Source organism: Nicotiana tabacum, chromosome 7, assembly GCF_000715075.1.
Source record: "Nicotiana tabacum cultivar K326 chromosome 7, ASM71507v2, whole genome shotgun sequence".
NCBI lineage: Eukaryota > Viridiplantae > Streptophyta > Magnoliopsida > Solanales > Solanaceae > Nicotiana > Nicotiana tabacum.
The window spans coordinates 25,410,961-25,476,970 of record NC_134086.1 but is presented as its reverse complement, the minus strand read 5'-3'; the positions used below and the strand labels follow the sequence as shown (position 1 = coordinate 25,476,970).

The 66,010-nt window shown below is 36.6% G+C and overlaps 3 protein-coding genes across 7 annotated transcripts; 2 read left to right on the top strand and 1 right to left on the bottom strand.

The window, feature by feature from the left end:
• Positions 1 to 7,847: 7,847 nt before the first annotated feature.
• On the bottom strand, positions 7,848 to 9,822 carry LOC107772549 (uncharacterized). The gene is made up of 7 exons (XM_075218322.1): positions 9,802 to 9,822; positions 9,664 to 9,737; positions 9,483 to 9,576; positions 9,249 to 9,385; positions 8,496 to 8,576; positions 8,305 to 8,410; positions 7,848 to 8,125 (listed from the first exon to the last, which is right to left on the bottom strand). Exons 1-7 carry the CDS (start codon positions 9,820 to 9,822, stop codon positions 8,054 to 8,056), a joined length of 585 nt encoding a protein of 194 aa, XP_075074423.1. The 3' UTR covers positions 7,848 to 8,053.
• A 4,793-nt stretch (positions 9,823 to 14,615) lies between these two features.
• Positions 14,616 to 26,888, top strand: LOC107814588 (uncharacterized). Of its 5 annotated transcripts, none has more exons than XR_012711528.1 (9): positions 14,616 to 15,067; positions 20,239 to 20,383; positions 20,789 to 20,871; positions 21,556 to 22,368; positions 22,448 to 22,649; positions 23,941 to 24,027; positions 24,118 to 24,243; positions 24,349 to 24,779; positions 26,662 to 26,888. XR_012711528.1 is itself a non-coding variant. In XM_075257009.1 (9 exons), the coding sequence occupies exons 6-8, from the start codon at positions 22,572 to 22,574 to the stop codon at positions 24,517 to 24,519; spliced, it is 375 nt and encodes a 124-aa protein (XP_075113110.1). In that variant the 5' UTR covers positions 14,617 to 15,067; positions 15,430 to 15,477; positions 20,239 to 20,383; positions 20,793 to 20,871; positions 21,556 to 22,368; positions 22,448 to 22,571; the 3' UTR covers positions 24,520 to 24,779; positions 26,662 to 26,888. The 5 variants fall into 5 exon arrangements, 4 of the variants coding, with proteins under 4 accessions (XP_075113110.1, XP_075113108.1, XP_075113109.1 ...); XM_075257009.1 differs by lacking the exon at positions 23,941 to 24,027 and adding an exon at positions 15,430 to 15,477 and having other exon boundaries at positions 14,617 to 15,067; positions 20,793 to 20,871; XM_075257007.1 differs by lacking the exon at positions 23,941 to 24,027 and adding an exon at positions 15,430 to 15,477 and having other exon boundaries at positions 14,617 to 15,067.
• Positions 26,889 to 29,928: 3,040 nt separating this feature from the next.
• On the top strand, positions 29,929 to 35,100 carry LOC107814587 (protein unc-13 homolog). The gene is made up of 5 exons (XM_016640027.2): positions 29,929 to 30,758; positions 31,127 to 32,014; positions 32,780 to 33,232; positions 33,602 to 33,788; positions 33,876 to 35,100. The coding sequence occupies exons 1-5, from the start codon at positions 30,204 to 30,206 to the stop codon at positions 34,847 to 34,849; spliced, it is 3,057 nt and encodes a 1,018-aa protein (XP_016495513.1). The 5' UTR covers positions 29,929 to 30,203; the 3' UTR covers positions 34,850 to 35,100.
• The last annotated feature ends 30,910 nt before the right edge of the window (positions 35,101 to 66,010 follow it).

The window sequence follows — 66,010 nt, the reverse complement described above, 5'->3', positions numbered from 1 at the left end:
ATTTCCAAATAAATTTCAGAAAAATAATTTCTTTTAAAAATTCATTTCTCGGGCTCGGGACCTCAGATTTCGATTTCGGGCATATGCCCGAGTCCCATATTTTTCTACGGACCCTCCGAGACCGTCAAATCACGGGTCCGGGTCCGTTTACCCAAAATGTTGACCAAAGTCAACTTTAACCATTTTAAAGCCACAATTTATCAAATTTCACATAATTTAACACATAAGCTTTTCCGGCTACGCGTCCGGACGGTGCACGCAAATTGAGGCAACTAAAGGTGAGGTTTTCAAGGCCTCGGAAGCACGGAAAAAAGGAGAAAACCGGTGATGACCCCTTTGGGTCGTCACAGACACATAGTGTCCCGTAAGGGAATTAAGGTGAATCCGAAGAAGATTGAGGCAGTTCAGAGTTGACCAAAGCCATCTTCAGCTATTGAGATTCAGAGTTTTCTCGGCTTGGACGGATACTATCATCGCTTTGTAGACGGTTTCTCGTCTATTGTGGCGCCTATGACTAAATTAACCTAGAAGGGTGCTCCATTCAGGTGGTCGGAGGAGTGTGAAGAGAGCTTTCAGAAGCTCAAGACTAATTGGACCATAACTCCAGTTTTAGTTTTGCCTTCAACATCGGGTTCTTATACTTTATATTGTGATGCTTCTCGGATTGGTATTGGGTGTGTCTTAATGCAGGAGGGTAGAGTAATTTCTTATGCCTCGCGCCAATTGAAGCCACATGAAAAGAACTACTCTGTTCATGATTTAGAGTTGGCAGCTATTGTTCATGCATTAAAGATTTGGAGGCACTATCTCTACGGTGTGTCTTGTGAAGTATTTATAGATCATTGGAGTCTTCAGCATTTATCCAAACAAAAGGATCTAAATTTGAGAAAGTGTAGATGGTTGGAGTTACTAAAGGATTATGATATTACTATTTTGTATCATCACGGGAAGGCCAATGTGGTGGCCGATGCCTTGAGTAGAAAGGCGATAAGCATGGGCAACCTTATATTTATCCTGTTGGTGAGAGATCGCTTGCTTCAGATGTTCACGCTTTAACCAACCAGTTCGTGAGATTAGATGTTTCGGAGCCCAGTTGGGTCCTAGCTTGTGTACTTTCTCGGTCTTTCTTATATGACTGCATCAGAGAGCGTCAGTATGATGATCCCTATTTGCTTGTCCTAAAGAACACAGTGCAGCACGGCGATGCCAAAGATGTTACTATTGGAGATGATAGGGTGTTGAGGATGTAGGGTCATATTTGTATACCAAACATATATGGGCTGCGTGAGTTGGTTCTTGAAGAGACCCACGGTTTGCGGTATTCCTTTCATCCGAGTGCCGCAAAGATGTATCAGAACTTGAGGCAGCATTATTGGTGGAGGAACATGAAGAAAGATATAGTGGGGTTTGCAGCTCGGTGTTTAAACTGTCAGCAGGTGAAGTATGAGAATCAAAGACCGGGCGAATTACTTTAGAGACTTGAGATTCCGGAGTGTAAATTGGAGCTTATCACTATGGACTTCGTAGTTACACTCCCACAGACTTTGAGGAAGTTTGATGCTATTTAAGGGATTGTGGATCGGTTGACCAAGTCCGCGCATTTTATTCTAGTTGGTACTACTTATTCTTCAGAGCAGTTGGCTGAGATTTATATCCACGAGATTGTTCACCTTCACGGTGTGCCGGTGTCTATCATTTTGGATCGAGGCACGTAGTTTATACTGTAGTTTTGGAGAGCAGTGCAGCAAGAGTTAGGCACATAGGTACAACTGAGTATAACATTTCATCCTCAGATGGACGGACAGTCCGAGTGCACTATTCAGATATTGGAAGATATGTTACACACTTGCGTCATAGATTTTGGAGGTTCTTGGGATCAGTTTCTGCCGCTAGCAGAGTTTGCCTATAACAACAGCTACCAATCGAGCATTCAGATGGCTCTCTATGAGGCTTTGTATGAGAGACAATATCGGTCTCCGGTAGGTTGGTTTGAGCCGGGTGAGGCTAGGCTATTGGGTACTGACTTAGTTCAAGATGTTTTGAAAAAAATTAAATTGATTCAGGATCAAATTTACACAGCACAATCTAGACATAAGAGTTATGCTGACAGGAAGGTTCGTGTTGTTGTTTACATGGTAGGAGAGAAGGTACTACTCATAATTTTTCCTATGAAAGGTGTTATGAGATTCAATAAAAAGGGTAAATTGTGCCCTCGGTATGTTGGACCTTTTGAAATACTTAAGAGGATTGGAGATGTGGCTTATGAACTTGCATTGCCGCCTAGTTTATCGGGTGTCCATCTAATATTTCATGTATCCATGCTCCGGAAGTATATCGGAGATCTTTCTCATATTTTGGATTTCAGTACGGTTTAGTTGGATGGTAATTTGACTTATGACGTTGATCTAGTGGCCATTTTAGACCGGTAGGTTCGAAAGTTAAGGCCAAAGAACATAACTTCAGTGAACTTACAGTGGAGAGGCCAGTCAGTCGGAGAAGCTACCTAGGAGACTGAGTGGGAGATGCGGAGCAGATATCCACACCTATTTGAGACTCCAGGTATAATTCTAAACACGTTTGAGAACGGATATTTGTTTAAGAGGAGAGAATGTAACAACCCGGCCGGTCATTTTGAGTAATACATCCTTGTTTCCCATTTACTGCTTATTATGTGTTCAATTATAATTATGTGACTTGTTGGGGAGGTTTCAGAATGAATTGGAATACCTAGTTCTAAGATTTAAAGCTTAAGTTGAAATAATTGGTCGGATTGTGAATTATATGTAAACGACTCTAGAATGGAATTTTGATGGTTCCAATAGCTCCGTATGGTGATTTCGGACTTAGGAGTGTGTCCGAATATTTATTTCGAGGTCCATAATTAAATTTGTCTTGAAATGGAGGAAATAGAAAATTGAAAGTTTGGTAGGGAGTTGACTTTTTTATATCAGGGCCGGAATCCGATTCTGGAAATTTGGAATAGGTCTGTTATGTCATTTATAACTTGTGTGAAAATTGTGATGTCAAATCGGACTTGATTTGTTAGGTTTCGGCATCAAATGTAGAAGTTGGAATTTCTTAGTTTCATCAGGCTTGAATTGAGGTGCGATTCGTGTTTTTAGCGTTGTATAATGAGGCCTCGACTAAGTTTGTATGATGTTTTAGGACTTGTTGGAATATTTGGTTGAGGTCCCGAGGGCCTCGAGTAAAGTTCGGATGGTTAATGGATCGATTTTTGGACTTAAGGAAAAGTTGGAAAAATCTGGTTGCTAGTGCAACCGCGTCTTCAAAGTCTTGATCGCAGAAGCGTGCTCGCAGAAGCGAGTTTTCCATCGCAGAAGCGGCCAGGCATGGGTTGAGGTAGAGGTCGCAGAAGCGATCAGCTGGTCTGCAGAAGCGGAGTCGCATCTGCGACTGTACAACCACAGAAGCGCAAAGGCCGCAGATGCGGCTTGCTCCTCGCAAAAGCGGAAGGCTCGTCTGCAGAAGCGCTGGAGTCCGCAGAAGCGCAGACCATTCTCGTATCCGTGAGACCGCAGACGCGGTTAAGTATTTCGTAGATGCGAAATTGCTGGACATAATATATTCGAAGGGTCCGAGATTTTCTTCTCATTTTTGGACTTCAAGCACGATTTGGGGCGATTTTTGAGCGAGAATTCATGGGAAATCCTGAGGTAAGTCACTTTGTGATCATTGTTTGTCAATAATATTTAATTATAATTGAGTATTTCGACTAGATTACGTGTTTTTAGATGAAATTCGATGATTTGGGCCTAGGGATTTGAAAATAAGATTTGAGGATTTGGAGGATGAGTTGATGTCGGAATTTGGTAAAATTTGTATGGTTGGACTCGTGGTTGAATGGGCGTTCATATTTTGTAACTTTTGTCGGGTTCCGAGACTTGGGACCCACTGTTTATTTTGAGTTGAATTTCGGATTTTAATTGGAAAATTTAGTATTTTGATATGGAATTGAATTCTATAATTCATGTTGACTGTATCGAAATAATTGTGACTAGATACGAGGCATTCAGAGGCCAATTTGCAAGGCAAAGACGTATTGGAATAACGAATTTACACGGTTTGAGGTAAGTAACACTTATAAACTTGGTTCTGAGGGTAGGAATCCCCAAATTACATGTTATATGATTTGTTGGGAGGTGAGGCACATGCTAGGTGACGGGCGTGTGGGCGTGCACCATTGAAATTGTGACTTAATTTATTTCGTAGAGTTGCATAATCAAATAATCATTTCATTTTCCACATATCCTCCACGTGTTAGAGAGAATTGAGCTGAGACTCATGTTAAGGATTTTGTTAGGTTACGTGGCGATATTTTTGGGACCTACAGAGGTGTATTTATGTTGAATTAATTGTTTAAATTATAATTTTATACTCAGTCAAATCTATTATTTGCATATTATATCATCATGTCGGGTTAATTTTCATGTCATTGAGAGCCCGAGGGACTGGAGATTTTGAGTGATATTTATGGGATCGGGTTGCACGTCGCAACATATTTTACTTATTTATGCTTGTATCTGGATTATTATAGTGCTTGGGTTGAAGGAGCCACTCTGGAGTCTGCACCCGACATAGTGAGTGTAGTTGATTTATATTGAGGGATGGATCTTCCCTGGGCATGGATCTTGCACGAATTATTTATATTTTTGGGATGGATTTTCCCTAGCATGGATCTTGCCTAATTATTTATATTGAGGGATAGATCTTCCCTAACATGGATCTTTCCCGAATCATTTACATTTGGGGATGGATTTTGCCTGGGTTGTATTGGACTTATACAGTACTTAGTGACTGATTGTCATTTGATATATATATATATATATACACACACACACACACCATAGGCTGGTTGGCTATATACAATACTGAGTGATTGAGTTTTTTGAGAGTATGGGTGCACGAGGTTTCTATTGAGGTGAATTATATATAATGCGTACATTGGCATGTAGATATAGAGATGTCATATTCCTCATATCATTCAGAATTGATCTATTTTTACTTGTACTGAGTTTAAATGTTGAACTTGAAAGCATGCCTACATTTCTGTATTGTTATTGTTATACTTGACTGTACTTGTTGAGCTCGTCATTACTTTCATCCCAAAGGTTAGTCTTGTTAATTATTGAGTACATTAAGTCGGTTGTACTCACACTATACTCTGCACTTCGTGTGCATACCTAGGTACCTCCGAATATGGCAACTGCTAGATTTCAGGGATTTATCTGTTGGAGACTATCGAGGTAGCTACTTTGGCGTTTGCAGACCTTGGCTCTCTTTCCTTTCAGTTATATGTACTGTTATACTTTTCTAGACAGTGTTTGTACTAGACACACTATGTTATTATTTAAATGTTCATGTACTCAGTGACACCGAGTTTTGGGAGTATATTTGTATCAATGTTTGTGGGATTTTCTATTAAATCTAATTATTATGTTTTCAAACTTAAAAGATTATTGTGATTTACTGAGGTTATCGGCTTGCCTAGTATTGAGATAGGCGCCATCACGATATGCAAATTTCGGGTCGTGACACATACCCTCAGAACCAAGTTTAGAAGTATTACTCATCTCAAACGGTACAAATCTCTACTCCAATAAGTCCTTGCGTCACGAATCCAAATATCTCGAATCTAGCCATAAGCAATTTGATATGATCAGTTCAAGCTATAGGAATCAATTCCATATAAAAATGTTAAGTTCTTAATCAAAAATCAAAAAGTCAACTCAAAAGTCAATCCCCCGAGACCACATCTCGAAATTCGATAAAATCAATAAATTCGAATACCAATTTAACAACGAGTCCATCCATACCAAAATTACTCAAATCCAATATTAAAATCTCGATCAAATCCCCAAAATTCGGCCTAAGGAGTTTCCTCCATTTTCCCCCAAATTTTCAATCTAAATCACTAATTAAAGGATGAACAAAGATATAATCATGGAATTTAACCAAAACTAAGTAAGAATAACTAATCCCAATCACTTCCTTGAAAATCCCTCTAAGAATCGCCTCCAACCGAGCTCCAAAAATCAAATTTGTGAAATAACTCAAACCCTCGTTTTTGAAATATTTAAGTATGCCCAGATGTCCTTAATCGCGATCGAGAAAATTCCTTCGCAATTGCGAAACACAAATTATACTGCCCATAATTTAACCCTACGCGAACGCGATGCACTGACCTTCAGACCTACGCGATCGTGAACTACATCACGCGGTCGCGATGAACAAAGTACGTGTGAACCCCCAGCAGCAGGCTTTAGCAGTCATTCCAAGTCTCATTTCATTCCGTTAACCATCTGAAATCCACTAGAGGTCCCGCGGACCCTAACCAAGCATACAAACAAGTCTTAAAACACGATATGAACTTAGTCGACCCTTCAAATCACATCAAACAATGCTAAAATCATAAATCGCGCATCAATTCAAGCCTAATGAACTTTTAAACTTTTAACTTCTACATTTGATGCTGAAACCTATCAAATTACGTCCGATTGACCTCAATTTTGTACACAAGTCACAAATAACACAAAGGACCTGCTCCAACTCCCGGAATCCCAATCCGAGCCCGGTAACCACAAAGTCAACTCTCGATCAAACTTCTAAATTTCCAACTTTCGCCATTTCAAGCCTAGTTCAACTACGGACCTCCAAATCACTATCCAGATACACTCCTAAGTCCAAAATTACTCAACGGAACTAATGGAACCATCAAAACTCCATTATGGAGTCGTTTACATATAAGTCAACAGCCGGTCAACCTTTTCAACTAAAGCTCACAACCTTGAGACTAAGTGTCTCAACTCATGCCGAAACATCCCCAGAACCGAACCAACTATCCCAGCAAGTCACATAGCAACTAATAAGAATAAAATGAGCAGTAAATGGGAGAACATGGATATAACTGTCAAAACGATTAACCGGGTCGTTACACCGAGCTACAACCAAACCACCTTGGTTCTGAACTTGAGAGTGGAGAAAATGAATACATATAATTTTATTTGCATGTTTATTTCTATATATGCTTGGGATCAAAGAATACATGCATGGAAAATAAAACTTTTTATTTCTCTCATGTGACTTGTAGGGGGGATTATATGATAGCTACTTTTACCGTTCATCACCTTTATGTGGGAGAGATTTTTAGGTTTCTATCATTTCTTGATTGGATTTTGTTGTATATAACGACATTAAATTATGTGTTACCCAATTGGCAAGCATTAAGATAAATATCTTGTTGTGTCTTATCATTTTAAGTATCATTTTAATCATATAATATTGTTCCTTCCTCGAATTAATTAGCATGTTCTCAAATTATTATTTTTGTATTCTAATTATTTAATTGCTGGTTACGGAAAGATTTGATTCATATTGCATATGCCATTTATTAGCAATATTCATATGTTTCCTAATTACTTTCTTGATTATATTTTTACCTTGAATTTCAAGGAATACTGTTCCTTTGTTTCCTTTTTCCCAATTGATAATATTCAGATGAATAGCATTATTTTTCTGGTTTCCAAATCTGTATTTGAGGGGGGGGGGGGTTAAACTATTTATTCAATGTTTATGTACAAAATGTAAATTATAATTTTGTGTTGAAATTTTAAAATCGTTCTCAGAATTTTCAAAACATTTCTATGGAATATCTATCTGAATTCTTCACATTCTTTTATGGAATACCTATCTAAATTCTTCAAATTCTTTAAATATTAGCCTTTTGAAATTGTTATACATGTATATAACAATAAATATAAGCATTCATACAATTCTAATTAAATGGCTAATTTTGTCCACATTTCACACATTTATTAATAATACTGATGTGACTATTAAAAATTAATACTCATTGACATGAGGTACACGCGCAACGTATGCCCAGAAACTAGTTAGCTGAAGCACACCATGTCAAGAGTATCTTTATGCTAGTCTAGCCCAACACCATTGACACACATCTGGCTTGATTCTTGTGTTGATGAATTAATTAATTTATTTTCCAAAAGGAAGTTCCAATATTACAAACAAAGAAACTTTAATAAGCTGAAGGCACACCATTGTAAGGATCACCAAAAACTGCAACATTGCCTGGCCTTGAGAATACAATCTACAAGATAGAAGCAACCTTTATAAGTTGTTTTACTTCTCAGATTTAGTTAGATAATTTCAAGATTTTTTTAAAAAAAATGGATAAATGCATGTATTTACTATTAAAGACATAATTTAATAAATAAAAATGTCTCTACTTGGACTGCTTAAGTTCTCCAAAGATTTATCAGCATATACCTGATAATCTCCTAGCGTGCATGTTTTGAATCCAGCAGCACAGTAGTCAAAGTAGTACTCCCATGTCCTGATGAACTTGTCGTCAAATCCCAAAGCTCGAATTTGGCTAGTGATAAAGTTATCAATAGTCAAGTATAAGCATTTACAACTGACTACAAAGAATCGTTTTGGACTTATGTTGATCTTGTTACCTTTGATTTTTCAAGAATTTTTCTCGCCAACATCTCAGCGTCTGATAATAGTGAATTCCTATCTCTTCCAGGTGCACTACACTGCATTTATATCATTTATCAAATGCTTTAAGAAAGAAATGCTTCTAAAAATATGACAACAACAACATCAACAACAATCCCATTGAGTTCCCACAAGTGGGGTCTGGGGAAGACAATATATACGCAGAGGCGAGTTTAGGATTTAAAATTTATACGTTCAACTTTTAAGATTTTTTGCATTGAACCCATTATATTCTTAAAGAAGACTTTTGAAACGTGTGGTCTTAAAAGCTTAAGGGGTAAAAGCTTTGTGGGACCATGACATTTGTGTGGTTATAAAAGTTTGTCATTAAGGGGTAAAATGAAGAGTTTAAAGTTGAATTAGTTCCATTTGTAGAAATATATCATTCTTTTTGGAACGGACTAATAAGGAAAGTGTGTCATCTGAATTGAAACAGAGTGATTACTATTTTTTTGCAAATTTAGTAGATTTTTACACATAATTTATGCTCCGCATCGAAAATTATGAATTCACTTGAAACCGTAATGTACGTGTTACATTCGCCCTTGTGTGCACGCAGACTTTACCTCTATCCTGGAAGGGTAGAGGGTTGTTTCCTATAGACCCTCGGCTAGAGAGTAGATGAAAAAAGCACTGGCCGCAAGTAGTAACAACATCAACAAAATGTGACAGCATGCTAGTGCAAAATCACAAAATGAAATCTTTGTTACCATAGTCTGGATGCTGCAGCCATAGCTGATGTTACTCGATTTAGTGCAGGCAAGCATCCACCTGGGAATATATACTCTTTTATGAAGTCTGAGCTCTGCCTGTATTCGTCATACCTCTCGTCTGGTATTGAAATGAACTAAGGAAAGCCAACACTTTGAAAATCAGCATAAACATTTGAAGGGAAAAGTGAACAAAGTGGAATGTGTTGAGGGGTCATGACTTTAATTCATTACCTGTACAACTAGAAGCCCGTCTTCTGCCAGTGCAGATTCACAGCAAGAAAAGAATTCCCCCATGAAATCATGACCAACATGTTCTAACATCCCGCTGAAAATTATCAGTAGTACAATTTTAACACTGGCTCGACATGTAATGTAATACAATATGTCCAGACGAAGACTGATAAAACCCCACCATGATATAATCCTGTCATATTTGTCCTTATTTGGCATTTGGCGATAGTCACATAGGAGAAATGTTATTTGATCCTGTGAAAAAGTTTCATTGAATTGAATATTATGGAAAAACGAGAATGAAATTCTGAACTCAAACATTTTGAGCTTCCATACACATTTTAAGTACTATACCTGAAGGTCATAATGGGTACCCGCGCTCACTGTGGGTGTGCATACTCCGGAGGGGCCCCTTACGGCCCAAGCGCTATATCAAGCCACCTCGTGGCATCATCACTCGGCACTCGGCCTCACATCACTCGGCACTCGACCTCACATCACTCAAGCCACCTCGGCCTCACATCACTCAAGCCACCTTGTGGCATATAAAGTATCTCAGGCCATCGGCCTCATATCACTCAGCATATCCTCACATATGGCCCTCGGCCTCACTCAGTCCAAAACTCATCACAAGCCCCTTGGGCATTAGTAAAACAGTAGTTCTCAGCCCAAAATATGATGTAGAAATATCATTTAAGTTTCAAATCTGGGTAAAAGTAGCTGAGTTTGTAAAACAGTAGATATCAACAGGACTGAGTTCAAATAATAAGTCAAACAGTGAGGAAACAATGATAAAAATCCCCGAAGGGTTCAAATAGTTGGCACGAAGCCCAAATATGACAATCATCCCAAATCATGATGATAACAAATGAATTTCAGTCAAATACGCAGTAAAATCATCAATCGGGACGGACCAAGTCACAATCCCCAGTAGTAAAAGACCTCACGCTCATCATCCAGTGCGTATCTTGCCTCAATATAGCACTACGATGTGCAATCCGGGGTTTTCAAACCCTCAGGACATCATTTACAATCATTACTCACCTCGAACCGGCTAAATCTCTAGCTCGCGACGCATTTGCCCCTCAGAATTGGCCTCCACGCGCGTCGAATCTATCCAAAATCAGAACGAATATGTCACAATATGCTAAGGAAACAAAGCCCAAGCGAAAACAATCAACAAAGGGCACGATTCCCGAAATTACCAAAACCCGAGCCTGGGGCCCACGTCTCGGAATTGGATAAATTTTACATTTTCAGAATCCTCATACCCTCATGAGTCTAACCATACCAAAATTATCCAATTCCGATACCATTTGGTCCTTCAAATCATCCTTATACATTTTTAAAAGGTTTCACAATTTTCTTCCCAAATTCCATCCCAAATCACGAATTAAATGATTAATTTAGAGATAGATTCATGTATTTTAGCCAAATCTGAGTTAAAATCACTTACCCCGATGAATTTCTCAAAAAACCTTCAAAAAATTGCCAAAATCCGAGATCTCTAGGTCAAAATATTAAATAAAACCCAAAATCTCATATTTATAGAGTACCCCTCAGATTTCAGCCTCCGCGGGCCACACCAAATCGACCACGGTCCGCACAAGCCAGTGTGGTCCGCGCAAAAATAACTGCAGCACAAAGGCTTTAGTATTTTGGCCATAACCTTTTTCACAGATGTCCAAATTGCGATATCTTTACCTTTCTCGAAACTAGACACAAAGGGCTACAACTTTTGTTTTTGAATAATCTCAAAATTCCTTGTATATTAAAAGATATGAGCTACCGAAGTAGGACCAACGAATCGTTCCCCACCGCGGCCGCACACCATTTTGTGCGGTCTGCACAGCACATACCGCGGCCGCACTTCTTTTTGTGTGGACCGCATGGGTGGTTTCCGAGGCCTGCAACCCTCCTCGACCTACTACAACTATGATTTTCGGCCTAAAACATTCCAAAACCTACCCGGGACCCCCGAAACTTCAAACTAATTGTACCATTACATCCCATAATATCGCTCAAACTTGTTCAACACTTCGGAACACTTACAACAACATCAAATCACCAATTTAACATAGGATTCAAGCCTAAGAACTCCAAGAACTCTTAAATTATGCTTTCGCTCAAAAAGTCTATCAAATCTCGTCCGAATGACCTAAAATTTTGCACACACATCCCAAATGACACAATGAAGCTACTGCAACTCTCGGAATTCCATTCCGACCCTTATATCAAAATCTCGCCTATCAACCAGAAATTGCCAAAATATCAATTTCGCCAATTCAAGCCTAAATCTCCTCTACAACTCCAAAACCCATTCTGATCGCGCTCTGAAGTCACAAATCACCTCCCGAAGCTAACCGAACCATCATAACTCACATCCGAGCCCTCTAACTCATAAGTCAACATCCGGTTGACTATTTCAACTTAAGCCTTCTTAAAAGAGACTAATAGCCTGTTTGGCCAAGCTTCTCAACACAAAAAAGTGCTTTTTTCCCAAAAGCACTTTTTTTTCCTAATTTGAGGTGTTTGGCCAAGCTTATTTGGGGAAAAAAAGTGCTTTTGGGAAGAAGCAGAAGCAGTTTCAGAGAAGCAGAAAAAAGTAGCTTCTTTCCAAAAGCAGAAGCAGAAGCAGTTTTGGCTTTTCTTCTTACCTAAAATACCCTTAACAAAATATAGTATATACCAAAATAACCCTTAAACCTAATACTTAGGATATTAATTTATAAATATTTCTTCTTATTTTTAGAAAACTTTCTAATATATAGTGTCTTTAGGGGTGAATGCTTTTATATTTGTTGAAGGAATTTTAATATATTTAACTTATATTAAAAGAATTAAGTACTTTTTAATTTTATTTTCATATTTTACTTAAATAAAATGATTTTTTTTAATTATTGCATGTAATAACAAAATTTTGATATTATTTATTTACTTATAATATTAATTATTAAGTAAATCTATTCATGTCCTTTTTCGTAATTTGACACTTAAAAGCACTTTCTAAAAATCTTGGCCAAACACAAATTATTTCTCAAAAGTGCTTTTCAGACTGATTAGCCAAACACAAACTGATTCTCTCCAAAAGTACTTTTTTCAAAAGCACTTCTCAAAATAAGCTGATTTCTCCAGCTTGGCCAAACAGGCTATAAGTGTCTCATTTCTTACCAAAACCACATCAAACACAAACCAATCAACTCGAACACATAAAACACGGATAACGAAGCATAAAGAAGCAGAAATGAGGAAAACGGAGCTGGGGTATTGGTTAGCCCGAAAGACAAAATCATGAGACGACTGACCGGGTCATCAAACATACATATCTTATGCGTGAGTTTATATATATATATATATATATATATATATATATATATATATATATATATATGTCAGCAGAAACTATAAATTAAAGAACTTCTAATACATTTTATTTCGTATAATAAGTGGCTTGAGATGGGTTTACATAAAGAATCATGATCAATGAGAATTCATATAGCCGATCCTGACTTGTTTGAAACCATTAATTTCTGACAAATTTTTATATCCTCATGACTTTTTTCATCGCTAGTAATACAAACTCAAGATTTGCCAATCCTTTGATATTCTAAATTACTAGTATTAGTACCCGCATGATGTGCGGATAATATTACGATCCTTCTATATTCTATAAATTAAAAAGAATAAATTATATGAATAACTATTAGCATAAACTTAAATATTATAATTACATATATAGTCGGTGATACAAACAAATAAAAATACAATATGATTCAAAAATAAATACTCCTTTCCTTTCAATTTACATAAAGTATTTTTCTTATTAGTCTATTCCAAAAGAATGACACATTTAACTTTAAATTTTTCATTTTACTCATTTTACCTGTAATGAGAAGCTCTTACACTCATACAACTATCACGACCCCACAAAGCTTCTAGGACCACAAGTTTCAAAAGTTTTCTTTTCGTTTTTAAACTTTGTGCCAAGTCAAACAACAACAACAACCCAATGAGATCCCACAAGTGGGGTATATGGAGGGCAGTGTGTATGGAGATCTGAGGCTATTTCTGATAGACCCTCGGCACAAGAAGAAGGAAAGAGACAGTGTATCAGTAACAGCTAAATTCAAACTATCTCATCAAAATTGAAACTGAATGAAATAATACTAAATAGAGTAATAACTAATAAAAATACATTCAGTAATATCTTAATTTATATTATAAAAATACATTATATTATTATCTCAAAATAATAATTTCTCACATCAACATCAACTTCTACCAACCTAAAATATCACAATAATAAATTAATATATACACACATGATGATTTATTGACAACCAATATATTCTAACTTTTGGGAGTTACCAACATATAAAACAGTCGGATCGTAATTTGCTCAACAATTTTAATGTCACCTCAATTTTAACCACACAATTAAAGTCACTTTTTTTAACAATTTAAATGATACTTTTGGGATATAGTTAACATTAGTATATTATAATTAAATAAATGTTAAACTACTTTAAATATATTGTACTTCTTAAAATGAATTGTACCTTATGATTTTTGTAATTCACTTTATTTTGTGTAAATAGTAATCCCAAATAGTGCAATTATATTTCTGTATATGTTTACCCTATCTAAATCTATTTTATTCTAATTGACACATATATACCGATCCCATCAGTTGCTCAATCAATTGGCTCATACACTTTGAGAGACATAAATATCAACATCGGACTAAAAAGTCATAGTCCATACCTAAACTACTGGAAAATAGGCCTACAAGAACAACTGTTTTGGCAACGGTTATTAAACCGTTGCAATAGATTAGGTACGGTAATGGTTACAACCGTTACAATAGAGTTTGGATGAAACCAGCACACTTTAGATACTAAACCGTTCCCGTTAACAGTTCACCGTTACCATAGGTTTTCTTTATAGGATCCGTGTTCTCAACCGTCCCAATAGGACTATTTGTAGTAACGGTTATAGAAATTTTGTAATATAGGAACGGGTATTTTGTTCCCTCCTTATTTTCCCCCCTGAATTTTGCTAAACCCGCCAATACAACCCCTTTTTCCTTTTATTTCTTATTTATTTTATTTTGGTAAATATAATAACTAAATTAAAATTTATTCGACACTTCCAATGCTCTCGTCTTCCTCATCAAGCTCGTATTCTTGGCAGCAAACGTTCCAAACCTAAATTCTAACCTTCCTCAAATCACCAGCACAAATCCCTCATTTGCAAATCACCATCCTAAATCCCCAGCGTTTGGTTTATTCGCAAATCACCAGAAAACTTTCTCAAATCTCATTGTTGGTGATTTACTTTCATCTCCTCTGCATTTGGTCCAAAATTTTCAAATCCTCAAATTTATTTGTTAATTAAAAATCCCCAAATCTCGATTGCTAACCCAAAACTCCCAAACCCCCAAAGTCCCAAACTCCATTTGTTTCACTCGAAGGATCTGAAGAACAGAGGAATAATTTAAAGTCAGCGACTACGGGGTGTAGAAAATATTTTAAATCACGAGAAAGTTTCGACCCAAAAGGCAATCAGTGAGAAATCAACTTCAGGTAATTTTTCCTTTGTAATTTGGGCATTATATTCTATAATCGTTCTTTTTTCCTTTAAGCTTTATGGTGTGAACAATGTATATGATTTCACTTCAGTGTATATTCTAGCCTAGTTTCTCGAATTAATTTTTTAACTTAGTTAAGGCACACAAAATACTAAAGCATTTTGGGAGATGACCGCAGCAGCTTTGGAGATTTTGTATAAGTCGGGTCTAGCAGTCAGTTTTCAGCAAGTATTCAAATCTCTGTGTTTATATCCCACCAAAACCATGTTCTTCAGAATAAACAATTATTCTTACTGCAACAGAATAAACCATGTTCTCTGTGCTAGTTTGTTTAAATGTTTATGCGAAATCCTGCAGTACGAAGTCCCCCAACATATGTCAAACTAGGGACGCCGATGATTTTTGGTGAGTTAATACAGCTCCACCTGTTTACATAATACTTATTACTTCTAGCTTAGAAAGCTCTTACATGTGAAAGTCCAAGATTGTTGCTTTATTAAAGAAAGGTTCCAGATTATTGCTTTAACAAGGCCAAACTCCTATTATCCCTCTCTTTTTCATTGTATACTTTGCTCTAAACTGGATATCTACTATATATTCCTGCTTGTTAGGTTCTATGAACTCTCATTTTCAAATAATATTGTGAATTGAAGCATGGTTTCATGAATCAACGCATGCATCTAAGCTTAAGACAATAAAGAGAAAATAGTTATTCCATGCCCATTTTCTTACCTTATCAATTATGTAAGTATATGTTTTAAAAGCCATTATGGTATATGTTTCTTGGCGAGCTACATGCAAGTAGCCTGTTGGTAAGCAACTAACTGACGAAAAATTTCACGCCCGTGCAAAAGGTCATAAAATTTTATATATGAGTGCTTTATATTACATCTTATATGAAGCTTGAATCAAGCACATGATTTATCTATCATAACTGCACTAATATATGGTGGTGAAATTTCTCTCTTAACTGCTTTAATTGCCCATACCCCAGAAAAACTCTAATAGAGGAAAATCTTTAACATGTTTGAAGTTTATCTGGTCTTAAATCTAAAATTCTTTTATTCTCTTTAGCCCTTTAATATAAGTATGGAAAAGGTAAATAATATCCTAGAATAGTTGTCCATGAAACAAAATGTCATGGTTAACAACATTGCAAGAGCTATTGCAGTAAGTTGTGATGAACCAATATAGCTTTTACACATATAAAGTTCTTCAGAATTGCCAAAATTCAAGGGTTTGAATCTTAGAGAATACTTGTTACTCGTGATTTTAGCAGAACTTATGCTAAGAATCTGAACTTTGGTGACATATTCTTTTTTTTTAGTAAATTATTATTCTCCTACCGTATATATTAAACTGTTCTGATGGGTTGTGATGAGACTATGTTGTCTTTTGCTTGACTTGGTCTTTCGTTGGATTTATGCTTCTATTAATACAAAAGTGCAACAATTTCACGGGCATAGGTGCTCAACTCTTTGGAAATGGAAAGCATGAATGCAATTATGTAGTCATGTCCTTAGTTCCATCAAACATTAACACTTTATTGTCTTCAGATGCTCACGTGCTTGTTATAGTGTAGTGGGTCTTGCCTTAAAAGCAGTGGTCAATGTCAAATTAGTATGCTTTTGGTTTATTTGATTAGTTTTGTTGATTTACTTTTATCGTATAGGATATCTATGGATAATGGTGATAAAAGTTGGATAAATCTCCTGAGATGGACGGATGAGTATATCCCTGGAGTGAATGATTTTCTTGATAAGGGATTTGAACGAGCTGCCCAAGGAAATGAAATATTATGCCCTTGCAAAAAGTGCAGGAATCGCTATTGGTATTATAGAAATGTGGTGGAGGATCATTTGGTTGTTCATGGGTTTGTTGATGGTTATACCAAATGGGTTTTCCATGGGGAAGGATTTTCCTCGAGAAATACACCTTATCCAGGCAATGATGATGAAGGTTCTACCATGCGTGACGATATTGATGGACTACTTCATGATACATTTAAAAACATAGAGGGTCAGGCAGGGATGAAGAAGAAGCTGGGGAAAGACTATTTGAAGATGCAAAGAAGTTTTTCAAATTGCTGGAGGAAGGAAAACAAGAATTATATCCGGGGTGTGAAAATTTTAGTAAACTGAGTTTCACTATTCGATTGTACTTGCTTAAATCATTGCATGGGTTGAGTAATGTGGCTTTCTCTGATTTGTTAGAGTTGATAAAGGAGGCATTTCCATTTGCTCAAGTACCGGAATCTTTCAACAAGGCTAGAAACATGATAAAAGATTTGGGTTTTCATTATGAAAAAATACATGCATGCCCTAATGATTACATGTTATTTTGGAAAGAAAATGCGAATATGGGTAATTACTCTATTTGTGGGTCTTCAAGATGGAAGAGTGTCGGTCCTTTGACTAAAGCAAGCTCTAAAATCCCTACAAAGGTTTTAAGGTACTTTCCTTTAAAGCCTAGGCTTCAGAGGATATTCATGTGTCCTGAAACGGCTGCTGCAATGAGATGACATGATAATGAGCGTCCCAATGATGGGAGTATAAGACATCCTGCTGATGGGGAAGCTTGGAAGGCTTTTAATTCTTTGCATCCAGACTTATCTAGAGATCCTCGGAATGTTAGATAGGGTCTCTCAAGTAATGGTATCAACCCGTTTCGGACCATGAGCATTTCTCATAGCACGTGGCTTGGTCCATCATCTCCAGGAAATGATATAGATGTGTACCTACTTCCATTAATTGAAGAATTGAATGAGCTATGGGAAACTGGGATAGACACATTTGATGCTGAAACCAACCAATCTTTCCGAATGCGTGCTGCCTTATTGTGGACAGTTAGTGACTTTTCAGCATTAGCAATACTTTCAAGGTGGAGCACTAAGGGGAGATTAGCATTCCCCACTTGCAATTATGACACATGTTCTCAATATCTCAAACATAGTCACAAGATGTGTTACTTGGGCCACCGAAGATTTTTGCCTCGTGATCATCCATTCCGAAGAGATAAGAAGTCTTTTGATGGTAAGGAGGAACATAGACCTGCACCTGCTCCCTTGTCGGGTGAAGAAGTCTTTGAAGAGCTGCTTGAATTCAACAATATCTTTGGAAAGAGCACTAAAAAAAGGCCTCAGAGTGATAAGGGTCCGTGGAAAAAGAGATCCATTTTTTTGAATTGCCATATTGGGTGCATAATAAATTGAGGCACAATCTTGATGTGATGCACATCGAGAAAAACATATGTGATAGTTTGCTTGGGACTTTATTAGAAATAGATGAAAATCAAAGGATCATGAAAAATCTCGCTATGACTTACAAGAAATGGAGATATGAAAGGAGCTACAACCAAGAATAAATAGTGATGGAACTATAAGTGTAGCTAAAGCTTGTTTCTACATGGAACCAAAACAGAAAAGTTTATTTTGTACTGTCATAAAAAATGCTAAATTACCAAAGGGTGTGCTTCCAATATTTCAGAACGCGTGCAAGTGAAGGAGATGAAAATATCAGGGTACAAGAGTCATGCCGCTCATTTTATAATACATTACTTGCTCCAGGTTGCTATTAGAAAAGTGTTGCCCAAACATGTTTCATTGGCCTTGATTAGGTTGAGAATTTTTTTTATAGCTATATGTAGTAAGGTCATAAGGCGAAGAGATCTTGAAACAATGCAGTCGGAAATTGTTGAAATAACATGCGAGCTTGAAAAGATTTTCCATCCAACATTTTTTGACATAATGCCATATTTGCCTATTCATTTGGTGAATGAAATTAAGCTTGGGGGTCCGGCTCATCTCCGTTGGATGTATCCCATTGAGAGGAACCTATGTAAGTACAAGTAATTTGTACGTAATCGATCTTGTCCAGAAGCGTCAATAGCAGAGGGGTTTGTGGCCGATGAGTGCTTGACTTTTTGTTCGAGATATCTACATGATGGCATTAGGACAAAATTTAGTAGGTACCAAACTGTGGATGATGAGTGCTCTCAAAATTTGTCACCTATATTCCCTAATATAGGCCGTCCAATTGGAAGTAAGAAAAAAATACTTTTCTCATGGATTCGCAGTTATGATTTGAAATACATCGATATGCTCTGTTCAATACTGGAGATGAATAAATGGAAAAGTTTACCGAGTAAGATAAATTATATAAACATTTATCTATATTTATATAATTTTTTTACTATATGATTAAAATTGAAATGTTCTTGATTGCAGGGAACATAAGAATTTAATTGTTATTCATAGTAGATCAAATGCATGGGTAAGAGCGAGAGATCACAGTCGAGAATTCAGCAATTGGTTTAAAGAGAAAGTTAAAAATATTGTTGTGCCAGATTATTTAAGATGGCTATCCAAAGGACCTAATATGGTAGCCAAAAGATATACGACATATTTTATTAATGGATACCGATTTCATACCAAAGAACAGGATTTCCAATGCAAGACTCAAAATAGTGGAGTGACTTTATCGGCAACAACAGATAGTTTTGCTAGTTCTAGGGACCAAAATCCCATCTATGCTGAGGTTATCTATTATGGAGCGATTCAGGATATCATTGAGATTGATTATTGGGGTTATTTTAGTGTTGTACTGTTTAGATGTGATTGGTTTCGTAATGAAATAGATGATTATGGGTTAACTCGGGTGTACTTCAATAGATTATGCAGTAGAGATGACCCTTTTGTGTTGGCATCACAAGTTTATCAAGTTTTTTATGTGGAGGATCCAACTGATAAAGATGTTTATTATGCGAGGAGAAAAGTACCTGTTGATTTGTATGATCTAGAGTAAGAGAATTGTCCTAATATTGGAGACACATTTTGGAGGGAACCTAATAATGACATTAGTTCCTCATCTAGATTACTTGATGTTGACATTAGATGGTCAAGAGAAGACGTACCCCTTGATATCATTGATACTCTATCTAATGCACAAAATTCACATGATACAATCGTGGAAACATCGGAAGAGGAGGATGGGTTTGATGATACTGATTGGGACTGGATGGAAGCAGATGATTAAATAAGAAAATTCTGAAATCTTTTAAGTATATTCTTTTTTTAGTGAGTGATAATGCCTTTTTAAATAAATATTTTATGATTATTTTTGTTTATATCCTTTATAAAATTATTCTTCCATGCTTTAATTTTTGCAGGATTTGAGATCTGGTAACATTATTGTCGATATTGAATTAATTGAGAGAGATTTCAGATATTTTTGTTCGGTTGTTGAGGCCCGTCCCTTCTCCCACGCCCTCTTTTGGTTCTGCTGTCCAAGTCTTCAAGTGTGAAGCATAGTTGGTAATTTCTATCCTCTATGAAATTATAGCAACTCTATGGTCCTTAAAGAATATATTTTACATGGTGCATTTTGCATCCTATTCCTTGTCACACGCCATCCTTACTTACATGTTGCTGATCGCTATTGGTGATTATTTAAAGGAGAAAAGAATTTTAAGTAGTTAGTATTGGTCCATGGCAAGAGTACAAGGATATTGGAAAGAATCTAAAAAGATGATCCATTTTTCAAATCCAAGAATAGATATAAATGGGCATGACTTTGGACAATCTAACAAGCTTCCTTTTTTCTTGGCTTTATAGACTTTTTTTTGTAAATGTTTCACTTTTCTCTGAGTTAAATTTTACTCTTTTTGAGTTATCTCCTCTTTCTGATTGATGGGGTTTGTTGGATTCCTTTGGTGTTAGCTAGGAGCTGGAGCTAGTGCTGAAATGAGTGATATTTTGCTGGTTGTATTTCGAGCGGAGCATTTTAAAAGACTTGGTCTTAGGTAATTTCTTGAAATTCTGTTCATTGTCTTATTTTTTGATGATAATCTTAGTGATATTTTGCACCAGATGCGTGCATGTTTGGCCATGTTTGCACTAGATGCGCACATCATTGAAGCAATCAGTTTTGCTGTTGATTGTGGGTGCGATACAGTGGTAACATATGCCTATCATGATGTGCCTCTCTTCATGTGATATTGAAATGTTGATCTACACTTTGATATCACCTCTAAGCACCTCAACTCCTTCTGTATGTACTTGTCAATAAAATCTGCATTAAGTATATGGCAGCAGAGTATTCTTCCAAAATTCTATGCTTTTGCCTACCATTAACTTCCTCCCAGTGGAATGAGTGCATTGCATTAATACCACCAATTGAGATTCCATCAAATAGTAGGGCATAGAGACAGTAACTTTTGCCTTCCCTCAGAATATGTGAATTTCGAATATTGCATTCCCCCATCAACATTTTAATTGAAAACTTTGTGTGTGTGTATTGTGTGTGTGTGTGTTTGAATTGCACTTAAGGTAGTTTGGCAGAGAAGAGACTTATATAACAGCTATAGAACTTGAAAACTTTCAGGTGAAGCTTTTTGAAGATTAGGTTCAGAGGCAAATGACTCTTTGTTGTATGTTGGTCAATCAGTTCTCTTCCTTTGCTAACATATATTGTGTTTGCTTTTCAGAATCTGAAAAATATTTGAATAGTCATGAATCAAGAAGGGTGCTCAAGCAAAAATAAGAAAATATCCAACCGCATTCCAGTTGGATCACTTGCATCTTTACGGAATCAAAGGGTTTCGTCGTTGACAACAAAAAGAACCTTCCAAGCTACACGGTCTAATACAAATGAAGAACGACAATCAGAAGGTGGATTACCTTCATCTTTGCGAAACCAAAAGGTTTCGTCATTGACAACAAAAACATTCTTGAAATCTATAAGGTCAAATGCAAATGAAGAACGACAATCCGAAGGTGGATCTCAATTGCAAGAACAAGTGCAGCAAGTGCCACAGAATTGCACCTTTTCAGCAACACAAGGAGTACATGAACAAGTGCAACAAGCGAATATGGATTGCATCACTCTTGCATCACAGGGAGTACATGAACGATCTGATGATTCTACCAATCATGAAGCAATTGAACAATTTGAGGAACAAGGCAAATATATATAAATTTTAATCATAAAATTAACTAAAAAAGTGATTTATGACTATCTTTGCTTTGTACTATTGTAGGCCCCTCCTCGCACTATTGCAGGCCCCTCCTCGCCAAAAAAAAAGAAGAGGTCGTACTCAAATGCCAAGTGTTCATGTTAAAAAAGAGCGTAAAATAATCACTCTAAATGAGTTTAATCAACCCATTGGTCATACTAAAGAGGTTGTAAAAGAGTTGGGTAGCTTCCTCGGCACATTGGCAAGGAGTGGGACTTTTGTCCTCTTAATGTAGTTAATTGGAGGAAACTAGACACAAAAGATGATATGTGGAAATATATCAATGTATGAAGTTTCCAATGTCCAATAAACATGGATGATATTTCTTATTTCTTGCACTAACCCAATTGCACTAAATTTGTAGGAAAAATATGACATTCCTGACGAGGCAAAAAATGGACTTTTGAATCAGTTTGTAGTGCTTGGAGAAAGTATAAGAGTCAATTAAGACAACCCACTTCACAGCCTATGAGAATGATGAGCTTCGAATGGAGAATAGACCAGTAGATGTTCCAGAATCTCACTTTAAGGATCTTTTTAACTATTGGAACTCCGATCCTCACAAGGTAATTACATCCAGAATCTCTTGTCTAGTCTTCGGTGAGTCAGTCACACTTAGGAACTGTTCTGACTTCTTGCCATAGCTTTTTAAGTCCCAGTTCAGTCAGTTACATTGTCACCCACCCCTTGGTAATAGTTGCCCTGTCTTACTGGTATCATTTTATAGTCCAACCATTTCAATTTGAGGCATTACAAGCAGCTAGCTTATATATTATATAGAAAAATGAACAAGCAATCATCATACTTGGAAACTCAACTTCAGATTTCAGTCAAGTTAATTAATTTAAATTTTGTAAATATATATAAAGTGTAGAAACAAAGAGGAAAGAAACTATTTTGTTAGAGAGTGGATAGGAAATATATTGGTCAAACTAGAACCAATAAGGGCCACAACAAAATTCTAATCATTCTTGTGGAAAACTCTATACTCTTTTAATAATATAATAACCACCATGGAAATAAGGAACCAGTGACTTATTTTAAAACTTGTAAAACCACAATCCTGTTTGGTTTTCCAATAAGATCCTATAAAGTCCATAGTGAGTAAAATCCATGTACAGAAAATTTTATCTTCTGTTGTTTGTATCTCACTTGTAGAGGCACAAGTTAATCTTCTTGCTGAAATAAAGTATAATCTGATGTTGCTTCGCTCTTGTGCACCTGCACGGAAAATGATCCCAGTTTACGAGATACACATGTCCCTTCAATCTCAAAATGCATATCTGTGCACATATATCTATAGGAAATCATCGAAAAATGCTACTCAACAGTATAAACTTGTGATATTCTTTTCTGCATTGTGATATTCTATATAATATATAAGCTAGCTGCTTTTAAGAGGATGCTGCAGTATGCATTCTCTTTTAGTATCTGTTATCCTGCAAATATTAGTATTTGTCACATAGTTATATAGCATCACAGTTGTCATATCTTTTCACATGTTTCAGTATCTAATGTGCAAGACTAATATGTCTATATAGTCCAATGTTTAATCAACAAGTGTAATGTTCTATAATTGGCTAACTAATCTCCCCTTAACATTCATCTAAGTGCATGGTATTGGGATGAATATATCTAAGCTCTTCAGATGTATTCACTTCAACAGCTACTACCAAGTCCTTTAATCAAAGAAGTTATAGAGATGAATTTGCAACTACCTGACTTTCAACCTTTTTTTCTAGAGCAGTGATAGTACTTAATCAAGCAAGCTTTAATACTATGAGTGTAGTCTTGGGTCATGATGTGGGTAATAGGCATAACTGTTGGTTACTATTTGGTTGACTCGTTTATTTGTAGAAAATGTCCGAAACCAATACATAGAATCGAAATAAGTTGAAGTGTCCACACACAGCTGGCAGAACACCTTTTGGTCTAATTCGCGAGGTTTGATGGTTTATCTTTCTTATTTTTTTACAATTATGAACTTGCTAACTTTATATGGAAAGATTCTTATACTTGTGTTCATGTAACTAGGAAAAAAAGAAGGAAATCTCTGATACTTCAGATACTGTATCAAGTAAGGACATGTTTGTGGCTACAAGAAAAAGAAAACTTGGCCGAGTATACAAAAGCTCATATGACAATACGATTAGTAAAATTGTACGAAATTTCTAATTTAGAGTTTGTCGTGCTTATTTATTTGTTCTTAATTATTGATTCAACTTTAGTTACTTAAAACTCTTTTTTCTTGCATTTGGTTTGTAGGCTGAAATAGAGAGAATACAATCTACTCAGGAAAGTGAAGATGTCAGTCATTCAATTGATGCTTTTGCATCAGTCATGGGACCTGAACATCCAAGGTCGCGTGAGATTGTATGGACGAGGGGTTACCAAGACTGTGTTAAAAGGGCAAAAAGGGAATCTTGGATCTTCTGATGAGAGGATGCAACAAAAAATGGAGGAAATGGAAGAGAGGATGCAACAAAGAATGCATGAAAAGTTGAACGAATAAAAGGATGCTATGGAACAAAATATTACAATGAACATCATCGCACAACTTCAGCATCTGAACCCAGATTTGCGACTTGATCCTGACATGTTAAGGTTCAGTGATCGTTCACCTGTAGATGCTTCCTCTGCACAACAAGCTGCTATTCAACTAAACAGTCGACCATCTGTTGGTAGTAACAATCAAGGTCAGTACGTACCAAATATTATAACAATAAACTTCGTTTGAATTTAAAAGGTAGAGATGCAACGTCTGTGTGTTGGAATTTTTTGCTTCTTTTGTTTAAGATCTTCTTGATGTACTTTGCCAATATCTTTAGCAATTCTAATAAGTTGTGCCTACCCTAATAGTTGTGCCTATCTCATCACAATAATCTGATTGTTTAACTAAAGAACCTTAGATCGTAGTCATACTTTGTCTATATTGATTCTGTCTAGTTAAAAAATGGTTTGTATGTCATCATGATAATTTAATGAAGGTATGGGTACATCTTAACCTAGGGTGCCACAGTAGTCCTGCTAAATGATGATCTGCATTCATCTATCTGTTTAGTTTTGACCATTTATGTTTTTGGATCTTTTATGATCATGTGATATCTAAGACACTATTTGAGAAGACTTCTTTTGTCAATATGGGTAACTGTTCACTTTGGTAACCTAATAGCTTGGTGGAATGATGTTGAACACGTACTATGCCGGTAGGATCCAAAATGGAAAGTTTGTTGGTAACCTGTTTATTGACATCACTATGTATAGAAGAACTTAATCATGAACTGGAGGGATATTTGGATCTTACAATTTGAAAAAACTGTTAGACTATACATTGTCACAATAAGATATCATGCTCGTTAGGTCCAAACAAAATTAAAACTAACTTTCCTACTTGCATTGATCTCTCTGCTGGTTTAGCGGATTGATATTTTGGGAAGCCTGGACACGGCTGTTAATATAAGTGTTGAGTGAAGTAGGGGTCTCAGATATATATATATATATATATAATATATATATATATATATATATATATGCTCTAGACTGTTCTGAAGATTATTGAAATGCATGCTGACCTGTCCTAAGTGACATGAACATATTCAAGGATCCTGAAATGATGAACCTTCAATAGAATTAATAAAGTCAGTGTACATATCCTTCTTTGTCACTTACTGATGCTTAGATCACATAATAAGACATCTCTGAACTTGAAGTGGTTAAAGATAACACCTATCTACTGGTAATATGCAACTTATACAGTAAAATATACTGATAATATGCAACTTACTGATGCTTAGGGCCAAATTTCAGAAATGTCATTGTTTTAAAATGTTTTGTTTAGTTTCTCTACAAAACTGTTAGATTAGTTGGTTCACTTGCTAAGACATTTCCAGCGAGAGAAACACGTGTAATTGGTCCTTTAGTCGAGAAACTTAGTAATAGGAACCTAGACATGGCAGCAGAAGCTGCTGCCTCACTCGGGAAGTTTACTTGTCCTTAGAATTTCTTGGGTATGGAGCACTCAAAAACAATTATCGAATTCAGAGGTGTTCCTCCTGTGATGAGACTGTTGATAGGAAATGAACAATCAAAATTGAATGGATTGATTCTCCTCTGCTACCTAGTATCACATGTTGGTAACAGTGAGGCTCTGGAACAAGCACGAGTATTCACTGCTCTCGAGGGAGTAGATCGCTCGTTAATTGCTGCACATCCTGAGTTAAAGGAATTGGTGCCAGAGGCAATGTATCACCTAAATGTTTATCACTCTGGTGTACTTACTGAGAGGCAATATAATGGTCATTGATCAGCTGAAAGAACGATTTAAATAGTTGATGTTTCGTGTTGGTTTTGTAATTATGTTTGTGATTCTTCTTATGAATTATTCTTTACTTTGCCATCATAGCTTGATAGTTTGAAAGTCTTGGTCTTTGGTAATAATATCAGATTGTTATAATGTTGCGTATAGTTTGTTGAGATGAATAAGTTGGATTAATAAAAGAACGAAAACAGTTAAATGCTTGAGTATTCTTAGACTGGATTCTGTTGAAGGGTAATAACTTTATTTATCCTCTTTTGTAGGTGGAGTAGATCAAGAAATGAATGATGAAGACGATGAAGAACTAGACCTTACTTGAAATGAATTTTGTATTTTTATAGATGAATTTTCTAGGAATCTTTTGTTACCAACATTTTTGAAACTTATTTACTCTTATGAAATGTACTAAACTTATGCACTCATGGGGTAGAACATTTGCTTTATGGATAATTTTATATTATTAATAGTTTCATTTTATGATGTATTTAAATTTTAGTGTTATTATAATTTATTATATGTATAAATATTTATTTATAACAGGTGCTATATTTGGTTTTAACTGATACAATAGCCTATCAGAACCATTGCAATAGGACACAAATGGCATTCCAGTAGACAATGTATATCGTTGCAATAGGTCCCATAAACTATTTCAAATACAAATATAACTGTTACCATAGCCTAAAGAAACCGTGGCTATATCCAACATAATCGTAGCAATAGTTTACATAAGTGTTGCTTTAAATAATATGGTAACGGTTAAAAACCGTTGTATAAACAATACAGTAACGGTTTTGAACCGTTCCAATTGAAAAAAATAACCGTTCCAACAGAGAAAGGGAAAACTGTTGCGATAGACTTATCTATTTTCACTGCGATGCAAACCATTTCAAGAACCGTTCCAGTAGACTTATGGGTACGCCGGCTGATGTGACGGTCTTTAAACCGTTCCAATATCCCTATGGCTACGGTTTTGCAGTCTGTTGGAACGGTTTTCCAACCGTTACTGTAGACCAATTTTTCAGTAGATATTAGGGAAGAATCCATCCTCCCTTCTTATCTATGAGATATAAAATAAATTATAAAATGTTGGATAATTAATTTTACCGTAAGGCAACATAATTGAGATTTAGTTCAGCCGATGTCTGAGTTGCTTCATAGTTTAAAACATTATCCCCACAAAAATGTATGTCATCAGTTCCTCTATTCTTGTGTAAAATTATGATTGATTAACTCTCTTCCAACATTATTGGAGTTGCTTTAATATTGATCGAATCGTACTGCATTTATGTGACAATGAGAGTCATTTTAAAAGTATTCGACTCCAAACTATATACATCACACATCTTGATTCTCAAAACCAAAATGCTAATTGAGCAAGAGATATAGATTTATTTTTAAATTAATTCAAAATATCAATTTACTCACATTATCTTTATACCTCCTCTTTCTATATTATTCCCTCTACTATGAAATTTTATATAATTATTTCATTTATATGGAAGTTTGACATTAAATTTTCATTAAAATTAACTATATAAGAATTTAAATTATATTTAAATATTTTTAATTTATTTCTTGGAATTATGTCAAATGTCTATATTTTTTAGTTTTATCTATTATAACGGTTTTAAATACGTGTATCTTATTCATATAATATGACTTATCTCATTATTATTTTAGAAACGTTCTCTTCTTAAAGATCAAATAAATCTTATCATTCTATATATATTTGCTACTGGAATTATTACTTATTTACATATTTTTCTTCTTTTTTGATTCCTTGTTCATGTTATTGCATTACCCATAACTTAGAGTTATTGATATCATTTCCCACAACTCCCGTTAGTACATGAATTTAGTTTTTCTTTTTTCTTGTAAAAAAATTATATTCATTATTTTTTATTCTACTGCTGAAACTAATATTTAAATTTATCAATAATATTTTTGAGTATCATTTATTTATTATCTTTATTTTATATTTTAGCTGAATGGAGTAGTGGTACTCGTAGTATGTGTTGATAATAGCTCCATATTTATCTTTATAAAGAGTTAAGATAAGGGTGTTATTTTTATCTTTCAGCTCAATATTTTCTTATGATCAAAAAATTACTTCCTCCGTTTCAATTTATGTGAACCCATTTGACTGGGTACGGAGTTTAAGAAAATAGAGAAAACTTTTAAACTTGTGGTGTAAAATGAGGCACATATATTTTGTGTGGCTATAAATCATTGCATAAAGGTAAATTATTTCCAAATAAGGAAATGAGTCATTCTTTTTGGCACGGACCAAAATGGAAATAGGTTCACATAAATTGAAACGAAGGGAGTATTAGTTAAGAAAGAGTAGTTGGTTATATCGTTATAAGACTATTATTCTTTCTTTCCTTTCAGATTCAAAATAATCTTATTTACTACCTTTCAATTTAAATTAAAAAATTATCTTTTAATTTTAAATTAAATTAAATATTATTATAAACATTATCCTAAATTGTCTTTCAGTTCAATTTTTTTGTGGTCAAAACTTTAATTCATATATTCACTCTTTTGTTATCGCTATTAATATAATATAAATCTTAATTTTATATTTTCTATATTTAAATTTATTGAATTAACGTCTTAGGGCACAGGGAGAAGCGAACGTTATTATCAACTAAGGTAGTTACGAAAGTTAAGTTTTGATCCAACAACTCGGTATTATGATTATAGGTTCAAACCTAGATTTTTTAAAACTCTTTCTTATTATTTAGAACAATTTGCTCATTGAGCCTCTCATTTGAATTGGAATATTTATATATTGATTAGCTTTCCTAATTAATTAAACAATCAATTCAAAATTAACTTTCTTTCCATTTGGATTTAAAAGAATCTTATTTACTATCTTTGTATTTAAATTAAAGAAATATCCTATCTCCCAATTTAAATTAAATATTATAATAAATATTGCCTTAAATTGTCAAGTGGCTTTATATTATCTTGCCACTTGACTAAATGAGAAGACAAGCTTTCTTGCTTTAATATATATATATATATATATATATATATATATATTTATAGATTTGTACATTTATTGACTAGTTTCACAATAGACACATACAAATATATATAATAAGAAAATATATACACGTTGTCCACGTAAGATGTTAACTAGATGTGTGTTTGATTCGGAGTGAAAGAGATATTTCAATTATGAAAAGACAAACAAATTACATTATGAATTTTAAATCCCATAGTCAAACCTGCAGGGTTGGCTGAATGGGCCAAACATACATATAAAAGATAACCACAATATGGAGTTGCTTGTAATGACATGACTCAACTAAGGGTGGGAACAATGATTACAGAACGTGCCAAACATGAATTTGTATATTTTTTATTTAGTAATTAATGATTTTATTACCAAGTGGAATAAATATGTATAATTTTCTTCTAGAAAAGAAGTAAATGGTCAAAAAAATTTAAATATATAAGATAAGCGTGATTTTAATTATTTTCTTTTTTCAAAATTATTAGGAGCGTAGCTGCTTCTCTCTTCTTTCACCACCTTTGGTTATTCGTTTTCTTCGCAAAAACAATAGTGCTAGCTTCCCTTAACCATCTATTCTTTCTTTCTTTTTTCTCCACCAATATCTCCTTGCTTTCTCTCTCTCTTGCTTTTCTTCTCTCGTTCTATCTTCTTTCATTCATTGCCTCAAAAAAAAAAAAAAAAAAAGAAGTCTAATGCTCACCGGCTTCTCTCTCCCCCTCTCCCGCCGGATATCTGACCACGTCACATATCGGAGATTGTCATAGTAGCTAGCCCACAATGGCACCTACTACGACCACCATGACACAACATCCTCGCCATGCAAATACAATTGGCGAAGATGTCGTGTCCGTTGACGTTGACCTTGTTTGGCCATTTGAAAATCTTGACGGTCTTCACCGTGATGATTTTCGGGACGCGGCTTACGAGATATTCTTCACCGCATGTCGGTCATCGCCAGGGTTTGGAGGTAGGACGGCAGTCTCGTATCATAATCCGTCGGAAGGAGGAGATGGAAGCGGGTCCGGGGCTGGATCTACCAGTCCTGGATCACCGGTGAAGCCATCCGGGGTTGGGATGGCCGTGACCAGCAAGGTGAAAACGGCATTAGGGTTGAAAATGTTGAAGCGGTCACGATCACGGAGAGCTAGTTCTTTTGGCGGCACGCCGTCATCGCCTGGCGGCGGTGCGAGCCCAAAGGTGGCATTCACGGTGCCACAGGCGAGGGCACGGAGGCCGATGACGTCGGCTGAGATTATGAGGCGGCAGATGAGAGTATCAGAGCAAAGTGATAGTAGGCTACGTAAAACTCTTATGAGAACTCTTGTAGGCCAAGTACGTATATAATTGTGTCTATATTGTGGGAAAATTTTATTTTGTGTCTCATACAAGTGGTACGAGATATCTTTTTATCTCACAGTTTTGTGGACCCACATTTTTTGTGGACCCAGAAGTGTAAGACTAGGGTCCACAAATTTGTGAGACAAAAAGGTGTCTCACACAACTGATGTAAGTTGTCTCACACAATTAATGTAAGTTGTGTGAGACACACAACCAAACTTCTCGATATTGTGCATGTTTTATATGTTTTGCATGCATAAATAAGCAAAAAGAAAATGCATAAGCTTCTTCTCCATCTCTATTTTGTTTACCTGCTATAATTAAACACTGAATAATTGATCTATGTTGTGAAATTTTGATAGATGGGGAGACGAGCAGAGACAATTATCTTGCCATTAGAGTTATTACGCCACCTTAAACCATCTGAATTCAACGATTCTCACGAGTACCATCAATGGCAAAAACGTCAACTCAGAATCCTAGAAGCAGGACTTCTTCTTCACCCTTCTATCCCAATAGAAAGATCAAACACAATCGCAAAACGTTTCAGAGAAATTATTAAAGCTGCTGATACAAAGGCAATTGACACCGGCAAAAATTCAGAGACAATGAGAGCACTATGTAATTCAGTAGTATCTTTAGCCTGGAGAACAATTGATAATTCCCCTACTGATATTTGTCATTGGGCTGATGGATTTCCTTTAAATATCCACATTTATACAGCTCTTTTAACCTCTGTTTTCGATCTAAAAGACGATACTATGGTCCTCGATGAAGTTGATGAGCTTCTTGAATTGATGAAAAAAACATGGACAATTTTAGGTATTAATAGATCAATTCATAACTTGTGTTTTACTTGGGTGTTATTCGAACAATATATCGTAACGGGCCAAGTTGAACCTGATCTTCTTGGTGCATCAATGATTATGTTAAGTACTGAAGTTGCTAATGATGCTAAGAAAGTGGACAGAGAGCCTATTTATGTTAAGATGTTGGCAAGTGTTTTGACATCAATGAGACAATGGTCAGAGAAAAGATTGGTTAATTACCATGAAAATTTTAACAGAGGTAGTGTTGGATTAATGGAAAATAATCTTCCTCTCTTGTTTTCGGCCACGAAAATATTAGAGGAAGATGTTCCTGGATATACATCTGCTAGTTTTGAGAAAGGGGAAGAACTTACTGATGATTCAGCTGGAGATAAAGTTGGTAACTTTATTCGTTCATCTATGAGGAATGCATTCGCTAAGGTCAGTATTTTGGATTTAACTTATATACACTAACGATGTAAAGAATTTTTACACTATAAGTATATTTTAACATGTTCAGCAAATTGTTTTCCTTATTTTTTATGTTACTAGTTCCACTTGTTATAGACACTTACTTGAAGTCAGAGGCGGAGCTAAGTTGGTGGTAAAGGGGTCACCAAAACCCGTTAAACTCGGCAAAAATTTGTGTATATTTATATCCGTATATGCACAAGGACCCCATATATAATTTTATTGTGCCCTTCTACCTCCTTAGAATTGCTTAGGGGAAGACAAGACAGTGGCGGATCCACCTTTGGACATCTGGGTGCTGAAGCACCCATTGGCTTTGGCCAAATTATGTAATATATTCATAAATAATACCTAAAAATTTCAATAATTAACCATGAGCACCCACTATGACCGCGTTTGGCCATCTATAATTTAAACTAAAATTGGTGAAGCACTCACAACCTATAAATCCTGGATCCGCCACTGGTTTAGCATGGAGCATAAGCTCCTTTCCCTTGCCTTTTGACCCAAGATCTAAACGACGAAACCCAACATCAGCGTTGCTGCTCCTTGTTCTTTTTTCTTTTTTCCTCTTTTTACTAGGTGCTCCCGCTATGCTCAAATCCTAGGTTGTCCTCTGCTTGAAGTTAACTTTTGTGTGATCAGTGTATAGAAGTTAAATCTTAATATTTTAGCCCTTATTTTCTGATGTGTCTATAATGTAACATTATTTTTCTTTTATTCATGCTCAAATAGATGTTGGAAGAAATGAGCATAGATGGTGCAAGTTTTGAGTTGCAAGAAGTGAGTCAAACACTGATTAAGTTAGCCAATGAAACTGAAGAATTAGCAGCTAAGGAGAAGGAAATATTTAGTCCTGTCCTTAAGAAATGGCATCCTGTTGCAGCAGGAATAGCAGCTGTGGCATTACATTCTTGCTATGGAACTTTGTTAAAGCAATACCTAACCGGCGCAACTTTGCTCACTAAAGAGACAGTCTTGGTATTGCAAAGGGCTGGAAAACTTGAAAAGTATTTAATCCAAATGGTTGTTGAGGATTCTGATGAATGTGAAGATGGAGGCAAAGCTATAGTTAGGGAAATGGATCCTTATGAAGTTGATTCAATTATAATGAATCTATTGAGAAAATGGATTCAAGAAAGGTTGAAGAAAGGGAAGGAGATTATTATGAGAGCAAAAGAAACTGAAGTAAGTCTATAAATTAGAAGACTTTCATTTTGAAATTTCATACTTCTTACTCTTCCCCCTCCTAGCCTTGGAGCAATGATAAAGTTGTCTGACCTATAGGTCACGGGTTCGAGCCATCAAATCAGCCACTGATGCTTGCATCAAGTGGGCTGCCTACATTACACCCCTTGGGATGCGGCTCTTCCCCGGACTTTACGTAAACACGGGATGCTTCGTGCACTGGGCTGCCCTTACTCCATCCTCTCAGGGTAGGGGCAAGGTCTGCATACGCACTGCCCTCCCCAAACTCCACTTGTTGAATCCCACTGATTTTTTTTTATTTTTTTGTTGTTGTTACTCTTACTAAAAGTTGAAAACTTTGATATGTAGACATGGAATCCAAAATCCAAAAGTGAGCCATATGCACAATCAGCAGTCGATTTAATGAGACATGCCAAAGAAGCTGTTGACAATTTCTTTGAAATTCCAATGGTCATTTCAGAGGATTTAGTAGGTGATCTTGCTGATGGATTTGAACATCTATTCAAAGAATATGTTACCTTTGTCACATCATGTGGTAAGAGAGAAGTATTTTGTTTGACCAAAAGTTATTTTTGATGCTCAAATAGTTTTTGTTATTTTTGATTTTGGTATCTTTTTGTAGGGTCAAAACAAAGTTATATTCCTACACTTCCTCCTCTAACAAGATGTAGTCAAGATTCAAGGTTTTCCAAACTGTGGAAGATGGCTATTTGCAGTGTAGGAGCAGAAGATCAAAACCAGCATTTAAATGATGAAGGCAATCATCCCCGCCTCTCAACAAGTCGCGGGACACAACGCCTATATATCAGGCTTAACACATTACATTACTTTCTTCTGCAACTCCATTCACTTGACAAAACACTATCACTCTCCTCAAAGATTGTCCCTTCTCCAAGAAGTCGTCACAGCAAGAATCGACAAATTGGAAGCTATTCCTATTTTGATCACACGCGTTCAGCCATCCAAGTAGCTGTACAACATGTATCAGAAGTTGCAGCTTATCGTCTCATTTTCTTCGATTCTCACTCTGTATTCTACGGTAGCCTCTACATCAGGGACGTTGAGAATACACGTATTCGACCAGCTTTAAGGGCACTTAAGCAAAACCTCACTCTTTTATGCGCGATTCTCACTGACAGGGCTCAACCATTGGCCTTAAAAGAAGTAATGAAGGCATCATTTGAGGCATATCTTATGGTTTTACTAGCAGGAGGAAGCAAAAGAATCTTTTCGAGGGGCGATCATCAGATAATAGAGGAAGATTTTGAGAGCTTAAAGAGGGTGTTTTGTACTTGTGGTGAAGGATTGATAGTTGAAGATGTTGTGGACACAGAAGCTGAGACAGTAGAAGGAGTAATAGCTTTAATGGGACAATCAACTGAACAATTAGTTGAAGATTTCAGCATTGTAGCTTGTGAAGCTAGTGGAATGGGAGTTGTGGGGTCAGGACAGAAACTACCTATGCCTCCAACAACAGGAAGATGGAACAGATCAGATCCTAATACAATCTTGAGGGTAATTTGTCATAGAAATGATAAAGTTGCTAATCAATTCTTGAAAAAAACATTCCAATTAGCAAAGAGAAGGCCATATTGAGAAAAGGGGCCAAAATGTATTTAAAAAGAAATTACATACACCGAAAAACTAGTTATGGACACGTGCGTTGGACTAGACATTATCATGCATCGAAAAACTAGTTCTGGACACATGCGTTGGACTAGACATTATCAGTTGTGGTGGAATGTGCTATATGTATAATTCTTTTGATATCTTTTGTATTACTTGAGAGATTATTATTTTGATCACATATTATTGTATAGTGAAGGAATATTATTATATTAGCATTATGAGTTGGAGAAGAAATTCCTAGTGAAGATAGATTGAATAGACCATCATATTCTACTCATACTATGAACCATATTCCTTTACAGATATCAGCTATGGAATTGAAAATGCTCATCAAGAAAAAACACACATTTCATATCTCGAAATAAGTATATGTAACTGATTATCATTACAATTGCTGTGAAAATCATAACAAAGAGAAAGGAGGGAATGATAAAGAAAAATATTGTACCATATAGCTATGTTGCTCGAACTCTTCAAAAAAAATTAGAGCATTAGTGTCAGAACCTCCAAAAATGCATAATATTTGGAAGATCCGGCATAGGTGGATAATATTTTAGATGCATTTTTGGACATGGTATTGCGGTAATGCATATATCAATCACTCAAACAACTAAAAGGATCAATGAATTGAAATTCTCAATTTGAGAAGAATTTAACACAAGATATTACTTTTGGTACACCAATAATACTTTTTCGTCCCAATTTATGCGGTGTTGTTTGGATTCGAGAGCCAAACGAATTTTTTATTACCGCGATACTTTCACATGCTTTTAAATTATCAATTATTGTACTTGTATAATGTGGGGTTACAAACCTATGGGAATAGAAATCCCCTCTAGATGTGTGTGCTGCAAAACACCTGCAGACGAATCACTAGATCATCTCTTCTATGGTGGAGAACTATAGCATAGCACAGATTTGTCACATAGACAAATAATAATAAAGTGCTGGAGTTATAGAGCTAATAATTTAGTCAAGTCCTTCAAAGCTAAAGGGCTTCCTATTGTTACCGTTGCTAGATGTGGTGCTAGGGATGGTAGTGAGAGAACAAATGTGAGTAGATCTCTTATTCTCATTTCTTTTAACACACATAGTCCACCTAGTAGCAGCCAGTTCAAGATCACTCAACCTCCTCCTAACTAGGACAACATTATTGATCTTCTTGACAACAACAACAATAATAATATACCCGATATAATTGCACAAGTGGGGTTTGGAGAGAGTAATGTACGTAGAGGCAGACATACATTACGGGTTGAGGGGTCATCGGTACCCGAAAAACTTCGGTAAAAATTCCATGTATACTTGCAAATGTCTTAAGAAAATAGTTAGATATTAGTATAAGCCCTCGTATCAATCTTTATAAGCGGTGATAAATTCATATTGAATGTCATGGTATCCAACGACTATTGAATCATGGGTCCGCATCTGAGTGTATGTATGCAAACTTTACTCCTAATACCTTGTGAAAGTAAAAAGACTGTTTTTAATAGACCCTCGGCTCAATTTAAGAAGGCTATTACTGTGAAGTGGAGTAAACCTTCTACGAGATATGTTACGATCAATTCTGATAGCAGCTATTGTATAGGATAAAATTGATTCACATTAAATACCCGAATGATAGAGTGATCTGGGGAATCAGGGACGGATGGAAGACGAAGCAAGTGAAAACCAAGACCGAGGACAACAATTTCTGTTGGCATTGGGTAGACCCTGAAGGGAACATTGTTAACGAGGGCAAATAAATATTTGCCACCAGATGACATTCAATGAAAAATATTCCTTGGTATTGAATATATGCCCGTTACAGAGAATTTTGGCATTCATTACCTGCCGTTACATATTCATCAATAGCCCCATTATTTTCATTTAATAAGAAATTGATCCTAGGACCTTGTTCCCTAGGTTTAGCTATAAATAGTGACTTTAACAACCATTGTAAGACATGCAATTTTTGACAAAATTATGCTACACAATATTCCAAGCTTAATATTACTTTATTTTCTATCTAACAATATTCTTATCGTTACCTTCGAAAGCTTTACTCCTGAAACCAATATGTCTGTTATTTTATCTCGATTTTCAACGCTAAGTCTTGTATTTTATTTAATTTATCTATTATTTTGGGATCAAATCGATTTGCTTGTCTATAAACCACGCTATAAATTCAACTGTACCGTTTTACAGGTATACAGTTTGACGCTTACCGTGGGGCTTAGACAGTTGCGTAATTGAGTTGATCCTTGCGTCTATTACTAATCTGTTTGATTCTTTATTTCTTAGCAAAAATTGTAAAAGATGGCAAATAACGATGTTAACACCACACACAACGTTTAGGCACAAGAAAATCCACTTCAACACGAGGATTCGATCAGCGATACCCGCAATGAGGAGGACGTAGCCACGCTGGTTCATGGCGGGGGGTATCCCCTACACATACGGGAGGCAACTCTTGATGACGCTGAAGACGAGCACGTTGCAGAAACGGTGAGGATCTTGAGAGAACAACAAAAGGCTATCATGGGCCATCTCTCAAGGCAAAACCAGGCCATGATAGAATTATGGCAAGCATTTTTGGGTGCTTCCAACAACGCGAATAGAAGAGGTCCAGTTCCTCCCAGTACTCCCACAAATCAAACAGCGCAAAGGGTTAAAAACAAGACCCCGAGAGGTGAGGTCGGCTTCGATTGGGAGGGGGGATCGACAACGGATCTAGTAATGATAACAGTAATGATCCTTTCAAAACCAAAATCATGCGGTTTATGAGGGAAATAAACGCTTGAATTGACCAAATTTCGAGCGAACCACTAGTGCTGAAGGGCCCGGACTCAAAGAAATACACCCAGTTATCGTTCAAACCGAGTGCAACACCAAAGTTGATTCCAATGCGATTCAAAATTCCAATCATACCAAAATATGATGGGACTTTGGATCTTCAGGAGCATATAACTACCTATACAACGATGATAAAAGGAAACGACTTAGCTCCACACGAGATTGAGTCGGTCCTGTTGAAAAAGTTTGAAACTCTCACGAAAAGGGGCTTGACATGGTACTCACTTTTTCCCGAGCACTCAATAGATTTCTTTGAAATGCTTGTTGATATCCAATTTTAACCCTCCATTCTTCCAAATTATTTACTTGAGCTTCTAATATCGTTAATGATATAAGAATGTATAATATGATATTTTAAGTACAATTTAGATTATTGCTCAAGTTATTTTATTCAAAATTAATCAATCAATGATATTTTATTTACAAATGTCTCTATCTTATTGAAATAATCATATTCTTATTCATAAAATATTTGTTTAAGTTATTTATATATTATTTGCATGCGCATTTTATATTGGTTACATACTAAAATAGATTTCGCCATTTTAATTCATAATAATTCTATTTGAGCACTATCAAACTATCTAATATAAAAATTCATTGCTAGGCATGCCATCATCATCATCATCATCATCATCATCATTATTATTATTATTATTATTATTATTATTATTATTATTATTATTATTATTATTATTATTATTATTATTATTATTATTATTATTATTATGGGTCTAAGTTAGAAGTCCAAGTAATTAAAAGGAAGAAGGGAAAATGCCCAAAATCTTAGAGAGAACTTCATTTATAGCCCATGGGGCAAAACAAATTTCATATGGTAGCCCACAAATTAACCCATACAAGTCATAGCCTAAAAATAGAACAAGTGCTAGCCGGAAACTTTACTAATTCCCTCGCCGGAAATCCAGCCAGCCAACTATGACTGCTCCTCTCGCTTTTCTCTTCTTCCTTACTAGTCACATCAATTTCCCAAGCAATGATTTAATCCTTGAAACAAATTTCACCAACAGATGCAAAAGTCACAAGCTCAAAGTAAGTGGATTTTGAATTTTACTCGTCAATTCGCTTCGCCCAATTTATCAAATCACTATTAATAGTATTTCAATTCAACAGAACAATTTCAAATCTCACTTTTCAGTAACAAACAAACATTAACAAAAGTTCCAAACCCAGACATGAGTTTCTTTTCTCGATTCAAAGTGCAGAATCAATGACACCAATAAGAGCAGTAGCAGAATTTCTTTTTTAATTTTCTGATTTTGAGTTTTGTGGCGACGGGTAAAAGTCCAGATCTTCTTAGATCTAGGATTTTCCGGCGCAACCTTGTCTTCTTCTATGATTTTCTCTTATAGTTTATGTGAATATGTAGATAATATTTTGAAGATCTTTGGCTAAAAGTTTAAAATTCCGGCGATCTTGTTACCATTTTTGGTGACTGTGAGGCCTTGGACGCTGGTGGCTGGTTTCTCAATGAGAGGAAGAACAGAGGAGATGATTATGCATAAAGTTGAAATATCTACAAAACATATTGTTATTATACAAAAATTATACAAATAGACTATCACTATACAATTTATATACAAATAGACTCTCACTATACAATTTATATACAAATAGAGTGTCACTATACAAATTATATACAAAAATAGAATGTCATTATACAAAAAATATACTAAATAGACTATCATTATACAAAATATGTACAAAATATATTATCACTATATAAAAATATACTAAATAGACTGCCACTATACAATTTATATACAATTAACTCTCACTATACAAAAGATATACAAAATAGACTATCACTATACAAAATAGACTATTACTATATAAAAAATAAACAAAATTGACTGTCACTATACAAAATAGACTGTTACTATACAAAAAATATACAAAAAGACTGTTACTATACAAAAAATATACAAAATAGACTGTCACTATGCAAAAAATATACAAAAATAGTCTGTTATTATACAAAAAAATATACAAAATACTTATAAGATCCAGAAGTACATTTAAAAAGGCAAAAAAGGGTTGCTCTATCGCACCAGGTAGGGTCGAACCTGCGACCTTCAGCTTAGGAAACAGGTGCTCTAACCACTGAGCTATAGGCGCTTATGTTGTTATGCTTATTCCTTTCGGCTGCTATATGCAATACGTTTGGGCGGAAGGGTTTACAAATGCACTTCATGTAGCTCTTAAAGAGTTAGGAAGAAGGCAAGCCTTGCGCCGTCGTCGTCGCTCGCTCGGCTCGGCTTCGGCTTCGGTCAAATGATTGATTGATTAATTTTTTGGACCAAATTTATTTGTTAATAGTAGATATTAACGTAATATTATCCGTGTTTGTAACGGATATGTTCCAATCCGTGTATTGTACCACCAGTTGCAATAGCAGCCGCCTAGTGCTCCTCCCACCATGGCTAAGTGCTTGCTCCATAACAAGCTAGTGCATGCTCCACCATGGCTTGCTCCATAACAAGCTAGTGCATGCTCCACCATGGAGAGGGGGCGGGTCTCACAACTGACTGCTATAAATATGAACAACAACAGTTGGATAAAAGACACACCGAAAATAGAATTGAGAGCTATTGATCTTCTCTTCACCGAAAATTCAACTTTAGCTATACTTTGCACTCCTTCCTCTCAGATTTTCCATACGAATTTCTGACTTCTCCTCACTTGTTCTGCATTGTTTTAAACTACTAAGAAAGCAACAGTAAGTGTGATTTGCTACCGAACTTTGTGTTCGCTGAAACATTGGGGTTTGAAGTACCGCTACACCAGTGTGTAATTCGTTCTATCCTAGGAGGAAATAATCCATAACCTTGGGTACTAGGAGGGGATTAAATTCCTTAAGGAAACACTGTGAATTCAGCGGGCTCGAATTAATTTGTGTTTCATTTATATCATTTATATTTACGTTAATAAGCTAACGTTTTAATTTCCATAATTATTGTGAGCACGTAATTTTTGCCTTACGAAAACTACTCCAAAATAAATCAAAAAATAAAATAAATTTCTTTTACTGTGTAATTTTTGAATTTGCGTGGTGTTAAATATTTGTGTTATGTCTGTAAATGTTTACCTTGTCATAATAAAATGAAAATTAAAATAAAATACATGTTGCATGCATATAGGATTTAATTATGCATTTTGAAAGATAATTTAAATAAAATCACAAAAAAATATGCATTCGTTCTATTTTTAAATATGTTACTGTGTGATTAATGTTTTGACTATGTGTTAATAGTTGTTATAAAGTAATTAATATTTTTGTGTAAGGTTAAAAATTGTTTTATAATTTTTATTAGGATTTTTTAATGATAAATAATAAAATAAAATAAGTTGTAAAATAAAAATTGGACCTGGATTAAAATCCAGGCCCAAATCAAATTACCCCTTCCACCCACAGCCCAATCCAAACAGCCTGTCTGGTCCAATTTACACGAGCCAAAACGACAGCGTTTGGTCGCACTTCATCAAAGACCGTTGGATTAAATCAATCCAACGGCGGAGATCTCACCCCATTACCTGTAACCCTTTACCCGACCCTTTGACCCGATCCAGGCTGACCCTGAACTTAGACCAAACGATAACGTTTGGTTAAGTGGATTGATCTCAACCGCGCATCTTAATTGATCCAACGGATGAGATCAATCCACCCCACCCCTATTTAAGGATCAAACCCCTACCTCGACCCCTAACTTAACACCCCCCTCCTCTCACTGTTCATCATTGTTCCCAAACCAAACCCCTAACCCTAGCCACCCTAGAATCCCACCGCCTGAAACCCGGCTGCATCAACGCCGCCGGTCACCAAAATAACACCCTAGAACCCCCTGAACATCCTCTACACAGATCTGACCTTAGTTTCCTTCGAATCAGACCCCAACTCTTCAAATATTAAATCGAAGGTGGGTCTGAAAACTCAAACCTTTCCAATGGCTCTCAAATTAACACCACAGCTTCCCCTAAACTCCCTCACCACGGATCTGTTAGTTGCATGGTTCGAATCATACTGGAACTACTCGAATCTTCATTTGAAGATTCGAGTAAAACCTGACCCTATCCCAACCTACCTCAAACTCATACCAGTTACCCCCCTGACCTCCCTCGTGCCTAGATTACCGTTGGTTTGATTCGAATCTACCCAGAAGTGTTCGGATTTAAAATCCAAGATTTGAAACCCTAAATTTCCAATCCTGGCATCTGTTTCAAATTAAATAGAAGATTGAGGTTTAATCGACCTTAGTCGAAGTATTTTCAGTGGAAAATACTTCGACTAAGGTCTGTTTGATTTCAAACAAAGTCCAAATCCAAATTGAGTTGAGTCCGGTTGATTTGAAGGTTCAGAGGTAATTTTTCTGTTTCTTATGTGTATTCTACGTATATTCTATTGTTTGTTTCATTAGTCTGTTTAATTTTTCATAATTTTCTAGTCAATTTTGTTATACTGTCTCCTACCCGTCTACTTGATTCTAAATGTAAATTGTTTCTGTGGATTGTGATTATGTACAATGTGTGTAATCGACTCGATTAAGTTCGTCGATTAGTTGTATTGTGAATCTTGTTTCTGAAAATGTTGACTGAAGCAACCTATTTCAGATGGATTATTTTGTTGTAATCAGTTGTTCCTTATTTGATAATCAGTTTGATTAATACTCGTTAATTAAGTCATCTTTGTTTATAGTTCAATAAAATCCATCAAATGGATGTTGTATGTGTGTTGATTTCTGAGCATTAAGTTTCAGGGCATTGTCAGTATATTGACAATGCTCCTGTATCTGTTTGATCCTAACTCAGTGTTGAAGTTCTGTTTAAATTGCTATGTTGAATTCAGTGTGATTTTACAAATGTTGATTAGATGTAATTGTGTTAGAAGGTTACATCCTTAGTTAGGATTCAGTCCAAAACTTTAGGATTGGTTATAGCTGCTTAAACAGATTTTAAAATCTGTATTGTTAGATTCTGAATTTAAGGCAGTAATAACAGTAATTACAGTAGGAAATCTGGGACATTTTTTGGGACAGAATAGTGAGGGTAATGTGATAGAATAGTGGACTGAAAGTGGAATGTTGGTTGGCTATAATTTAAGATACTAATGGGAAACAAAGGGTAATGGGCTGCTTAAAATCAGGATAGGATCATTTAAATTATTCAAAAGCAGTTTTTAATGGAACTTTTTGATTTTAAAAGAAGAAGGGGGTCCAAGAAGCACTTAAAAAAGATAGGACCAGCCATGTATAAATACAGGGAGCTGGACAGACTTTAAGGGAGGAGATTTGAAGAGAGAAAGAAGAAAAAAGAGGGAGCTCTTTCAGAAAGAAAAACAAGGAAAAAAGAGAGCTTTCAGACAGAATTTAGATCAGATTTTGAGAGAGATTTTAAGGAAAAAAAATACACCTAGAGTGAGACAAAAGAAAGAGAATCAAGCAGAAAAATCAAAAATGATTTTCTGAAGAGGAAGAAGAAACATAAAGAAACAAAAGGAGAACACACATATACACACACAATCTGAAACATATGTAGAAGAAGAAAAAGAAAAATCAGAAACGCATTTCTGAATCTGTCCGGGTCTGTTTTTAGTGGCAATTTGTGGTTCAAATCTGAAATTTCTCACAAGAATACTGCTATTGTGCATTTGTTTTCCTTGGGTTTCATTATTGCTCAAATCTGTGGAAAGACTGCTATTCTGCTGGTTTTGTTACTGCTGCAACTGCTGAAAATTTACTTCTTCTACCTTCATTTCCAGGTACTTATCTCTTAAGTTCTATGTTGGAAAAAGATTCAGCATGACAAATCAATGAAGCTTGAATTGCAATTCTGTTTTCCATTTGTCCAAGTTCATTAGTTTAAATTTCATTTTATTTGTTTCATGATAGTTAATTAGTAGTGAATTCAATTTGGTAGCTATGAGTTAATTGTCTTATTTTGAAATTCATATAAAGCTTTGTAATAATGTTAGCCGTTCTGAAATCTCATTAATTTAGTTATATTTGAACTGTCAAGGTAGGAAACTTGGCGTAAAGTTGGCCATTATTTAAACTTTATGGTATTGTTAGCTAGGTATAGCATAATATGGAAATATCAAAGAAAATATGCTATTAGTTTATTTTGTTAGTTAATTATTGTTTAAGGCTAGATAATGATTGGTTGCATTTTATTCATATATGATGTAATAGTGATTATGGTTAACATCAATAGTCGGAAGTTGCATTAGTATCCTCCACTATGTTCGCAAACGTCAAAATATGGCGAATAATGTTGTATGCAATATTACTTTATTAAGTCAATTAGGTAGATTTGTAACAAATGGCCTAGGAATGTTATAATGTGAAAGTTAGAAACAATGGTTCACATAAATTAAGAATCCAATCGGTTCGACGATTATATACATCTTACGTTTAACCATAAACAGAATTAACAAAATAATTAGGCCTATTAGATTAAAAGCAAGTATATGAGAATAAGATGAGATATACAAATTGCAATACTTTATATCAATGACAATTAGAAATAGAATTTGCATTAAATAAATAATGAAAAATTGTTCAAAAATACTTCTTCCCTTCATAAATCATTTTGTTAGTTTCATATACAATTCATTCTTTGGCATATATATGTTGTATTTGCTAAAATCATATTTTTATTCTTTCTTTGAATTTGAATAGTTGGGTTGAATATAATTTATACCCGGAAATTATAATCGACGGGCAACATTTAATAAATTGTGAATCCTTTTAAAAAAATAATAATTTAAAGGCATCCTAAAAATGTGAATTTCTCAAGATTTTCATATAAAATATGTAGATATAATAAACAACTTGTGGAAAATCCATAATACCGTTACAAATATTTTGCGCGATTAGGGATACGATCGCGTACCCTGATTATATTTTTTTTAAAAAAAAAAGCAAATTCGGATTATGCGTACGCGCAATTTCGAGCGAATATTTTAATAAAAAGGATTTCTCCGCAGATGTCAAAATAATTTCATATAACCCGAGATATGCAGTTCATTGTCTAAATACAAGGGTGATAATATTCCTGATTTTATTTTAAATTTCGAACATATATTTTTTTTTTAATAAAAACTATAACATGGACAATTTTATTGTGTACACGTACGCGTGGCACGATCCCCGGTAATTATAAAAAGGTATATAATACGAATATACATACGCGTAATTCGTTTATATAATTGTAAACAATAAGTAAAAAGCGGTAGTAAAATCATGCAATAAAAAATGTATTTAGTAAAATCAAGATAATTAAGCCAATAATAAAAACAGTTGAGCGACCGTGCTAGAACCACGGAATTCGGAAATGCCTAACACCTTCTTCCGGATTAACAGAATTCCTTACTCAGGATTTCTCGTTCGCAGAATAAATAACAGAGTCATATTCTCCTCGATTCAGGGATTAAAACTGGTGACTTGGGACGCCTTAAAATTCCCAGGTGGCGACTCTGAAGTAATTAAATAAATCTCGTTTCGACTGTCCTTCAATTGGAGAAAACTCCCCACGCGCCCCGCTGGCGCGGTAAGAAGGAGGTGCGACACCTCTGGCGACTCTGTTGGGGACCAGTGTTATAACCCAGAACCACTGGTTCAGGGTTTAAAGAATTCGAGCTTAAAATAACTGCGATAATTGGCTTCATTTACTATATAATTTTCAACTGTTTATATGCTTAACATGCTAAATGTTTTTTTTACCGCTTTAATATTATTTGAATTATGAATATATACAACTGCTACGAAAACCCCCTTCTTTCTGAGTCTTCTAAATTTATGGTGCACACGTGCGCGTGGCCCACCTTTCTGTTAAAGTCATACCAAATAAGACGAAGTTGGGACAAGTAACTAGGCCGGGTAGACTTTCGTGCTCCCGGTACGTTGCCCCCGCTTCAGCTCAAACTGTCCGTTTGGGTAAGCCAGGTTTAGAACAATCAACCTCAGGTTTTTCACTTAGAATAACTCAGCCATGTACCGGATCCCTAGTAGGAACGTATATTTGCATCATGTACATTTGGCCTTGGAGACTCAACACAGGGGTTGGGTCTGTCTAGGACAGGTGAACCCGAAATAAAAAGACCATCATGATGCATCCTACTTGCTACTTGTGCATTCATTTGCCTCGAACATGCTTGTTGACCAGCTTAAATTAAGTCATGGTGAGAAGAATAAAATGGGTTGTTTTAAAAAATTTCAAAAAAAGAAAAATAGTTTTAAATCTTGAAATAAAGGTATTTAATAAATAAATTTTTTTTTGAAAATGATTTTTTTAGTATATATTTTCAAAATGAGTCTTGACTTTATCAAATTAAATTTCAAATACAAAATGAGCACCACGCAAAACCCCCCATCCACGAATACAGAAGAGTTTCTATTTCAGCTTCAAATGTGGTGGTATGATTTAGGCGAAGACGGTCAAAAATGGGTCGTCAAGCATTTGGGAAATCTCACGGACATTATGAAAGTTAAACCCCGTGATGATCTGATTACGGCGTTAGTCCCTGTGCACAATGTATTTCGTTTCTCCGACTTCGAGCTTACTCCTACATTAGAGGAGATAGTTGGATATGCTGGTTTTGACGGAAGTCTAAGAAATCAAAGCTTGATATTCACAAAGGCTCCCTCGGTACATCGATTCTTCGGTCTTCTGAACATCAGCAGTCAAATCAGGAAAAACAATGTCATCAATGGATGTTGTTCCTTCAACTTTTTGTATTCCAGGTTCGGAAAGTCAGATGGGTTCGAAATTCATGAGAAAGGCCTTACTAACAAGCAAAACAAAGACACTTGGCAGATTCATCGTCGCTTTGCCTTCATGGTGGCTTTTATAGGAGTCATGGTCTTCCCAAACAAAGAGCGATCAATTGATATTCGCACCGCGAAAGTTGTGCAAATCCTCACCACTAAAGAAAATCACACCCTTGTCCCCATTATTCTATCAGACATTTATCGGGCTTTGACTTTATGTAAATCAGGAGCAAAAGTCTTCGAAGGATGCAAAATTTTGTTGCAAATGTGGGTGATTGAACATCTCCAACAACAGCCCAAGATCATACAGTATGGGCCAAACAATGATAATTACATTGAGAGTTATGAGGAAAGAATAAAAAATTATCAGGCTCCAGAAGGGATAGAAGCATGGGTATCTCATCTAAGGGCTTTAACGACAAATCAGATTGAATGGACTTTGGGATGGCTCCCGATGAGGGAAGAAATACACATGTCAACCTCAAATAGTTATCTACTACTATTGGGATTGAGAAGCATCCAGTCGTATGCACCACTAAGAGTCCTAAGACAACTAGGGAGATATCAAGTAGTTCTTGATGATGAAGATTTGAGTATGCAAGTAATCGAATTACACCCAGAAGCCACTATTCCCGAGGCTCTACTTCAGCAGACGTGGAATGGATGTCGATACTTGAAAAGTGATACTCAAGTCCCAGACACTACAAAGGGTGAGATAAATCTTGGATATGCAAGATGGTTTGAAAAACGGTCTCGCGTGGATGATGTACCAGAGCCTGAGCTAAGAAGGCCAACAAAAAGACCCCATGTTGAAAATTTCAATGATAAAATCCAAGAGCGGTTGATTTAGGGAGAAAAGGAAAAAGGGTACAAAGCAACTATCCATGCCCTAAAAGAAAATCTGAGAAGCCTCAGTTTGGAGAAAGATTTGCAAGCACAAGAAGCCGAAGGCGAGAAGAAGAGTCTAGCTTGTGAGAATGAAAATCTTCATGCTCAATTCCAAAGAATGAAAAGAGTTTGTGAGACACCAAAGAGGAGCTGGAAGGATCAAAAAACCCTCGCCAATCTTTTTGAAAGAATGCAAGATTATGATTCCATTCTTGCGGAAAACGAAAGGGCGTTGAGCAAAGCAAAAGAAAGGATCCAACAATTAAACGAAGAAGCCAGATCTAATAAGGAACGCCAAGTAAGGCAATCTGAAGAAGACAGGGCACAATTCAAGAAGGAAAAAGACCATTGGATACGATCAGAAGATCAGCTTCGTGCACAACTAGAAGAGGCAAGAAGATGCAACAGAGAACATCAACAAGCAGACCTCGACAGGGAAAGAGCGCAAGCAAGATTAGAGCAGGCCAGACTCCGAGCTCTGTTAGAATCAGCTCTAGATCGTGAGAACCGGGTCAGAGATATAGCCACCACTCGTCAGCAGCAGTTGCAGAACCAAGACCAACGTCTCCAAGATTTTAGGGCACAAATCCACGACCTGGCGGTCTACACTTCTCAAAGTTACGTAAACTGCCAAGGAATGGATTATGAAAGGTTTACAGAGCATGCACCCATTTTTGCCCGTCATCTAGCAATGGAGTTGGAAAGGATGTATCGTACGCTGGGAGGTCATCCAGGTCAAGCCCCACATTGAGCAAATAATCTATTAATTTATAACACAAATGGAAAGTGGGGCACGTTGTGAGATGTTAAGAATTGTATCTTTATTTTGATTTAAGTGTGTGTGTTTCAAGCCATTTTCTTACAAAGTTTTCAAATGTAATGTCTGTTCATCTTTGTATAATGAATAAAAGTGTTTGCCTCATGTCCGAACTACGCAAGGTCTGATTCGTGCGGGGGCATGATACGTAGGCAATCTCTATAAGATTCGACCACCGCAATAAGAGATATATATAATAAATAAAATTAAAAACAAATAACAATAAAAATTTCAAGAAAGCTGGGACGACACAAGCAGCCGAGCAAAAGCATAATAGAAAGGGATTATCTGTCTAGGAGCATTGCATCTCAACGTGTGATTATATATGTGTTAAACTCTCATAACTAACAAGTTTGTTCATTTCCAGAATTCAAGCAGTTAGTTTCTCTAAAGAGTATACTGGCATATTATCATTATCACACAAGATCAAAAGGACCAATACCCGAAAGTATGTCTATCCCAGATGCTGACACAAGTATGGAGCTAGAGGAGATGGATGTCGGGAAAATGAAAGAAGAGATGTTTAAACTCAAGCAGCAAATGGCTGAGATGTACCAAGCCTGGTCTACAGGACAGTTACCCCCGTCTTACCCGAATAACCCTGCTCCATCAATGACCCAAACTCAGGATAATATAACCACTGAATTATCCCCAAATTTCCCCATTTACCAGCACTACCGAGGCACCACCTCTCAGACACCGCAGTCTCCACCTCCGAAACCAGTTCCATACTTTCCTCCACCTATGACTCCTGTTTTCGTAGCACCTCCCCCTGCTACATTCCACAAATCTCCTAGTGAGCCTACATTCCAGGCCCAGGACAACCAATATTACCCCCGGAGCCCACCCTCAAAGCCTCCGAAATCCATTCAACTGCTCCTCGTTTTGATCTCCCAACCGAAATTGACAAGCCAGCCAAAAATGCTGAACAAGAAGAGATGTTCAGGAAGGTCAAGAGTCTAGAACAATCGTTCAGAGACATGCAAGGATTAGGTGGGCAAGTCAGTGTAACATACAAAGATTTGTGCTTATTCCCCAATGTACAATTACCAGTCGGCTTCAAGTTGCCCAAATTTGACCTATACAATGGGCACGGCGACCCAGTAGCCCACTTAAGGGGTTTCTGTAGCAAGATGCGAGGAGCTGGGGGAAAGGACGAATTATTGATGGCTTACTTCAGTCAAAGTTTAAGCGGATCAGCTTTGGAGTGGTATACACGCCAGGACCATGGGAGATGGTACACCTGGGATGACCTGGCACAGGCATTCGCATACCATTTCTAATACAATCTGGAAATCATCCCAGATCGACTATCTTTGACAAAATTTGAGAAGAAACATAATGAAAGTTTCAGAGAGTACGGTTTTCGGTGGAGAGAACAGGCAACAAGAGTGGATCCTCCTATGAAGGAGAGTGAAATGGTAGACTACTTCCTCCAAGCCTTAGAACCAACTTACTATGCCCACTTGGTTTCAGCAGTTGGGATTCAACGAAGTAGTAAATATGGGAGGTATGGTGGAAGAAGGCCCCAAGACAAATAAAATCATGAGCTATTCAGCGATTAAGGCGACTACTCAAGCCATTCAAGGTGGGGCAGGAGGAATCGGAAGAAAGAAGAGAGAGGAAGCAGCGGTAGTTGATTCAGGAATGTGGTCAGGACCCAGAGGTTCACCACCTTACTATAATCAACAACGACCTCGCCAATCAACTTACCACCACAATTCATCCCAACACTACTATCACCCTTCAGAGCCTCATTCTTCCATTAACCATGCTCAAGCATACAATCAGCCACCTGTTCACACCCATTGGCGTGCTCCTGCCATACCAAGTTCTTACCCACTAGCTTATCCCGGACCAGGTTTCAGGCCTAGGCCAACATTCAGGGGAGAAAGGAAACAGAAAAAGAAAACTTACACTCCATTGGGAGAGTCTTACACTAGTCTGTTCCACAGGCTGAGACAACTAGACATGCTAAGACCAATACAATCCAAGCTACCCAATCCTCCGCCAAAGAATCTGGATTACACCATTAGCTGTGAATATTGCTCCGGTGCACCAGGCCATGATACAGAGAAATGCTGGCATTTGAAAAATGCAATACAAGAGCTAATTGATACTAATAAAATCGAGGTTCAGACCCCCGAAGCTCCTAATATCAATAGAAATCCAATGCCAGCCCATCAAGAGGCCAATATGATAGAAATCATACAAGCTGATGGGGAGACAAAGAAGCCGTCACAAACTATCATGATGATCAAGTATCATGAAGCCAAGCCAGATAAGTAGTTAACAGAGGAGAAGCCGGTACCTAAGCAGAACAGAAATGGTGATGAACCATCTATGATAGTCAAGGAGGGATCATCGAGCAAAGTTGCCATAAAACAAGAAAGGCCGAAAGTGATAGTACCAGGGGTTGCTAACAAACCCATTGTATTCGTGGAAGGAGCTCGTACAGATCGGGTTATAATCACACCTGTAACCCAGCTGCCAGTTATCAACAACAAAGCCATCCCATGGAACTACGAACGGATGACTGTAATGTACAAGGGAAAAGAAGTCAAGGAAGAAGTATGTGAGGTGCAAGGCTTGACTCGTTCGGGAAGATGTTTTACGCCCGAAGAGTTAAGAAAAACTAAAAATAATCCAACACCAATAAAGAGAGCTGTGACGGAAGAAGAGGCGGAAGAGTTTTTAAGAAAAATGAAACTCCATGATTATTCTGTTGTGGATCAATTGAAGAAGACGCCCGCTCAAATTTCATTGTTGTCATTACTGATCCATTCAGAGGAGCACCGTCTGGCTTTGATAAAAATCCTGAATGAGGCTCATGTTCCTGAAAAAATCTCTGTAAATCATTTGGGAAGAATAGCCAACAGAATCTTTGAGACAAACAGAATTACATTTGCTGATGATAAATTGCCTGTGGAAGGTACCGAGCACAACAGAGTTCTTTATCTCACCGTGAAATGTGAAAACTCCGTAGTAACCCGGGTATTGGTTGACAATGGGCAAGTGCAAACATCTGTCCTCTCTCCACTTTAAGCAAATTAAAAATTAAAGAGGAAAGGATCCAGAAGAATAGTATCTGCATACGGGGGTTTGACGGTGGAAGCAGAGATTCATTTGGCGACATAGTGTTGGAACTAACAATAGGGCCAGTTGAATTCACAATGGAATTTCAAGTGTTGGACAAAACTGTCTCTTACAACTTCTTGTTGGGCCGACCATGGATCCACGCTGCTAAAGCAGTCCCGTCAACACTACATCAGGCTGTCAAGTTTGAATGGGATCATCAAGAAATAGTTGTACATGGGGAAGAAAGTTTAAATGCTCGCAGCAGTGCCATTGTACCGGTCGAGGGAATAGAAAATGACCAGGGACCATGGGTATACCAAGTGTCCGACACAGTGTCGGTAGAGAAAATTCCAGAGGGGAAATACTTTCCGAATCCAAAGATATCCTCTGCATCAGTCAGGGTAGCTTATGAAATGTTAAAGAATGGTTTTATACCCGACAAAGGTCTGGGCTTATCTTTGCAAGGAATTATACAACCAGTATCTCTCCCCGAGAACTGGGGAACATCCGGTTTGGGGTTCATACCCACTGTAAATGACGTGATAAAGGCCAGAAAGTTGAAACACAAGGCATGGGTTCTTCCAAAACCAGTCCCACCTCTATCAAAGTCTTTTGTCAAGACCGGTGCTAAAAATCGCCCGATAACAACAATTCCTAAATCCCGGGTCAATCTTGAGGAGGAATTAATTGAAAGATTCGAGAAATTGTTTGATGATGTGAATATGTTGGAAAGCGGAGAAGGGTGTAGCAACGCAGAAGTTCAATTCGTTGGGCCAGAAACAAAGCTTAATAATTGGAAAGCCACTCCTCTCCCAATTCTAAAGGAGTCTTGGTAGTTTATTTTGATTTTCTTTCAGTTTGTTTGGGTTACTTCAGGGTTGTAATCCCAAAGCTTATCTTACAGTTTGTTTGAAGTGTGCAAAACCTTGTTATCTTTCATCATCCAATAAAAAGCAGTTTCCTTTTTATTATCATTCCTGATAGTTTTCTTTTCTTTTTCTTCTTTCCTGTACAGTTCTTTTTACGCTGGCTCTAGTGATATGACATGCATGAGGAATACTCAGCCCAGTCTTAAAAATCAATCTGGTTCCGAAATACTAATTCAAGAAATATATTGTGATTATGAATCAGAATATGATGAAGATAAGGTTTTTGAAGAGATTAGTAAAGAGTTAATTCACTTTGAGGAAAAAATCAAACCTAACTTGAGTGATACCGAGGACATCAATATAGGAGATACGAGTAATATCCAGGAAACTAAAATAAGTGTCCATCTCGAACCAAAGATCCGAGAGGAGCTAATTAAAGCACTCATAGAATTCAAAGATGTTTTTGCATGGTCGTATGACGACATGCCGGGCCTGAGCACTGATTTAGTGGTTCACAAATTGCCCACCGATCCAACGGTGCCTCCTGTCAAGCAGAGGCTGAGAAAATTCAAGCCTGATATGAGTGTGAGAATTAAGGAAGAAATCACCAAACAATTGGAAGCGAAGGTCATTCGAGTCACTCGATATCCTGTTTGGTTAGCTAATATCGTTCCTGTGCCAAAGAAAGACGACAAAATTAGAGTATGCGTCGACTACCGCAATCTCAACAAAGCCAGTCCGAAGGATAATTTCCCATTACCTAATATCCATATTTTGATCGATAATTGTGCCAAGCACGATATAGGATCTTTCGTGGATTGTTATGCCGGGTATCATCAAATTCTGATGGATGAAGAAAACGCAGAAAAGACGGCATTCATCACACCATGGGGAACTTATTGCTACCGGGTAATGCCATTCGGTTTGAAGAACGCCGGAGCAACCTATATGAGAGCAATGACCACAATGTTTCATGATATGATACACAAGGAGATTGAGGTATACGTAGACGATGTGATCATAAAATCAAAGCATCAGGCCAACCACGTTGGGGATTTGAGGAAGTTCTTCTTAAGACTTCGCAGGTACAACCTCAAGCTTAACCCTGCCAAATGTGCATTTGGAGTTCCATCTGGAAAGTTGCTGGGATTCATAGTCAGTCGACGAGGCATCGAGCTAGACCTATCAAAAATCAAAACCATCCAAGAATTACCACCTCCAAGGAACAAAACTGAAGTAATGAGTTTGCTGGGAAGGTTAAATTACATCAGCAGGTTTATTGCTCAGCTCACAACAACCTGTGAGCCAATTTTCAAATTGTTGAAAAAGGATGCTGCGGTCAAATGGACCGATGAGTGTCAAGAAGCGTTCGATAAAATAAAAGGGTACTTGTCGAACCCACCCGTGTTGGTCCCGCCAGAGCCAGGAAGACCTTTGATTCTTTACTTGACGGTCTTGGAAAATTTATTTGGTTGTGTATTGGGGCAACATGACCTCACTGGCAGAAAAGAACAGGCCATCTACTACCTTAGCAAGAAATTCACAGCTTATGAGGTTAAGTATACTCATCTGGAAAAGACATGTTGCGCCCTAACATGGGTAGCTCAAAAATTGAAACACTACTTGTCATCCTACACTACTTACCTCATTTCTCGTCTGGATCCATTGAAATATATTTTTCAAAAGCCTATGCCAACGGGAAGACTTGCAAAGTGGCAGATATTGCTCACAGAATTTGACATCATCTATGTGACTCGAACTGCAATGAAGGCCCAAGCACTGGCCGATCATTTAGCCGAAAACCCGGTCGATGAGGAATACGAGCCGTTGAAAACCTATTTTCCTGATGTAGAAATAATGCATATCGACGAGGTGGAGCAAATTGAAAAACCTGGCTGGAAACTTTTCTTTGATGGAGCCGCTAGCATGAAATGAGTCGGGATAGGAGCTGTAATCATCTCTGAAACAGGGCATCACTATCCTGTTACGGCTCAACTGTGATTTTATTGCACCAATAATATGGCTGAATATGAAGCTTGTATTTTGGGATTAAGGCTAGCCGTAGATATGGGTATCCGAGAAATCTTAGTCATGGGAGATTCGGATCTTTTGGTACATCAAATTCAGGGAGAATGGGAAACCCGAGACTTGAAGCTCATACCATACCGACAATGTCTACATGATCTTTGTCAGCGGTTTCAATCAGTGGAATTCCGGCATATTCCAAGGATTCATAATGAGGTTGCCGATGCATTGGCTACCCTGGCATCAATGTTGCATCATCCGGACAAAGCTTATGTAGATCCAATACATATTCAAGTCCACGATCAACACGCTTATTGCAATATGGTTGAAGAAGAATTTGATGGTGAACCATGGTTCCACGACATCAAGGAGTATATCAGGATGGGGATATATCCCGCACAAGCCACAGGAGATCAAAAGAGGACCATTAGGCGATTGGCAAATGGATTCTTCTTAAGCGGAGGAGTTTTGTATAAAAGAACACCAGATCTTGGATTATTAAGATGCATAGATGCCCGACAAGCTACAACTGTCATGTCTGAAGTACATTTGGGAGTTTGCGGACCCCACATGAGCGGATATGTGTTGGCAAAGAAAATCCTCCGAGCTTGTTACTATTGGCTTACCATGGAGCGCGATTGTATCAGTTTTGTGCGCAAGTGTCATCAATGCCAGATACACGGAGATTTGATTCATTCTCCACCATCCGAGTTGCACACAATGTCGGTACCATGGCCCTTCGTTGCCTGGGGCATGGATGTGATTGGACCAATTGAGCCGGCAACATCCAATGGGCACAGGTTCATTCTGGTAGCCATTGATTATTTTACCAAATGGGTTGAGGCCAAGACATTCAAATCAGTGACCAGGAAAGCTGTGGTCGATTTTGTCCACTCAAATATCATATGTCGATTCGGAATCCCAAAGGTGATCATCACAGATAACGGGGCTAATCTTAACAGCAACTTAATGAAGGAAGTATGTCAACAATTTAAGATTACGCATCGCAACTCTACCCCATATCGGCCCAAGGCGAATGGAGCAGTCGAGGCAGCCAACAAAAACATAAAGAAGGTACTTCGGAAAATGGTAGAAGGTTCAAAACAATGGCATGAAAAATTACCATTTGCATTATTGGGATACCGCACTACTGTTCGCACTTCAGTAGGAGCAACTCCTTATTTGTTGGTATATGGCACTGAAGCAGTAATTCCTGCAGAAGTTGAGATTCCTTCCCTTCGGATCATCGCCGAAGCAAAGATTGATGATGATGAATGGGTCAAAACCCGTCTAGAACAGTTAAACTTGATTGATGAAAAACGATTGACCGCAGTATGTCATGGTCAATTATATCAAAGAAGAATAGCAAGAGCATACAACAAAAAAGTGCGTCCACGGAAGTTCGAAGTGGGCCAACATGTGCTGAAACGTGTTCTTCCACATCAGGTTGAGGCAAAAGGCAAATTTGCCCCGAATTGGCAAGGACCATTCATTGTGACCAGAGTATTATCGAATGGTGCACTATGCTTAATAGATATTGAAGGCAAATGCATAGATATGGCGATCAATTCTGACGCGGTAAAAAGATATTATGCATAACTTTTGAATGTTTGTATTTAGCATTATTTCGAAGATTGGAATGACAAAGGCAATTTATTCTGCTATCCAAACACTATACCCTTTGCTTCCCCTTTTGAACCATATTTGTTTCGTTCCTACCCTCTCTTGGAATCGATGAAAATCAAATATGAAGTAACAATAATAATAATAAAAAAATCACTATTATTTAGTGAACTACGTTTGACCTGATTCCTCAAAGAAGGATACGTAGGCGCCTTACGGCTCGGTCATAAGGTGCACAATATACATAATGTGCACAAAAAGAAACATCAAGAGACCCCAATCAAGAAACTAGGGCAAAAATTGTATTGGAAATAAGAAAAGATTCCAAGAGTTGTAATTTTAAACTCATACCACAACTGTTTTAGCTTTTGATACCTTTCCATTTCCAACCACATACCAAAAAGACCTTTTGATCAATCTTAGAAAAATGCTGAGTCAAACAAATGAAGATGGTTCATAACACTCTGGTACAAACAAGAAAAGAAAGTAAAAATGAGAGAGTCTTATAGGTGAAAACCCACACGGGCACCATAAGGCGATGGAAGTTGAGAGAAAGTAAAATGAGAGAGTCTTATTGGTGAAAACCTTCGTAGGCACCATAAGGAGAAAAAGAAGTAAGAAATGAACAAATGAGGAAGGTTTATCGGTGAAAACTCTTTGAGATATTGCAAGTCCAACAGGTCTGTAAAATGAAAATGAAGTTGGATTACGAAAATTTTGGGGAAAACAAAAATGAGACAATTGAAAGGAGATTGATTAAAAGACTGGGTTGATTAATCCAAAATGCATACCCTGATCATTGGCGCCAGTGACTCCAATCAGATAAGTTTATTCCTTTTCCAACAGTCATCCAAATTTGGATTTTTCTTTTCATTCTATAATTGTCGAAATCAGCGTGTTTCGTCACTAATAATCTTACTTTTCTAAAGCTTTGAGATAAGTTTTATTCCAAACAAATAAGAAGGAATGTTAGGGTACACTACCAAGATTCAGGATTACATGATGCAAAATACGGCCATGAAAGACGGGAGATAAAAATAATAAGATATGGGAGGAAGAAAAGTGAAATTAAAAGTGGATCAGCAATGTCAGGAGGGACATATGATTACAGTTAAAAGGGTTTGAAGGAAAACATACAGAGGGAAATCCTATAGTCAAGGATCAACTACAAAGACAAAACAGTCTTTTCCAACCATTCCAAGGCAATAAAAAGAGACGAAGAGAAGCCTTACCATCAAGATCTGATACCCCAGTTAACCACCCTGCTTTAAACTAACGAAATTTTCTTTGATTTAATACAGGGGCAAAGACAATATTTGTGTCAGGAAATACCTGGTAAAGAAGAAAAGAAAGAAGTCAGGCGTCCACCTGGAGAATGAGGATGAGAATTAAAGAAATCAGGCGTCCACCTGGAGAACGAGGATGAGAGTTAAAGAAGTCAGGCGTCCACCTGGAGAATGAGGATGAAGAATTAAAGAAGAAATCAGGCGTCCACCTGGAGAATGGGGATGAGAAAAGAAGAAGTCAGGCGTCCACCTGGAGAATGAGGACAGAGAATTAAAGAAGTCAGGCATCCACTTGGAGAATGAGGATGAAGAATTAAAGAAAGAAGTCAGGCGTCCACCTGGAGAATGAGGATGAAAGAATTGAAGAAGTCAGGCGTCCACCTGGAGAATGAGGATGAAAGAAAAAAAGAAGTCAGGCGTCCACCTGGAGAATGAGGATGAAGAAGTTAAAAAGAAGTCAGGCGTCCACCTGGAGAACGAGGATGAAGAAGTTAAAAAGAAGTCAGGCGTCCACCTGGAGAATGAGGATGAAGAAGTTAAAAAGAAGTCAGGCGTCCACATGGAGAATGAGGATGAAGAATTAAAGAAAGAAGTCAGGCGTCCACCTGGAGAATGAGGATGAAAGAATTGAAGAAGAAATCAGGCATCCACCTGGAGAACGAGGACAAAGAATTGAAGAAGTCAGGCGTCCACCTGGAGAATGAGGATGAATCCGCAGTCAGGCACCCACCTGGAGAACAAGGGAATACAATTGAAATATTGAAGTCAAAAGCCCGCTCATATGAGAAAGGAGCACACTTAGAATCAATAAAGCAGAGGAGTCCAACAAAATCCCCAGCAAGAAACAACAAGAGTCCCAAACAGATGAAGAAAATATGGGACACAATGAAAAGGAAAACGAAATAAGCCAAATGCCCAAGAGTCACCAAGATATCAAGACAACAAGAAACGCAAGGGCATGATCTAGATAAGATTTTATAATTCATGTACCATAGTCTAGTTTAATTTTTTGTATTACCTTGGAAGTAAGGTGTAATAAGGAGGTCAGCAAGCAGTAAAAACAGCACGAAGCAGCAGTAACATCACAGTCCCATGGTAGTCCCAGCTACCCAAAACTTCCCGAACTACATTGACCTGATTCCTTTATAGCCAAGGATATGTAGGAAACCTTTGAAGCAGAGGTTCAGTCAAATCTTTCAAAAAATGCTTCCCACGGAGTATTTGAATGGGCAAAAATCGCTCGTATCCGCTCACTTTATCTTTGCACGAAAACTCTTCGAGTTTCCACACAAAGAGGGGCAGCTGTGAGCACGTGATTTTTGCCTTACGAAAACTACTCCAAAATAAATCAAAAAATAAAATAAATTTCTTTTACTGTGTAATTTTTGAATTTGCGTGGTGTTAAATATTTGTGTTATGTCCGTAAATGTTTACTTTGTCATAATAAAATGAAAATTAAAATAAAATACATGTTGCATGCATATAGGATTTAATTATGTATTTGAAAGATAATTTAAATAAAATCACAAAAAATATGCATTCGTTCTATTTTTAAATATGTTACTGTGTGATTAATGTTTTGACTATGTGTTAATAGTTGTTATAAAGTAATTAATATTTTTGTGTAAGGTTAAAAATTGTTTTATAATTTTTATTAGGATTTTTTAATGATAAATAATAAAATAAAATAAAAATTGGACCTGGATTAAAATCCAGGCCCAAATCAAATTATTACCCCCCCACAGCCCAATCCAAACAGCCTGTCCGGTCCAATTTACACGAGCCAAAACGACAGCGTTTGGTCGCACTTCATCAAAGACCGTTGGATTAAATCAATCCAACGGCGGAGATCTCACCCCATTACCCGTAACCCTTTACCCGACCCTTTGACCCGATCCAGGCTGACCCTGAACTTAGACCAAACGACAACGTTTGGTTAAGTGGATTGATCTCAACCGCGCATCTTAATTGATCCAACGGATGAGATCAATCCACCCCACCCCTATTTAAGGATCAAACCCCTACCCCGGCCCCTAACTTAACACCCCCCTCCTCTCACTGTTCATCATCGTTCCCAAACCAAACCCCTAACCCTAGCCTCCCTAGAATCCCACCGCCTGAAACCCGGCGGCATCAACGCCGCCGATCACCAAAATAACACCCTAGAACCCCCTGAACATCCTCTACACAGATCTGACCTTAGTTTCCTTCGAATCAAACCCCAACTCTTCGAATATTAAATCGAAGGTGGGTCTGAAAACTCAAACCTTTCCAATGGCTCTCAAATTAACACCACAGCTTCCCCTAAACTCCCTCACCACGGATCTGTTAGTTGCATGGTTCGAATCATACTGGAACTACTCGAATCTTCATTTGAAGATTCGAGTAAAACCTGACCCTATCCCAACCTACCTCAAACTCATACCAGTTACCCCCCTGACCTCCCTCGTGCCTAGATTACCGTTGGTTTGATTCGAATCTACCCAGAAGTGTTCGGATTTAAAATCCAAGATTTGAAAACCTAAATTTCCAATCCTGGCATCTGTTTCAAATTAAATAGAAGATTGAGGTTTAATCGACCTTAGTCGAAGTATTTTCAGTGGAAAATACTTCGACTAAGGTCTGTTTGATTTCAAACAAAGTCCAAATCCAAATTTAGTTGAGTCCGGTTGATTTGAAGGTTCAGAGGTAATTTTTCTGTTTCTTATGTGTATTCTACGTATATTCTATTGTTTGTTTCATTAGTCTGTTTAATTTTTCATAATTTTCTAGTCAATTTTGTTATACTGTCTCCTACCCGTCTACTTGATTCTAAATGTAAATTGTTTCTGTGGATTGTGATTATGTACAATGTGTGTAATCGACTCGATTAAGTTCGTCGATTAGTTGTATTGTGAATCTTGTTTCTGAAAATGTTGACTGAAGCAACCTATTTCAGATGGATTATTTTGTTGTAATCAGTTGTTCCTTATTTGATAATCAGTTTGATTAATACTCGTTAATTAAGTCATCTTTGTTTATAGTTCAATAAAATCCATCAAATGGATGTTGTATGTGTGTTGATTTCTGAGCATTAAGTTTCAGGGCATTGTCAGTATATTGACAATGCTCCTGTATCTGTTTGATCCTAACTCAGTGTTGAAGTTCTGTTTAAATTGCTATGTTGAATTCAGTGTGATTTTACAAATGTTGATTAGATGTAATTGTGTTAGAAGGTTACATCCTTAGTTAGGATTCAGTCCAAAACTTTAGGATTGGTTATAGCTTCTTAAACAGATTTTAAAATCTGTATTGTTAGATTCTGAATTTAAGGCAGTAATAACAGTAATTACAGTAGGAAATCTGGGATATTTTTGGGACAGAATAGTGAGGGTAATGTGATAGAATAGTGGACTGAAAGTGGAATGTTGGTTGGCTATAATTTAAGATACTAATGGGAAACAAAGGGTAATGGGCTGCTTAAAATCAGGATAGGATCATTTAAATTATTCAAAAGCAGTTTTTAATGGAACTTTTTGATTTTAAAAGAAGAAGGGGGTCCAAGAAGCACTTAAAAAGATAGGACCAGCCCTGTATAAATACAGGGAGCTGGACAGACTTTAAGGGAGGAGATTTGAAGAGAGAAATAAGAAAAAAGAGGGAGCTCTTTCAGAAAGAAAAACAAGGAAAAAGAGAGCTTTCAGACAGAATTTAGATTAGATTTTGAGAGAGATTTTAAGGAAAAAAAATACACCTAGAGTGAGACAAAAGAAAGAGAATCAAGCAGAAAAATCAAAAATGATTTTCTGAAGAGGAAGAAGAAACAGAAAGAAACAAAAGGAGAACACACATATACACACACAATCTGAAACATATGTAGAAGAAGAAAAAGAAAAATCAGAAACGCATTTCTGAATCTGTCCGGGTCTGTTTTTAGTGGCAATTTGTGGTTCAAATCTGAAATTTCTCACAAGAATACTGCTATTGTGCATTTGTTTTCCTTGGGTTTCATTATTGCTCAAATCTGTGGAAAGACTGCTATTCTGCTGGTTTTGTTACTGCTGCAACTGCTGAAAATTTACTTCTTCTACCTTCATTTCCAGGTACTTATCTCTTAAGTTCTATGTTGGAAAAAGATTCAGCATGACAAATCAATGAAGCTTGAATTGCAATTCTGTTTTCCATTTGTCCAAGTTCATTAGTTTAAATTTCATTTTTTGTTTCATGTTAGTTAACTAGTAGTGAATTCAATTTGGTAGCTATGAGTTAATTGTCTTATTTTGAAATTCATATAAAGCTTTGTAATAATGTTAGCCGTTCTGAAATCTCATTAGATTTAGTTATATTTGAACTGTCAAGGTAGGAAACTTGGCGTAAAGTTGGCCATTATTTAAACTTTATGGTATTGTTAGCTAGGTATAGCATAATATGGAAATATCAAAGAAAATATGCTATTAGTTTATTTTGTTAGTTAATTATTGTTTAAGGCTAGATAATGATTGGTTGCATTTTATTCATATATGATGTAATAGTGATTATGGTTAACATCAATAGTCGGAAGTTGCATTAGTATCCTCCACTATGTTCGCAAACGTCAAAATATGGCGAATAATGTTGTATGCAATATTACTTTATTAAGTCAATTAGGTAGATTTGTAACAAATGGCCTAGGAATGTTATAATGTGAAAGATAGAAACAATGGTTCACATAAATTAAGAATCCAATCGGTTCGACGATTATATACATCTTACGTTTAACCATAAGCAGAATTAACAAAATAATTAGGCCTATTAGATTAAAAGCAAGTATAATAGTACGGAATTTGTAAAAAGGTATATAATACGAATATACATACGCGTAATTCGTTTATATAATTGTAAACAATAAGTAAAAAGCGGTAGTAAAATCATGCAATAAAAACGTATTTAGTAAAATCAAGATAATTAAGCCAATAATAAAAACAGTTGAGCGACCGTTCTAGAACCACGGAATTCGGAAATGCCTAACACCTTCTTCCGGATTAACAGAATTCCTTACTCAGGATTTCTGGTTCGCAGAATAAATAACAGAGTCATATTCTCCTCGATTCAGGGATTAAAACTGGTGACTTGGGACGCCTTAAAATTCCCAGGTGGCGACTCTGAAGTAATTAAATAAATCCCATTTCGACTGTCCTTCAATTGGAGAAAACTCCTCACGCGCCCCGCTGGCGCGGTAAGAAGGAGGTGCGACAATCATTATTTTACAAATACAAGAGGAACAACAAGCTTAGGGAATTTAATAATTTTAATTTTTGTATTTGTGTTATTCTTATTATTCTGGAAACTTAAAACCTTTGTGGTTTTGTGTACTCCCATTTGGAGAGTAAAGCCTTCGTGGCATTTTGTTGGAGATTAAAATCTACGTGATTTTTCACTCCAGTTTTAAACGTTTATTAAACGTTTGTTTGTGTCATTTTTTATTTTAGAAAAAAAATGGCGAATGACGGAAATCAAGCTGTTCCGATGATGACTGCCAACGCATCGATAAGTCGAACTCCGGCGTTGACACCGGCAGAGAAACCCGAAAAATTTTCTGGGATGGATTTCAAGCGCTGACAGCAGAAGATATTCTTCTACTTGACTATGTTATGTCTACAGAAGTTCATCAAGGAAGATGTTCCTGATCTTCCAGATGAAACTCCAGAGAATGAAAGCTTTCTCGTGATTGAGGCGTGGAAGCACTCTGACTTCTTGTGCAGGAATTATATTCTTAGAGGACTGGAGGATAATCTATATAATGTATACAATGGCGTGGAGACATCAAAAGAATTGTGGAATGCGCTTGAAAAGAAATACAAAACTGAAGATGCCGGGATGAAGAAATTCGTCGTTGCAAAATTTTTGGACTATAAAATGGTAGATAGCAAGTCTGTTATTACCCAAATCCAGGAATTGTAAGTGATTATTCATGATCTACTTATTGAAGGTATATTTCAAATGAATACTGATGTTGAAAGTAAAATTTTTAGTAATTTTACTAACGGAATTTTCATTGAAGGTCTTGTCATCAATGAAGCATTCCAAGTAGCAGCAATAATTGAAAAGTTGCCTCCATTGTGGAAGGACTTCAAAAATTATTTGAAACATAAACGAAAGGAAATGTCCCTTGAAGATCTCATTGTTCGATTGAGAATCGAAGAGGACAATAAAGCTGCTGAAAGGAGAGGCCATGGAAATTCAACAATAATGGGAGCAAATATTGTTGAAGATAACAAAAAGAGAAAGAAGGCTTCTGGTCCGAAATACAACCCAAGCAAGAAGCGGTTCAGTGGAAACTGCTACAATTGTGGGAAAACTGGACACAAATCTACGGAGTGTCGTGCTCGGAAGAAAGACAAGAAAAGGGGTCAAGCAAACATGGTAGAAAAGCATGATGATGTTGATGACTTGTGTGTCATGCTTTCTGAATGCAACCTGCTAGGAAATCCTAAGGAGTGGTGGATTGATTCTGGAGCCACTCGCCATGTTTGTGCTGTGAGGGAAGCATTTTCTACCTATGCTTCTGCTGGACCCGAAGAGATGCTTTCTATGGGAAATGCTGCTACAGCAAAAATTGAAGGATATGGGAAGATATTTCTCAAGATGACTTCTGGCAAGGTCATGACTTTGAACAACGTCCTTCATGTTCCTGAAATTAGGAAGAATTTAGTCTATACTGGACTTCTTGTAAAGCACGGTTTCAAGTGCTTTTTTGTATCCAACAAGGTTGTAATAAGTAAGAATGAAATGTTTGTAGGAAAAGGTTACCTTACCGAGGGCCTTTTCAAGCTTAATGTAATAGTTGTTGACAATAATAATAAGACTTCAGCTTCTTCTTACTTACTTGAGTCAAATAATTTATGGCATGTACGTTTGGGTCATGTCAATTATAAAACCTTGCAGAAAATGATTAACTTGGAAATATTGCCTAAGTTTGAATGCGAAAAATTAAAATGTCAAATATGTGTGGAATCTAATTATGTTAAACATCCTTATAAGTCGGTAGAAAGGAATTCAAATCCTTTAGACTTAATTCACACAGACATTTGTGATATGAAGTCAATACCATCTCGCGGTGGAAAGAAGTATTTCATAACTTTTATTGACGATAGTACTCGATATTGCTATGTTTACTTACTTAATAGTAAAGATGAAGCAATAGATGCATTCAAGCAATACAAAAATGAAGTTGAAACGCAACTTAACAAGAAAATCAAAATGATAAGAAGTGATAGGGGTGGTGAATATGAATCTCCTTTTGAACAAATATGTTTAGAATATGAAATTATTCATCAAACAACAGCCCTTTACATGCCCCAATCCAATGGGATTGCGGAAAGAAAGAATCGTTCATTAAAGGAGATGATGAACGCATTGTTGATAAGTTCTGGTTTGCCACAGAACTTCTGGGGGGAAGCCGTTCTTACGGCTAGCCGAATACTAAATCGAGTACCCCATAGCAAAACACAATCCATTCCATATGAAAAATGGAAAGGAAGGAAGCCCAACTTGAATTATTTAAGTGTGAGGGTGTTTGGAAAAAGTACAAGTTCCTAAACCCAAAAGGGTAAAAATAGGACCGAAAACAGTTGATTGTGTTTTCATAGGATATGCGACCAATAGTAAAACATATCGATTTCTGGTTCATAAATCAGAAAATCCTGACATTCATAATAATACGGTTATAGAATCAGATAATGTTGAGTTCTTTGAAAATATATATCCGTATAAAAAGGAATGCGAGTTGTTTGGTGAAGGATCTAAACGACCTCAGGAAGAAACAAAAGAAAGTAGATTTTATCAGGAGGAACCAAGACGTAGTAAACGTCAAAGAACGTCTACTTCGTTTGGACCAGATTTTGTGACTTTCTTATTGGAAAATGAGCCTCGAACATTTAAAGAAGCTACGTCTTCTTCGGAATCATTGTTCTGGAAAGAGGCAGTAAATAGTGAAATACAATCCATTTTGAACAACCATACATGGGAATTGGTTGATCTTCCTCCTAGAAATAAACCTTTGAGTTCTAAATGGATTTTTAAGAGAAAAATGAAAGATGATGGCACTATTGATAAATTTAAGGCAAGACTTGTTGTCAAAGGGTACAGACAACGAGAAGGTCTTGAATACTTTGATACATACTCCCCAGTTACAAGGATTACGTCCATACGGATGTTAGTAGCATTAGCTGCAGTGTATGGTCTTGAAATTCATCAAATGGATGTTAAAACGACCTTCTTAAATGGAGAGTTGGAGGAAGAAATTTACATGGAACAACCTGAAGGGTTTGTGGTTCCAGGTAAAGAAAATAAGGTATGTAGACTTGTTAAGTCTCTTTACGGACTAAAACAAGCACCCAAACAATGGCATGCAAAATTTGACCAAACAATGTTGTCAAATAGTTTTAAGATAAATGAATGTGATAAATGTGTGTACATTAAAAATGTTCCAAATCACATAGTCATTGTTTGCCTATATGTGGATGATATGCTGATAATGAGTAATAACATTGCCAATATAAATGCTACTAAGCGTATGCTAACTAGCAAGTTTGATATAAAGGACTTGGGAATTGCAGATTTAATTCTGGGGATTAAGATCCAAAAGACTCCTCAAGGTCTGGCATTGTCACAATCTCATTATATTAAGACAGTACTTGAAAAACTCAAGTACTTAGGCTTTAAAGTTGCAAAGACTCCAATTGACGTAAATCTTGCACTAGCAAAGAATAAAGGCCAAAACATATCACAATTGGATTATGCTCGTGTGTTGGGATGCTTAATGTACATCATGAATTGTACACGACCAGATATAGCTTGTGCTATAAGTACACTAAGTCGATACACGAGCAATCCAGCTCAATCTCATTGGATGACAATGAAACGAGTTTTGGGATACTTAGAACATACCCAAAACTTTGATTTGC

Bases quoted from the DNA above. Each gene is read 5' to 3' on its own strand.
- LOC107772549 (XM_075218322.1), bottom strand. From the start codon at position 9,822: ATGTGTATGGAAGCTCAAAAT. The intron at 9,738-9,801 runs GTTTGAGTTCAG...ACTTTTTCACAG, and splicing joins TGTGTATGGAAGCTCAAAAT to GATCAAATAACATTTCTCCT. The intron at 8,126-8,304 runs GTATATGCTGAT...TCTATCTTGTAG, and splicing joins GCACGCTAGGAGATTATCAG to ATTGTATTCTCAAGGCCAGG.
- LOC107814588 (XM_075257008.1), top strand. From the start codon at position 22,572: ATGGAGAATAGACCAGTAGATGTTCCAGAATCTCACTTTAAGGATCTT. The intron at 22,650-24,117 runs GTAATTACATCC...TCATGTAACTAG, and splicing joins GGAACTCCGATCCTCACAAG to GAAAAAAAGAAGGAAATCTC. The intron at 24,244-24,348 runs GTACGAAATTTC...TTTGGTTTGTAG, and splicing joins ACAATACGATTAGTAAAATT to GCTGAAATAGAGAGAATACA.
- LOC107814587 (XM_016640027.2), top strand. From the start codon at position 30,204: ATGGCACCTACTACGACCACCATGACACAACATCCTCGCCATGCAAAT. The intron at 33,233-33,601 runs GTAAGTCTATAA...TTTGATATGTAG, and splicing joins TGAGAGCAAAAGAAACTGAA to ACATGGAATCCAAAATCCAA. The intron at 33,789-33,875 runs GTAAGAGAGAAG...ATCTTTTTGTAG, and splicing joins TACCTTTGTCACATCATGTG to GGTCAAAACAAAGTTATATT.